We start from the raw sequence: 72,089 nt of genomic DNA on the forward strand, positions 1-72,089 counted from the left end.
GCAACTACGACCATATATATGGCCAGCGACCAAGCCAACGTGCAGAGTTCGTGTTATAGAAGGGCAGTGTGTTTTCCAGAAGCTACATGGACGGAGGACCTTCCTGCAAAGAGGTATCACCTGGCACTAGAATGTTAAAATAAGCTATGCCCTTTCTGCAGGGTGCTTTTCCAGTAAAGGTGGGAAGGGGTGAGAGGAATTCCTGGGAACTGGCTAAGGATAACTGTCCCATTTCCCAAACTTCCACTCCAAGAACTCAAGTCTGGGAGCCAATTTAGAGAGCACCTTTCATTAAGGAGCACTCAGCAAATGCAACAATCCCACTGCCTGTCTCGAAGCTCAGTCCCATCCTCTCCGTATCAATGGGAGCTCAGCTTCTTCCAGCGTGGCAGTGCCAGGGCACCAGATCCGCGGACAGAACTGGGCCGATGAACACTTACACCCTGGTAATGCCCCGACCCCTCAAAACCCCCAATAAAGTTACGGCCGAGTCTCAAACTGCAGCCGTTTCCACTCTGCTCACCCAAAAACACCATGGCATCGAACACTGTTTCCTCCCAACCACTGAGTGGGTGAGGTTAGGCCAAAGGTAAGTCCCAAGGCTCCAAGGCCACAGCTCTTGCTGTGATCCGACTGGAGTCCTAGAGACACGGGAAGCCTGCACCTCCGAAGTCTTTGCAGAATGCGTATGGGCAGGTCGAAAGCTGACTTTTGGTTAGCATTAAACCCAGGCTGAATCTGAGACCAAGGTAGTCTGTAAGCTTCTCAGAATGCCATACATGGATTATGGGTATGCTGAGATATTTCTTTAGAGCTGAGTGGGCCTGGCTGGTCATGTCTGGCTGCAAGCTGTCTCAGGTTACTAGGTCAACCCACTGTGCCTCAACTTCTCCCAGAGTGCCATACAAATGTCTCTTTTTTGTCATGAGGTGAAAAGGTTAGGAAGCATTGCTCTACAGCACTGCTGTTTAAAGATCATCTTTATTCCTGATAACTTTTGTATAGAAATTAAAAGTTTAAGACCCAAATAAATAATATAGCAGTGGCTCTTTAAGATCATCATCCTTTTGAGAATCTGATAAAGCCAAAGTCCTTCTTCCAAGAATGTGCCTCCACTCATTCATGCAATATTTTGCATACAAATTCAGAGGGTTATAGAATTCCAGAAAAGTGTCTGTTCTGGAAGGATTATCAGATTAAGTCCACATTTATTAATTTTATAAGAGGTCATCTGCTTCTTTCCCCCCACCCCTTCCCTAGTACAGGTTCAAAAGAATTGTCAAAGAAAAATCTGAAGAAATTACACTGAACTCCCTTAAAGTTTTCTGGGAAAGATGCAGTAACCACTATCTAAGTGGTATTTCCAAGAAGCACCCAGCTGCTCTGGGAGGATATGCTAATTATGGGCTCCCAGCACCACCTCCCCTTGCTACACCAATTGCCAGGTACTGGGAACCATTCGCAGGCACGAGCAGCTCTCTGCACACCTCCCTTTGAGTGGGATGCAGTTTCGTTTGGTTAGCAGGTACAGTACTAGAAGCCCCAGGCAATCAATCACCTCAGTCTGCCTCCTCCACTGCAAGCACGTGCCCTTGTTCCTGTGTATTCACCACTCCACACTCGCCACTCATCAAGTCAAGACTGTTCGAATGCAGAACAGGGGGAAAGAAGAACATTTACATCAATTAATTTTAGCAGCATCTTTATTGCAACAAAGAACCTGTAATAAAATGCAACAAAACTAATGTTTTGCTTTACATGATTAAAAGCTATGTAGCTGAAAATGAGAAAACCCATAAACTTACTGGTGTGAGACATGCAATTCTTTTTATACAAGTCAATGCTTAAAGCAGCAGGCACTTTATGTTCTAAAATTAAAGACCTGAACTCCAATTGTGCTGAATACAACATAAATTTGTACTTGGGTTATTTAAAAACAAACATACAAACACTACTTTTTCTGTCTGTGAGGGACTTCTGAAATAATTACCCAAAGCTGTCTCTTGACAAAATAAGCAGGAGCCAACACCTTGCACTAACATGTCTCCGTACTTTAGGCTGCACGACGGATAGGTGAGGCTGGGAGAGGTTGGGAAGGTGGACGTCAGGGAAGTTTCCTTACTCCTTTATGTCTGCTGGGAATGGACAGTAACACCTCTTAGTTCAGATAGGGCCACGTCTCTCTTCTTACTTCGAGCAGCTCTAGGGCAGGCTCCCAGGCTTCAGGAAGCACTCTACAGCCCAGTCCCCAAATCCCTCCACGACACCAAGGAGGACACACTCAGTACAACTTTGATGAACTTCAGAATGGCATAAACTAATGAGAAGTACTGCTTCATTAATAAGCATGCTTAGCATTTACTTTAGAATGGAAAAGTTAACCATTTTATGTTATCTTTAAAATGTTTCATAGGAATATATTAATAAATATTTCTTTAAAAATTTGCCTTTTCTACATATTTAACTACTGTGAGTCAGGACATCTGAATGGATTCTAGTACCGACTGAACACCGGCCATGGGTATATATTCTTCTCTCTCTAGATGTAGGTTCCTCTTCTAACAAAGAGTATTAGATTATATCAAAGATACAACAGCTTGGAAAATGTACGAGTCTGTAATAAGGAGAGATCTTATGGCAATCATCCCACCTAAAGAGAGAATGATGTTACAGAGAGGTGGGACACACCTGCCACAAGGAATAAACAGGGAGCCCATCACTGGTATCTCACTCTTTTAGGAAGTAATGCACGCATCGTGGCTGCGTCCTCTTGTGTGAGGCTTTGGAAACGACCCAGGAACGGCACCGAGGGACAGACCTTCATTCCAAAAGGACTCTCCAGACAACAGGGACACACAGTTAACAAGCCCTTCTGCTGCTTTTAGGGTGAGAAGGGGCCAACAGTTATCACAGATGAGCAGCTGCCTTGACTGTTGTTTTAGGTTCTTGTAAGTCAGTCCACTGTAAAAATCGCCTATTATTTTCTTAATCCAACTCCATTGTCTATAGAAAAGTTTCTTAAAGCAGCCCACAAATGCCTTGCTTTAGAACCACCTGGAAAGCTTCTTAGAAATACAGATTTCTGGTCTCCGTCCAAATAAACCAAATCCAAATTTCTAAGAGTGAGGTTAAAGACTGTATCTCTTTTGGTTAAGTGTCCCAGACGAAGCTTAGATTTTGAGTCCCACTGGCTCAACAATGCACAAGCAACCCTACCTGCCAGTGACTGAACGGGTGCGCCCATTTATCAAGCCTCCAAAAACGCCGCTTTGTGTTCAACCTCGTGCCTTTTGGCTCTCGCCCAAGCTGCTGCTGCTTTTACACACTCATGCCTTTTAAACTGTTACCTGTAGACAGGGGACCTACAGGTTTAGTGACATTTCTACTGATTGCTTGAATTGACTATGATGTATTACACATCAGTTTAAAAAAAACAAATTCAGTCAAGCTGTCTTTCTGCACGTGAATTCAGTTATGTATTTCCCCCGTACAGAAAGAAACTCGCATTTAAGTGACTGAGAATTCTAACAGAAGCATTCCTCATGACAGGAGGAGAGGAGAAGGCAACATGCAAAAGGAAAACCTGTGAATTCCAGAGTGCATGAGGTCTTTTAAGGTTTGTTTTGGTAAAATAAGAGATGCTATTTTAAAGAAACAGCCTTAATGGGCGAAAGGCTTCAAATGCGTAGCTAACGGCCACTGTCCAAACCGTTTCTACTTGGCAGATTATGTAAGGATGAGACCCTTGCGGCCAACCAGACCACAAAAAAACCCTCTTTCAATCATCAAACAAATGCTTAAACCATGTGGGAAAATACTTTCTTGGGGAAGAAAAGTTGCCCAAATCAATTTAATTTAACATTGAAAAAATAGAAACAAATCTTGGCATGGGGAAGTACCATAAACAAGAAAATCAACACATACACAGACCAAAGGGGACAGTGTGGCACCTATTGTACAGGACAAACATACAAACGGCAAAACCCAATCCCCTTCCCAAGAACAGAACTCCCAGGTCACCCTGCCATGTCTGGACACCTCCCATCCCCACCTGGCCCTCAGTGAGGAAGCCCACCCTGACGCAGTCTCCATTCTTACTAACCAAGGCTGTGCTCTCTAAGGGAGAAATCTGCTCTGTGTAGTGGAGAGAGAGAGAAAAAAGGCGATTTTCCCTGGAGCATTCTTTAAAAGTACTAGTAATAACTTTCCAAACATTGAGGCTTGTGGTAAAAAGGGTCAAATTCATAGGTGCGTTCTCTGCCCGTGGCTCCAATGTGACCCACCCAGCACCCAAGACTCTAGGGGACAGACCCCAATCAGAACCTGGGAAGCCTATGAGCCCCCTTGACAGTCAGGTGCTAGAGCTAACCCAGGAGGCGCCAGGGCCGTTCGAGAACTCGTTTATGGGCTTTGGACACTGGAAAAGAGAGACATGGCTTGCTGGGATAGGTTCATGCTAGAGAGGTTGTTCTGGAAATCCCTTTAAGCTCGTAATACCTAAATTATGCTCAAATAATTTAAACAGGATGAAGGCAGTTTAAATTTGTAATGTTTCCAAAAGTAAAAGAAAATAACGAAAAATTACAACTTAGAATTATGAAAGTAACTCTTAAGAACTTTTCCTCTCCTGAATAACATTAGTCTGTAACTGTGTTGGCAAGAGAGTAATTTTTAAATTCTGGTTTCCTAACATTCTAGGAATTTAAATTTTACTTTCCAAACTTTTCATGAGTACTTTTGGTCCAATTATACTTCTGCTTAGTTCTTAGGCAGGCCCTCACCTTTCCCCCGCCCGTCACCCTCCACGGCTGCGCCTCCCTGCCCCACCGCGACTCCGCCCGTCTCCCTGGAGCCCTGAAAATTTTATTTAGAATATACCCAATGGAAACTGGCACCGCTCTTTTCTGAAGAATACAAGTGAATGTGTACTTTTTTTCCTTTTCCTAAAGGAAAAGAAATTGCCTATAAATATTCAAGCTCTAATAGTTTGATTAAAATTTTTCTGCCTGTAATTATCAATATTATAAGACTAATTAAATCCATGCTACATATAGTTACTTGCCTTTATGCGAAAGGAAAACTCACTCTGTCATGTCATCGAAGAGAACTATCTGTCCTAGATACAGTTAAAATTGGCTAAAAACAGGTCAGAGCTCGAATGAAACCATGTGTCTTTAGGAGGCCACTACGTTTTCCTTGAAAAATCATTAATGACTGGTTAAGTCATAGGTTTAATAGTGATTAATTCATAACATGCTGGATACACCCCAAGCAATGAAGCATAAGCTATTCACTTACATTTAAGTGCTATCAAATCTGTAACTAGTCCGAGATTCTGGAATTGAACCAAACCAATCACTAATATCATCATATTTTAACAAACTCAGAAGTATACTGTAAAAATACACTAATTAAGTCCATGAGGTTTATAATGCTATTAAAAGTGAAAATAAGGTAACAGGGATACATAGTGCTAATGTCTTACTTCTGTCAGTAACTCTCAAGGTATTGCTGGATCCCTTAGAAATAGGCCATTCGAGTTTCCGTGTGTGTTGTTAAGGTATTAGATCACTACCCACAAGCTGTAGATGTCTGCATGGCACCAAATAAACTTCCAGAAGTAGATGTTATGCGGCAGGAATCGAAACGTGATGATCAACTCTATGCTCTCCATGGATTAAACCTCCTCATTTGGTTAAACAGCCAGTGTACACCAGAGTTCTGCACAGGTCAAAATTATATCACTTTCAGAGCAGCAATGCGCGATCCGAGGTTTTCTTGAAGGTAGTGCAAAAGGTGCAGTTCGTAATGTTCTCCAGACTCAGGGACTCTTATGCTGTGTCTCTCCTGAGGATAGATCTTAACAACAAAAAATTGAAATACAAAAGATAAGAATTTACTAATGCATCTCCTTCCAAAGCTTCCCAGAGATTTTCAACAGGATTAATAACAGAGCACACCCTCTCTGACATTACACACATACATCCTATCCAGGCCCCTCCCTTCTTTTTAAGTGAATTCTTTAATGGCATGTTATTTTGTGTTAGTTTCAGATGGACAGCGCAGTGGTTAGACAATCTTATACTTTACCAAGTGTCCCCTGGATGTTTCAAGAACCCACCTGGCACCTTACGTCACATCCCCGTGACTATTCTGTGACCACCAGTCTATACTTCTCAACACCTCACCTTTCTCACCCAGCCCCACGACGCCCTTCCCTCTGGCGACCGCCAGTCTGATCTCTGAATCTACGAGTGTGCTTCTATTTTGCTCGTTTATTTTGCTCTTTAGATTCCACATATAAGTGAAATCATACGGTATTCTGTCTGTCTGACTTATTTCACTTAGCATGATGTCCTCTAGGTACCCCCATGGTGTTGCAAGTGGTAATATTTCATTCTTTTTTATGGCCAAGTATTTCTCATCATATGTATGTCCCACAGCTGTTTTATCTACTTGTCTACTACTGATGGCACTTGGGTTGCTTCCTTATATTGGTTGTTGTAAATAATGCTGCAAGCGGGGTAAAGACAGTCTATACAATAAATGGTGTTGGAAAAACTAGACAGATACATGCAAAAAAAAAAATTAGACTAGACCACCTTCTTATACCATATAAAGAATTAACTCAAAATGGATTAAAGACTTAAATGTAAACCCTCTCCTCTTTTTATAATTCCCTATCCACCATTAAGCTTACAGAAGGATTTATGTGTAGACCAATGGTTCTTCAAGGGTGGTATGCAGACTTCTGGGGCCCTAAGAAACACTTTCAAGGGGTACACTAGGTCAAACTGCTTTCGGAACAGCACTGAAGCGTTATCTGCCCGTGCTCCCTGGGCTGGCATCTGCACTGATAATGTGAAAGCGGTGGTAACAGTGCTGGTGCCTTAGCAAGGGCATCAGCACTGGCACTGAATGTAGGAGAAGTCACAATATTCCTCACCGCCACCAACTTGCAGTAAAAAGAAAAATGCTAATTTCATTTAAGTCTCAGTAAAAATTAGAATGTAATTGTATTACATTGCAACTCCTGAGCAGATGTCTTTTTAACACTCTGTGGTGATGACGTGGGAGAGAATGCGTGAGCTGCTGCTACAGGAGGTTCTCCAGGAGAACAACGTGCGCGACCGGGCCGCGAGCTGAGCTGGCACTTTCTAACTGGAGCTTCCTTTCTACCTTGAAAGAACGGCCGACGGTTAACAGTGATTCGGACGGGGAATCTGGCAAACACTTTCTCAAAAATGAATGAAGTGGGCCGGTCACTTCGAGGTCAACACTGACAGTATTTGTTTGCAATGATAAAGTCTGAGCTTTTAAGGGAAAATTAGAATTCTGGAAAACTTGTATCTACCACTACTAGCTCATGAGCTTCCCAGTATGAACTTAAAAGAGACTTTTCTGATGAGATCAGTGGAATCTTCATGTAAGTTTTAAAACACTGTATAATGAAATGAGTCAGCATCTAGAAGACTGGCATAACACGGTGAACCAGTATCTTCCAATGACCAATGCATGATAAAAGATCCATTTGAAATACAAGATCTAATAGGTTATAATGTAACAACACAGTATGAAAAACGTACAAATATGGCTTAGATTCCACACAAAAACTAACCTTTGGGACACTAACATTTGTCCAGTTTTGTAGTATCAAAGAATACCCACAATTATCTGAAAAGGCTAAACCCTCCCAACTCTTCAGCACACATTCTGTGAGGCTGAAAACACCAATTCACAACAGACAGCATCTGGAAGTAGCGGTGAGAATCCAGGTGTCTTCCTTATTCAGCCAGACATTAAGGGGATTTACAAAAATGTAAAGCAGTACTATTTTTCTGAGTAAATTCTGTTTTGTTTTGGAAAATAGTCTCCCCTCTCCATAAAAATGTGATTTTTGTTAACATATAATAGTTTGTTATTGCTATTTTTATATAAATAAATACTTTAATAGTTTTAATGTCTTACATGAGAAATATGACAGCCATAACCCACACAAACAAAAGCTGTTTGGAATGTACAGGGGACCAAAATGCTTGATAATTGTTGCTACGGGCAAATATCTCATAGATTACCCACAAAAATGCCAAATGAAACATAAAAAAGGAAAAAGTAACATTTTCCTTTTCTTATGAGCATATAATCTATGTAAGAAGTAGAAAGGAGATAGAATTTCTCTTAAAATCTTTTTATTTGAGTAATGGAGCAATGTAATCAGGACCTAAAAGTTCTCTTTACAACAATGAAATCAAGTAACATTTCATCACCCTTCCAAGGGAAGAAGAAAAGCAGAAGACAGTACGTGGACCCCTGCAATCTCTTCCATGATTACAAGCCCAAAGCAGATACCAACATGCAAGTCATGGAATCTAACAGGCCAGGCTGCAGCCTAACTCCAACAGAACCCTAACTTTTATCCGACTAGAGGCCCTACTCCCTATGCCCATCACTTTAGTTCTCTTAAGCAAAGAATGGCCACAACTGGAAATATGGCCTTACTCCACAGTTTATTGTATTTCAAAGTTCTCAATCACTAATCACTATTTATTTTAAAAATGTAGAAAACTAGCCGAAGGGTCGCTGGTTCACTTCCCAGTCAGAGCACATGCCTGGGTTGCAGGCCAGGTCCTCAGTTGGGGGCACGGAAGAGGCAACCACACATCAATGTTTCTCTCCCTGTCTTTCTCCCTCCCTTCCCCTCTCTCTAAAAATGAATAAAATCTTAAAAAAAAAAAAAAAAGTAGAAAACCTCACCTGTAAATCATATGGCTTTCCAGCCCTCACTAAAAAACTCAGTAATATACTGGTGTGTGCAAAGTGGACATTCTCATCCAAGAATCCATGTAAGAGCAGTAAGCGATTTGGTCTGGAGAAACAAATATCACAGGATTAGGCAAAATAGAGTATTTGGGAAAACCACTTACCTCCTTTAAACTAATCACAATTAATGATGTTAACTTCCTTATACTGTAATGTTAGAATGAGGACTCAAAATTTTCTGTTATATTTGTAACATATTAACCAGATGCTACATGTATGAAAGTTAAAAAAAAAGATCATGTGTAACATTTCCTACGAAAATATCAGCACACATCAATAATGATAGCATGTCCCCAGAAAAAGAAAAATCATGAGCACCGTTTATAAAATAATGCAGAAATAATTTTTTCCATCTTAAGTAGTAGTACACTTAAACTTCTTTCAGCACAAGTGAACTGCTTCAAACATAACTTGCACAACAAAAGGACACGCACTGTCCTATAACTCAGCTTTGAGAAACACCCATGCCATTCTAGTACCCTACAAATATTAGTCTTGGCTATAGTATTTGCAGTTTCCATCATTATCATTAAAGACAACTTTCAAAACTACAATTTTAAATTTATAATCTTAATTTTAAAGCCTGAACTTACTCAGAGGGGAACTTTTCTGCTTGCATGGCCACAGATCCTAAGTAATAGCCCTGTTCATTCTGGTCAGGGTGGCCCATGTAACGTTCCGTGTAGCCTGTGTCATAGAAGATCCACAGGGTGACTGGGGCCCCGGCGATAGCAACCTGCACAAGGCAACAGTGATAATCAAGCGTGGTCCAGAGAGAATGGCTAGCAGGGAGGATCTGTAACTGCAAATCCACAAGCTAAAATTATCCTCAGGCCTTAGCTCCAGGACTGGAGCGACATGGTCTCATGCCCCTCAAAAAATCAAGGTGGAGTGCCAAGGTCAACAACTTGATACTCTGTGAGTCAGTTAATGTTGTGTTCCACAGGCATGCTGTACACCAAACCCTTAACCTGGGCTAGCTGAAATATAAACGTGTGTGTTAAAAGGGCGGACTGAACTAGAACATATGAATGAATGCCTCAGTGTAAACTCATTCCTGCTACTGGGGGAAAATTGTGCAAGAAGGGTCTGTCAGCTTTATACACACAGAAAAACAGTCATTTTTTAAAAGCTTCTGTTGGCAGTACAGGATTTAAAACAATGAATGAAACATATTTAAACACTAAACAGTTACCTCGTTTTAAGGTTCCCACGCACAGTTTTACATTTAAATGTTATAATTACATTCCCGACAACTATAAGCGTGGACAGATTATGACAGTTTTCAGAGGTCCTTTTGTGGTTATTTTATTAAAGGTTATGTGAATATACATGAAAGAACAAAAATCCTATCATTTTTACTCTTAAAAATAATTTTTCACTGCGTAAAATGAAATCATGTTATTGATTACAGGGTGGGGCAAAAGTAGGTTTATAGTTGCGAGTACCTGAAAGTTTATTCTTGCATTATTATTTAATAAATAATAATTTATTTATTAAATAATCGTTTATATTATAAACAAATAATTATTTAACAAATAATAATTTATAATTTATTTATTAGATAATTATTTATATTATAAATAATTATTCATTTAATAAATTACTGCATTATTTTCCATATGAACAACTGCAAGCCTACTTCCCCCCACCCTATACAAAAAAGAAAACCACTACTCATAATTCCCACTCCCTTAACAACTGTTAGCATTTTTATATATTTTCTTCTAGCACATTTTTCTAAGAAGTTGTTTGTAGAATTGTGTCATTTGTAGATTTAATAATTTGTTCATTTAATACAGATTTAATTCAGACCTATTATGTGTTAAGCACCGTGCTTAGCTGCTGAGGACACAGTGATCCAGCATACCTGAGCGAGAGGTCCCTCGGGGCTTGCAGTCCAACAATTAAACAGGTAACTACAATCCAATGTGTATGTGTGTGTGTTTTCACTAATCACAACTAAATCTCATAATTTTTGGCATATGTCTACAAATAACCAAAAACCAGTCACCAAGTTGACAGTTAAAAAAAAAAAATCTATTTAATACTACCAACTCTTTAAACCTTTAGAAAAGTCAGCATTTTCCAAAAATTCTATCCTTATGACCAAAGTAAGTACACTGGAAGTCACATACCCTGAAGATATCTGATCTCTGGATTAGAGCCATCAGGGACAGGTATCCTCCATAGGACCAGCCATGGATGCCCACACGATCCAAGTCAATGAAGTCATATTGAGAAGCTAGGTACTGGAGTCCTTCTACCTGGTCGTCGATTTCTATTTGTCCCTGTCAAAAAAGGAAGAATCCTTCACTGATTCTGATGAATGGAAGTCTCATTATAAGACTGCTTTTAAAGCTAATATATGTTTTTTACAAAAAATACCTGTGGTTTTTAGAATATAATTCATTATCAACTGAGATTCTGTCACCTGAGAAACTTTTAAACTCTATTTAGAGGTAGGAGTCTATAGCTTCTGTTGCTAGCCTATCCTAGAATTTAGTTATCCATTAGTCATCAAGTTCTTTCCCAAACTGCCCCTTGCCATCTGGGTAGTTCCCACTTCTGTTTGTTCTGTTGTCTGCTAAGAGCCAGCATCTTCCTTGTAACAAGCCTTCCCATACCCAAAGATGAAAAATTAGCCCCCTGAAGTGGGTGACTAATTTCATTTCTCCTTTTAAAAATGTAATGCAGAAGAGCAGAAGAAATCACTCGTGAGGCCGTATCCTCCTATTTCCCCATAGTCTACCTCCAGGAACTAAACGTACTATTTCTTTAAAGTCCTATTAAGTTTGAATCCCTAGCACCACCACCCTGTATTACTAGGCCTGCCAGTGCACACAATCTCACTTCACTGAGCGAAAACAAAAATAAAAACAAAAAAAACTTACATGAGAATACAACATAAGGTCAAAGAACTGGCTGTGGGAGAAAATCCCCATGTCTTACTCAGCATGTCCAATACACTGGCAAACACAGTAACTGCCTTACTGTGCAAAAGGAACATCGGATTCTCATCATTTCCCAAAGCAGCAGAAAGGACATGGGGCATCTCTAAAAGGTAGCATTTAAAGCTTCCTGTAGAGAGAAAGAGGCTTGTCACAAGGAAGGCACTAACTGGTTGGTTTCTCTCTTCACAGAGGACAGAACAAATCGCAATTATTCCTCTCAATAGTGTACAGGATGCTAAAGGCTAAACAGTGCTGCCGTCTGGCTAAGCTGGACATACAAAAAGCAGAGAGAGGCTATTTCTACATAAAAGTGGTTCTGCCTCAGCTCCCCAAAGTTATATACAAGTAAACATGAGCTAGCCTCGTGAATACTAAGTTGCATCTTCCCTCCAACCCCCAAACTCTAACACTAACACATACACACACTCTCTCTCTCGCTCTCATATTTACTCAGAGCCCCTTCCCCTGACTCTCCCTCTGGGATTTCACCCCAAACAATGCACCAGAAAATGTGTCTTTAAAAGAATGTTTGTATGTTCACACACCATTTTATATTTAAAGGCGCCTTCAAATTTAAGCCCTCGGTGACAGGATCCCCTGTTGTCTATCACTACGACCACATAACCCAGAGAGGCTAGAGTGTTCAAACGGAAATACTTGACTCCTTTAAACCGATTATTCACCAGCTGCACCTGAGGAAGAAATACAACTTCAGTGAAATTCATTTTATGGCAGCATACAAAAGCATACGAGAGGCAGGACACTGCAAAAAGTAGAAAGCTTACATTTTTAATATCATTTTTGCCTTTGAAAAGACACTTCTTTTTTCTTGTGGGCAAAAACACTTAACATGAGATCTACCCTCTTAACAAAAATGTAAGTATATAGTATGTTATTATTAATCATAGCACAAGGTTGTACAGCAGATTTCTAGAAGTTATTCATCTTGTGTATTTGGGACTTCATGGCCATTGATTAGTAACCACTACCCCCAATTTATTTTTCAATTAACTTAAATTTTTTCATGTTTATGGTGCTGCTGCTGCTTCTTTATTCTATGGAGGATGGCTGGTTTCGAGCCTGCAGGGAGCAAGCCGACTCCAGACTTCTCGAGGTCCGCATTTCTTTGCCGCCAGTTCTTATGTGTCCGAACGCAGGGAACCACTGATGCCCTTTTGTAGGAGGGTGCTTCTTTTCGTTCTTAAATTTTATTTTTTTTGTATTTTTTCCATCACCATTTATTTCCCTTTTCTTTCTTAACTTCACACTTAATTCAGGGCAATTACTGAACGACTAATGACTTTAAAACCATAACCTACACATTAATTACATACAAGAGATTTAATCTACCCCACAGAAAAAGTTACTAGAATGATTACTTCTGCCCTGAAGAATTGCGTCATTCGAATGGTACAGACAAGAATAAACAGATTGTTTTTCTTCCCTCCCATCTCTTCTGGGATTGTCTCTGACCAGTAGCAGGAAAACTTGGCATTTTAATAAAACACCGTAACCAGTCCAGCTTCTTTTTTTCCTGTTACACAAATCAGTGCAAACGGTAGAATAATTCTTAAATACTTTTATCTCCCTAGAAACTATACTTCAAAGTGACTGGGAAATTAAATGTAGTTTAGAGTTTCACCAGAAATAAACTATCTAGTGAGAAGAGGACTTTAACTGGTGGGCAGAAAGTTACAGAAGTCCAAGGTTTGGTGAACACTAAGGTAAATATTAAATAACAACAAAATAAACATTCTGTCAAGTGAGAAAGAAGTTTCCTCTGACTGGAACCAATGGAAAAACCAAGTCAGCCAGGAATCAACACTGGCCCCGGCCAGGTAGCGCAGACGGTTAGAGCATCGCCAAGGTTGCGGGTCTGATCTCTGGTCAGGGCACGTTCAAGGATCAACCAATGACTGCATAAGTAAGTGGGACAACAAACTGATGTTTCTCTATCTCTCTCCCTTCCTCTCTCTCCATAAAAAAAATCAATAAATAAAAAAAGTAAATAAATAAGAATCAATACTATCTTTACTCAATAGCTACTGAGCATTTATTGGGCTAGATTTGGGGAAAAGGGTAGAGAATGTTCTCTTTTTGACATTTGGATGTTAGTATTGCTGGTCTTCCTGTTTCTATTCTTGTCCTCCTATGCTACAGGACCTATAGTCTGTTCCCATGGTAGCAGAGCAATGTTTTAAAAATGTAAGTCAGTTATGATTTTGTAACTTAGCTCCCACCACTGGTAAGGTGTTTAGATTTATACTCCTTACCACTGTCTTCTGAGACCCTGTATTATCCAGCCCTTGGCAATTTTTCTAACCTCATCTCACACTATTTCCTTCCTTACGCACTGTCCTCTAACTGTATTATCAACTATTAATTCTAACCCCAGGACCTTGACCTTGAAACTTACTATTCCCTCTGTCTGGAATGCCCTCCCCTCAGATCTTCAATGTGGCTCATTCCTTCTCATCCTCCGCAGAGACCTTTTCCTGTATCAGAGCTTCCATTTTAGTCACTTCGCCATCCTCCTTGTGAACAATTACTCATAGCACTTCCATTTGTGAATTTATTTTTTTGTCTACTTATTATTTTCCTAATTAAGCTATGTAAGGGTGGAACATTAGTCCGACTTGTGAGAACAGTACTTTGTACATAATGGGAACTTAATAACTCTTCAGAGATAGAGATAGAAGAATGATGTTTTCCCTTCCTACCAGGAGAGGAGAGGTTTGGTGGATAGAGGTTTTTCTTTTCTGTCTCTTCTCTCTCTCCCTCTCTCAGGGAGTGGAAATAAGAAGTACTATGTATAGAACACAAATATGAGGATTTAAAGAAAACTATGTCATTTCTTTGCCTATAGTCATACAAAGATGGCTTCAAATGCCTGGTAAAAAAAACTCCTCCCAGAGCCAGCGTTTCTGCCTTTGCAGCCTGAGGCCTCTGCTACTTCTGGAAGGAGGTGCTTAAACATTATGCCCTTTGACACTGAGAATTCACGAGTGCCTTCAGAATCAACTCTTCAAAACCTGTGTCCTGCTATCACCTAGTCTGCTCTTTCGTGCATTTACATTTGCAGAAAGTGCCTGGCACATAGGAATCATCGTAAGTGTTTGTTAAGTAGACATTTTTAAACATAGTGCGATTACCAAGGAAGAGCGTGAAGAACCAAGTCTTGATGACCTTAATGGGAAATATGTGTTGCTTTACTTTAGATTTTACCTTTGTTCAACTGCAGACATGGTTGTATTTAGTGACAAAGTAATTCAACTCATGTTACGAATTGTGGCATTTCGACCTGAATATACACCAAGAAAGAACATGGAACACTCATATCACGTCATCAAACTTCACAAGGCCATCAGGAAGACTTGTCTCATGTTGAGGAGCCTCTTCACAATTATCTCACATGGAGCCATCCAACAAGAGGATGAGCGCTCTGCTCCCCGAGGGTGAAGTGCCAGAGGCATTCTATCCCGCAAAGTCTCCTAGGGCCGTCCCCCTGTAAACCGAATCCCAGATTCGCCTAAGGCCTCACCAAATCTGAATGTTTCCAGAACACACTTTGAAAAAGGAATTGTTTCTACAAGTACAAGAAAGTAGTTATGGTCATAAAGTTATTCCAAACAATGAAACAATTTTATTTTCATTGCAGTGACTAAGATTTTTCATTATGGTAAAATATACATGACATAAAATTGATCACCTGGACCCTTGTAAGCGCACAGTTCAGGGGCATTAAGTACACGCACACTGTTGTGCAATCATCACCGCCATCCGTTTCCAGAACTTTTTTATCATCCCAAACAGACACACCATACCTATCAAATAGTAATCTCCTGTTTCTCCCTCAGCCCCTGGCAACTTCTGTTCTACTTTCCGTGTCTATGAATTTGCCTATTCTAAGTACCTCATACAAGTGGAATAATATTATATTTGTCCTTTTCTGTCTGGCTTATTTCACTTAGCACAATGTCCTCGAGGTCATCATGTTATACTTCCTCCTTTTTAAGGCTACGTAATAATTCATTACATACATTTTGTTTACCCATTCATCTGTCAGCGGGCACTCGATGTGCTTCTACCTTTTGGCTGCTGGGACGAATATTCAGTGACCACTGCAGTACAAGTGTCTGCTCAAGCCTCTGCTTTGGGCAATGGAACTGCTGGATCAGGTTGTGATTCTGTTTAACTGTTAAAAAAAACTGCTGTATTGTTTTCCACAGAGGAGTTCTAATTTCTCCATACCCTTGACAACTTTTATTCTCTCCTCCTGTTTTTCTGAAAACAGCTCTCCAAATGGGCATGACGTGGCATCTCACTGTGGTCTTGATTGGCATTTCCCTACTGACTAGAGACACTGCACACCTTTTCATTTGCCTTAGACTTTTAACCTTGATTACTAACATACGGTGTCTTTCAGTCTTAACATCTAGATAACCAGATAGTTTTAATAGTATGTTTTTCATGTATTTCACATGTCATTTCTTCCCTGGAAAGGAAAAACACCCTTCTTACTTAGCCTTATATCAAAATAATATAACAAAACACATAAAGCTTCTGAGAGTGTCCTGTAATTTTCTTTTGAATTCTTTGTGTTAAACTTTTTTTAAAGTTTACAAAGGTTTGGCCTCAAGTTTTTCACAGAAGTCTAATTTAACTTTTTCATGATTTTTATGTGTAGATAACTATAATACAAATGCAAATCATGTTCATCTGTAAAACATATTTAGTGATAGCAAAGTGATTTACCTTGCTATACTGAATAGCTCACCACTGAGATTTTATGGCTTACGTAGTTATTTTACTTTCATTTTTTTGGATGGCTTAGAATCTAGATATATTTTCAGATACTAAATAACAGGGTATAATTATAAAGGATATTTACAGAGCCCAAGAGTTAACAGTGTAAAAACAGTGCAATTATATTCTAATTTTTCCAATGGTTCGATGTAAGATATATAATCAATAATAAACATTTAAAAAAAATTCCAATTAACAAACTCACCTACCCCAAATACTTTACTCTGATAGACAATGGATTTTACTTAATACTTGCATGCTATTATTTTAATAAAGGAAAAAGAAAATCAAGGTTAAATTTCTTACAGTGCAAAATAGTAGTATAACAGTTGCCTTAACTAGGTAATAAAAGTATTCTCGTTTATTAAAGAGATATAGCCTTAGAATGAAAAGGAGAGAATACTTCAGGCTACCACGGCTTTCTAAAAATAGGTTACTAAGATTCTTTTTATTTACCAAGAAATTTAATTACTTCATTTCATTTCCCAAACAATTTTCTTTAGATAGAAAACAACATGTTTACCTACAGACACGAATATTCCCTTCCCCAGGACAGTTACAGTCCTTGTTGTGAACTAAGAAGTTGACAATGATTTACAAATTAGGTATCTAACAACCCAGCTTCCTGAACTGGATAATTAGGACATAAGCCAGAGCAGTAACAGCATAGGCTCGACAATGCTCAAATCTTAAAACAACTGACTAGACATTCAAAAATCAATAAGCTAAAAAATTATCTATACATATATGAATGTGTGTGTATGTACGTAAGTAATAAAACGCACCCACCTGGGGACCGCCATATACGAACAGCACAGTGGGGTATTTCTTTCCAGGTTGTAGATCATGAGGTTTGTAAAGCATCCCATATAATGTAAACCCAGTAGTACTTTCAAAAGAGAAAATCTCTGGAGGCGTGTAGTCAGGAAGAGGACCTGCAGGGAAATAGCGTTCAGAGGGTGCCAGAAGAGCTGCTGCTGGGGCTCTACAATCCGAGCGAGGACAGGACAAATCTGCAACCTCGGTCTCGCACCCAAGTAACTGACCACCTTCCCCTCAGGTGACAGGCAAGAAACTAAGCAACAACATTTACATTTTAAAAAGAAAACCTGATGAACATATGAAGTTATCTATTTCAGAAATAAACACAGTATTCTGAATAATCCTTGGCGCCTACATGAAGTACTACACGAATACTTTGTGCCTGGTTCAGTGTAACTTATTGATGGTTAATACATATATCTGACTAGAACTGGAAGCACAAATTTAACTTAGTTAATTTAAGTTGCTCAAGGCAGGTGCTCAATAAAATTTGTTTCTGATTATTAAAAAACAAGCTTAACCGGGAGCCAGAAAAAAAAGAAAGTCATCGCCCCAGCCAGGTGACTCAGTTGGATGGAGTGCTGATGTTTCTCTCCCTCTTACCCCTCTCTCCCCTTCCCCCGCCCCTAAAATTAATAAGATTAAAATACATACGTGTGTGTGTATAAAAATAAATAAAGTCATGATCAGTCGTTGGTTTACCAAAGCTATACAGACCTGTCCTGAGTCTGTGTATATTGGATGAGGTTACAGTTTAAGCAGAAACCATCACCACATTACAAATTCTACTTGCTCCCATTAGAACGATTTATACTAATTCTTAATCCCTTGCAAATATTAATGCATGAAAATACCTAACAGGAAAAAAATTGGGGATACAGTGGATTAAAAGATACATAAAATCAGTCAATTTTTTATGTTTTAAGAAATTAAGCATTTTGCCGACTGATGTGGCACAGTAGATTGAGTGCTGGCTTGTGAACCAAAGGGTTGCTAGTTCGATTCCCAGTCTAGGGCACATGCCTGAGATGTGGGCCAGGTCCCAGTAGGGGTGTGCGAGAGGCAACCACACATTGATGTTTCTCTCCCTCTCTTTCTCCCTCCCTTCCCCTCTCTCTAAAATAAATAAATAAATAAAATTAAAAAAAAAAAAAAAAACCCAAAACAAATTAAGCATTTAAAAGATAAATAACTCACAGTGCTCTTCACTCCCATACAGAGCAAGTGTTCTATCTTTAATAAAGATGTCCACTGCAAGTGTTTTAAAAATGTAAGAAAGCTACCAGCTAGTTATTCCCTAAAGATGCAGCTTCACTGCTCAACGATATGACAAGTTCAGGGTACACTATCCTCAAGGTCACTTGTTTATCCGGGAAATCATCCCAAAGTGTGAATAAATGGTTTCCTGACTGATATACTATTTTAATCCTACTTTCAAAAAGGCCTTCCAGCCCTAGCTGGTGTGGCTCAACTGGTTGGGCGGCATCCCTCAAAGCCAACGGTTGCTGGTTCAATTCCTGGTCAGGGCACAGGCCTAGGTTTTGGGTTTGGTCCTCAGTTGGGGAACATAAAGAGGCAACCGATCAGTGTTTCTTTCTCTCTGTCTCTTTCTCCCTCCCCATGCCTCTAAATCAATCAATCAATTGAAAAGGGGTACCCAGCCTGGCTGAGGGTCCTAACATAAAAAATAGAAATAAAAATAAAAACAACATCCATATTACTTGGTAGTTGATAGCCTAGGAGGGGTGGGATCAATCAGAAACCCAGCAGCTCAGGAACAGGCAGTGGTGAAGACAGAGATGGGACAGAGAAAGGAAGACTCTGTCCAGCAATGTGAATACACACACAGGCTTTACAGCACGAATGCACTAATCTTACTTGAGATCAGGTTTAGAGAAATGAGTACCTGCTGAGTCCAAAACGGTGGCCCAAAATTCCTTTGTTTTGCAAGTTGGGTCATCTTCAGGACTTGATAGCTTATAAAGGGTCACAGAGTGTGGATTCTTCTGGTTACTGTACTTACTTATAAAGAAGTCGCAGTGCTAAAGAAAGGAGAAACAGTTACTTTTTTCCCAGGAAAATTAACACAGGTTACCTGCTACTACATCTGCACTGATGCTATAGAAGGAGTATAAGAGTCTGGCCATTTATGTACACACACAATGCTGAAGTAAGGCTAAACTTTCCAAAATTTTTCCTAAGAGAAGCAAACTTCTGCAGGCCAATTTTGCCAATTTTCATATTACTCCAAAGGAGTGTTACATGAGTAGAGGTTTTTTCCTATGACAGGAAAGCCCTTTCAAACAGGGACTTCATACCCGGCTGATGCAGCAAGAGTGGGAATAGCCACGGTCGGTCAGCCTTGTCACTTCTCCAGGATTTACATAACTGACCACGTACAGGTGATGTTCTAAAGGAGAATCTTTGGTGCCTTCAAAATATACCAGTTTTCTGACTTCATCAACCTGGATCTGCCAAAATGACAACAACATACAAATCAGTGCTCGCACGACGTTGGCAAGGTCAGTAACCCAACCAGCAATCCCCGGTTTTGTTCAGGATCATTTGGGCCACCCTTTGATTTGTGCCTCTTTAAAAAACAATTTCCAGTGGGCTGCGAACCAAAGGGTCGCAGGTTGGATCCCAGTCAGGGCACAGGCCTGGGTTGCAGGCCAGGTCCAGTAGAGGCCACCTGAGAGGCAACCACACACTGATGTTTCTCTCCCTCTTTTTCTCCCCTCCTTTCCCCCCTCTAAAAATAAATATATAAAAAACCTTAAAAAAATTTCCACAAATGTTAATAAACTTGTCAGTTTTGCTTATGACTTATAGCTAAGGATAGAATTTACCCAGAAGAAAAAAGGACACGAGTTGCACACTATTGGTAGCGTTTCCTATACGGTCAGAATGTGCTTTTCTTAACACACAAGAATTATTCCATTACAACGACAACCCGCTACAGAAAAAAAGCAGCCGTATTTCAGCTTAGGTCAACCATTCAGTCACACTGAACAGAGTCTAATTTTAGCATCCTATGTATTTCTCAGTTAGTGCAGTATTATTTTAGATAGTAGTACTTTTTGGCCTTCTGTACAAATTTGCAAAAATGTTTTATCTGTTGGGTTGGGGAATAGTTGAAGTCAATCACAGTTTCAATACTGGTATAGTTCATAAACAAGTATTGATAACATCTTTTAAGTCTTCATTCAGAACTCAAAAAAACTGCAACTCACAGATGAATTCACTTAATATTTTCCCCAAATCACAAAATTCTAAATAAATGTCTTCTACTGTTTCTTTGGAAAATCTTTAAAATTTTTAAAAACTTTTTATTTATTTATTTTTTAAGAGGAGAAGGGAGGGAGAAAGAGAGGGAGAGAAACATCAGTGTGTGGTTGCCTCACACATCCCCTATTGGGGACCCGGCCCACATCCCAAGCATGGGAATTGACTGGGAATCAAACCAGTGACCTTTTAATTCACAGGCCGGCACTCAACCACTGAGCCATATCAGCCAGGGCTCTTTTAAAAATCTTTTACCAACCTACTTCAAAAATTTGTTTTTTACAAACCAAAGAAAACACAGATACATTTATAAAAGCAAGTATTTTTAAATGTCGTATTTTCTCCAGGAGCTTCTTCAATAAACACAATTGAGACACACAGAAAGGATAGGGTACAAGTGATAGGAAATGAAGAACAAATATTCATGAAGCTTCACAGGTATGTGTTAATCTGTGCAAAAAGTTGGGATTGGTTCTATTCTTGTCCTAGTAGTTGGGAGTCAGGCCTTTCAAAATTGAAAAAATAACTGGTTAATTCCTCACCCCCTGACTTTATTCAACAGAAGTAAATCACCTGAAGGGTTGTTAAACAGCTTGCTGAGTCCCCCTACCAGAGATTCTGGTATAGGAGGTCTGGGGTGGGCCCCAAAATTTGCACTTCTAAAAAGCTCCCAGGTGTTGCTGATGCACTGCTGCTGGGCCAGGGACCACACTTTGAGAACCACTGCTCTGACAGTTAAGGGGCACACTGGCTCAACAGTCTCAAATTCTTACTCAATTATAGCCATTAAAAATCTTTGGGTGGGAACAAGGACACTGGCAAAAGTAGAGAGAAAAAGGTAACTTAAAAAAAAAATAAAGCAGCCTGGTAGGTGTAGCTCAGTGGATTGAGCACTAGCCTGCGAACCAAAGGGTGGCGGGTTGGATTCCTAGTCAGGGCACATGCCTGGATTGTAGGCCAGGTCCCTGTTAGGGGCCTTGCGAGAGGCAACCACACAGTGATGTTTCTCTCCCTCTCTTTCTCCTTCCTTTCCCTTCTCTCTAAAAATAATAAAATCTTTTAAAAATATAAAGCGAAAATAGAAAAGAAAGGGAGACATAAACACGTCACATAGATAACCATGATGCACATAATGGTAAGTAGTAGAAAGACATTTAAGTGGACCAACGAAGGTTCAGGTCAATGTAAATATGACTTTGGGGGTTCCTTAGGTATTATCCAACCATTATACTGCATGAAGTTCACATTAGTGTAATTTTTTGTTATTAAAACTTAGAATTCCACAAAAAAATTTTTTCTCAGTTGATAACAATATCCAAGGTCCCTAAACAGGGGGGGGGGAAAAAAAAAGAAAAAAGGATATATAACCAGAAGGTCATCTGAGATTTGAGTAAAAATTAATTTTGAAGGTTGCTTATGATATTCTACAGTTTTTACCAACAAAAACAAACCTGGGACCTGGATCTTCATTCTCTCTCCTTAGTCACCTTGGGGACTATGAGTGACTTTTCTTAGTAACCAGTATACACAATTCTTCAATAAATCTCCAAATCTATTTGAGGAAATCACAGGCCCTCACTAAACCCTAGCACCATACATTAACTTAACTGTACGTATCACACAAACAAAGGATGGAGTTCTTAGAGATCTCATGAAACTGACACCTAACTGAAGGTTGAAACAAATATAAAGTACTATGAAAGGCAAAAGAAAAATTTATACTTCATCAAATAACCACAGAAAGCTATACGCTAAGAGTGAAACGGGGTGGACTTCCCTCCTTTTCCCTATCAATCTCTGCTGTCTGTATAACGTCACTCCTTGCAGATGGTGGATGAAATTGAATTTGTGAGATAAGATAAATAGGTGAATGAAAAAGAATTGCGACCTCAAAATTAGTGATGTAATTTCTAATGCAGAAATGACACAAGTAGTTTGTAAGAGATTTAAAAGTAATTTTCAAACTATATCTTAATTTACAATTTTTCCTAGACTTTTCCTTCCCTTATTAAGCAGCATCAGTACATTTGAAAATGGTGATCTGGTAGTAACCAGTACACATCTAATACCAGGGATATAAAATAGGTGAGATTTGTAATTTAAGATTCTTCTTTTCCAACAACTAGAGTTCTTCTAGGCCCGAACTTAATTTGTCAAAACACTGGGGTTATACGCAGTTGTCTGACTGGTTTTCAGTAGCGGACGTTGACCAAACATCAGCAGAATAAAGGAACATACATTAGATCCATGCCGGCCAAGAACTTCCCATTCACCGCTGGTAATTGCTATTTCTTCTTTGATAGGACACTTGAAATCACCTAAAGATAAATATAGTTATAATTCAGCACTTCACACTAGACTATAAGCAAACAAAACAATAAAGAATAGTACTCTAAACTCTCTTTGTCCAAAAAGGCACGTTTAAAACGTCCAGCTGTGTCTGGGGTAGTGAAGGTGTTTAGAAGCGGGCCCCGGACAGGAGGCTCAGTGGGTTAGAGTGTCGCCCTAATACTCCAGGGGTGTGCGTCCGGTCCCCGGTCAGGGCGCACACAGGGTCACCTGCTGAATGCCTGCAGGGGGGGGACAGCTAATCGATGCTGATTTCTCTCTCTCTCTCTCTCTCTGTCCAACCCCTCTGAAGCCAATAAATAAAAATTAAAAAAGAAAATGTTTTGGAACTAGTTAGAGGTGATGGTTGCACAACACTGTGAATACACTAAATGCCACTGTTCATTTTAAAATGCTTAATTTAAAGGTATGAGAATTTCACCTTAATTAAAAAAAAAAAGACAGCTAAAAAAATTCCAAATTATGAGTCTTCACAATACTCTGGAATAACAATGGAATGATCCATATGAATAAAGTGAAAACAGCAGAACACACTCCCATGTCAAAGCCAGAAGAGAACTCGAAAGCACCTGCGTCCACAGACCTTCGGTTAGACAGATCAAGTCTAATGGGTCAACGAGGCGTTTTTTCTAGAAACGCAACAAACTACTTTAAAAGCCACAGGAGGAAAATTTTAACGAAACTGTTCATCACTTGCCAAAAACAAACTGGATATTACCATATTAAGTGCCGACATACCCCACTCGCCTTTATGAAATTCTGTTTCGGCAGACGAGGCTCTCTCAGTGGTTTGAGGAGGTTAGGACATGGAAACTACTTCTCACTGCCTAGCTGCTGCCAACTCTGGCCGTGGAAGTGACCGCTGCGGGATGGCCGAGATGATGAGAAGGTACCAGGTCTTAGCTAGTACCACTCAAGTTGGACACAAAAACTCAATCTAGTACTTTAAATTTGATGGCCAGAAAGTAAATATTATTTTATACACATGTATATAAAATAAGTACTAATTGTTTTCACATTATAGCCACTTAAGGAAGAAAAGAGAGAAGGAGGAAAATAAAGTGCACATTCAAGAAAAGGAGAGAGACTTAGAGCAAAACAGACTAAGGAAAAAGGAGGGAACTGGAAGAAAGAGGTAGACAAACAGAAGGGCCCAGAAATACATGCCGAGAGGGAACAGTGGCTAGGTGTTCTGAGATGAATATTAACTGAGGTAACAGCTCTTCTTTTAAATTATCATCTTATTATTATTGTCCCCTAAATATTTTAGCTAATTACTATTCACAGCTCTCTGACCAGTCTTCATTACTGCATGATCTAGAATTCCATACACAGAGTTCATTTCTGAAAAACGGAAGATTTGTTAGCACAATTTCACACTACGGGCCACGTTAAACTAAGGCTCTCAGGGAAGAAACTCTCCACCTTAGATATGTAAGTTCTTGCCTGTTTTTAAAATAATTAGGCTAAGGAAAGGAACAGTCACAGGTAGTATTTACTATGCTAGTCCTAGAAACAGCTGTTTCCCAAATAAGAATATTTAAAAGGCCATGTTGAGTGCTGGCTGGTGTGGCTCAGTGGATTGAGCACTGACCTATACACCAAAAGGTTGCCAGTTCAGTTCCTCATCAGGGCAAATGCCTGGGTTGCAGGGGCCCCCTGTTGGGTTGGGGGTGTGCATGAGGTGGATAATTGATGTTTCTCTCCCTCCCCTCTCTATAAACAAACAAACAAACAAAACCTTAAAAAATTCCTTCATCCTTAAAAAAAAAAAGGCTACATTGAAAAAACAAACAACCCACACTTTTCCAAAGAAGATATTCAAATGGCCCATAAGCACATAAAATGATGCACAATGTCACTAGTCATTAGGGAAATGCAAGCCAAAACCATAATGACATACCACTTCATACCCATCATGATGGCTATTAAAAAAAAAAAAAAAAAAAAAAAAAAAAAAAAAAAAACCAACCCAGGAAATAACAAGTGCTGGCAAGGATGTGGAGAAATTGAAACACCTGTTCACTGCTAATAGGAATAGAAAATGGTACAGCCACTATGGAAAAGAGTATGATGGTTCCTCAAAAAACTAAAAATACAATTACCAGAAGATCCAGCAGTTTTCCTTCTGGGTATGTACCCAAAAGAATTTAAAGCAGGGTCTCAAACAGATGTTTGTAGAAAACTATAATTCAATTTTTTAAAAACACAGAAGGATTCAATGTACCATTTCATTTTTCCTAGGCTTACATCCACTCTGCATTACATTTTCCAGAACGAAAACCATCACACTTTTTAAAGACGAGTGATGGTTAACTTCAGCTGACACAATATTGAATTTCACTTTGGGCAACATAATTATATCAATCTGAAGAGCTATAACTATAAATAAACTTCAGGGTAGATGAAACAGTATAAAAATATAATATATAAAAATATCTAATAACTATCTATTTTAAAAATATCTTTATAAATCTAAAAATGACATGGGCTCACTTTAAGCAAATTAAAAATTATAGTTAAGGTAAAAGTAGGAAGTAAAAATAAGTAATCCCACTACCCAGAGACTATCTACTATTAATTGTTTAGCATCTATCTATCAAGAACTTTGTCCTACGGGGCACAGTCAAGATGGTAGAGAGGATGCCAACTCAACTCCTGGAATGCAATTTTCTAGTTAGGGTTTGCAAATATTAAAAAGAACACACTCATAAAAACAAAGCAAAATGTCCTTGTCTTCTATGTTTTTACACAGGTACGTATTTATACTTTAGTTTATACTGGGTTTAATGAAGCGGTACTGATGCTTATGAAGTACATAAAAGAGACACTACATTACCCCGCCCCTCCCACCTTCTGCCCCCACATTTTTTCTTTTTTAAAGAAAAATGATTTCTTACTTGGGGCAGGCAGTCCACCACTGGATCGTTTATATTTGCTCTCCTTTAAAATGGATGTAATTTTATATAAATGACGAAAACCTGTTTTGCATTCAGAGGCAAAAATAAACTCAATCTCATCTTCATGGCTTTGGGGAAACACGTGGAAGATGTCATGGATCTGTAAAACGAGCAGCTCGGTTACTACACACACTAGTGAAGTGCTGCACGAACAATTCGATTAAGCTAGAGAAGACCTGATAAACATATGCTGAAGTGTAAAGAACTGCTGGTGCTCGGGGCTATGATACACTTACAATTATGGATTTTGTCGGGGCCTTTCAGATTTGTCTTACTTTACTCAAAGACTTTATCCACTGAGAAGTGAATGTTCCCAAATGGAGAAGAAAATGCCAATAGCTTTTTCTTACTCACCATTTCTGTAATCCTTTGAACGTAGCATGAGGCTTATTTAAGGATATAAATATTACTACAGAAATGATAAGGAAAAAAATTTTTTTTTACATTTTTTTCCAAAGGGAAATAGTCTAACAGTTGACAGGAAAACAGATGTTTGTTTTAGGTGAATCTTTTTTTTTCTTTTTAAATATATTTATTGATTATGCTATTACAGTTGTCCCATTCCCCCCCCCACTCCATCCTGCCCACCCCCTCCCTCCCACATTCCCCCCCTATAGTTCAATGTCCATGGGTCATACTTATAAGTTCTTTGGCTTCTACATTTCCTACACTATTTTTACCCTCCCCCTGTCTATTTTCCACCTATCATCTATGCTACTTATTCTCTGCATGTTTTAGGTGAATCTTAAAGCTTATACTCAGCAAGGGAGTGAGCTGGCTTTATTTATTTTGTATCTTAAGTTTTTCCTACTACATTGGAAAATGCAAAATTCAACCACAAAGTGGTATATTTTAATGTAGTCTGCAAACAAAACGAGAACCTTGTTTCCTACACAGGACTCTCGTGGCCCTCCAAGAGGTACTGATGAGGCTGTGTGTTCAGTATCTGACGTGTCCAGGACAACGGGTAGACCTGCAGCCACAGAGCTGTCATTTCGACGGCATCTATTTTCTGCCCACACCTTTTCATTATTCTAAATAGAACCACCATTCCAATTTGAAATGTTAGAACTTGGCAAATAATAATCACGGTTACTTTGAACTTAAAACTTCATTTTGACCGTTTGCTGTAAAGCTTCATTTGCTTTAGCACCCTGAGAAAACATTTCACCAAGCACAGGAGGACAGGCATACATTTATCCAGATGTCTGTTGTTTCTTCATAGATAATCAGTGGTGTCACAGAGTCAGGCACTGACTCAATGAGTCTCTGTCTTTCCATGGCATCGTCTTCTACTGGGATAAATAATTCGGGTGAGATCAGCACTATCTGCAGGCGAGTTTGGGAGCGATCTAGCAGGATGGACCAAGCACTGTTTAAACAAATAAAAGAAAAGCACCAAAAATAAAGCAAGCTCTCAGAAAATGAATATTCCCTACTCTCTCCCCAGCACCCATCAGTTATCTCTATAACTACAATGAAAAAATTGCTTTAGTGTATGTTAAACCATCCCTTACAAATGGCTCATTAAAAGTATTAACTTATTCTACATTTATTTTTTAAAGTTAAGCTTGAATAGAGGTTTTAAAGTGTTCTTTAAATTTCCAAAATCACAAATGGCCTCTGAAATTTTCTCCCTGTAGTGTCACCAAATGCCAGCTTCATAGAACTGTATATAATCATGCTCACATAAGGCTCTACAAATATTTCTTAGATTACACAACGAGAAAATACACACATGTGAGCCTTACTGTCATACTACGGTATGATTTTTTTCGAACTAGACCATAAGGTGCACCTAGGTTTTAGAGGAGGAAAATAGGAAAAAAAATTTTGAAGCAAAAAATGTGGTAAAATATTTAATAACATCCTTGAAAGCAGAAATCCTTTTCTGCTTTGACATCTTTCCACAATTACGGTAGATTCAGCAGGAGACTATGATAAGCTGTCGTATCTTCTACAACAAAATGCAGTAATGACAGAACTATCAGCACTGTATCCGTCATAGTTATGGGGGCACTGGAGCTGAGAACATCAGTGGATGACGCACTGTTATGGGGGGATCTGGTGCTGACACTGTTAGGGGGGGGATCTGCTGCTGTAGGGCCACAGGCTGTGCAACACTCTTGTATGGGGACAGCAGTTTTGCACAACCTGTGTGGCTCCGCAGCTGTTGCCAAATTACAGCTCCCATCAACCCAACCTGTCCAAGCATGATGGGAGTTGTAGTTTTGCAACAGCTGCAGGGCCACACTGACAGGTGACCCTGCAGTGGAATTTGCCTGTTAATGTTAATGGGGGACACACCAGTCACGTGATGGAGGCATGTAAGGGCGCCGCAGGCCTCCTCCCAGCACTATAGTATACCGCAGCGGGGACTCCATTCCTGCCTCCCTTGCTTCGCACCACCGGGACACCCCCTCCTCCCAGCCCAGGGCCTAGAGCATCACCCCACTCCTCCTGCCGCTGGTTTCCTGCAGCAGTGACCCCACTCCACTGACAGCCAGGTAAGCTACATTCGGATTATAAGATGCACCCCCATTTTCCTCCCAAATTGGGGAGGGAGGAGTGCGTCTTATAATCCAAAAAATATGTTATTTTTAAACACAAATAGTGGAAGCCATGATTGGCAAAGTAAAAGTCAATTAAAATGTAATGCACCTATGCTTATAGGATGACACATCCAAAAGTCCATTTCGTTTAAAAAAATTGTGTGTATAAATAACTACACTGCAGATTTACATTTGGAGACAGCTCCAGATGAAAGGCAAACCTAACAGCACAGACATTTCTAAAGTTCTGGATCCTAAATTACTTGTAAAGAAGTGACAATTTAACATACGTACTATTTTCCCTCTGGAGTCCAGCCAGCTCTGGCAATATATTCAACACCTTCAAAGAGAATCTCAAAAGGCTGAATTAGTTCCTTATCTATGACATCTATAATCTATTAAAAAAGAAAAAGGAAATCTAGTTATAAAAGACTCAGATAAATAGTTAGCTTACTAGTCTACTTAAATCATTATCTTTATTAGTATCATACTTTTTCAGACTTAGGAATTTAAAAAGGCACTCAGGGTATAGCAAAACCAGCAGGTGTGGGTTACCCAGGCAGGTGCTCTTTATGCCTAAGAAAGTTCTAATCACAAGAATTAGCACAGTCTATGATAATTCTTAGAGGGGAGGGGGGACGGCTGGGGAGCTGGGTGAAAAGGGTGAAGGAATTGAGAAGTACAGACTGGCAGTTACAGAGTCGTCACAGGGATGTAAAGTACAGCACAGGGAATATAGTCAATAATACTGTAATAACTATACACAGTGCCAGATGGGTACTTGAAATATCAGGGGAACCACTTTGTAAAAGTATGATTGGCTAACCGCTAAGCTGTACATCTGAAACTAATACAAAATACTATTGAATGTAAGTTGTAACTGAAAAATAAAATTAGCCCTGGCCAGTGTGGCTCAGTTGGTTAGAGCGGTGTCCCATAGACCGAAAGGTCGCAGGTTCAATTCCTGGGCAGGGAACATACCCAGGTTACAGGTTCCATCCCTGGACTGGGTGTGAATGAAAAGGCAACCAGTCGATGTTTCTTTCTCTCTCTCTCTCTCAAAGCAATGAACAACATCTTCTGGTGAGGATAAAAAATTAAATTAAAAAATAATAAATTTTAAAAAATCAGCACAGTCTAAGTGTTTTCCCATGAGTTTATATTAATAGAACCCTTGATAATAACTGGCAAAAAAAGTTCGAACCCACTTAGACTCTAGAATCTGTGAAAAAGTAATAGTTATTAGTTTCCTATATTTTATTTTAATTTTTTACTTTGTAACGCTTTTATTGAGAGTGAACCAAAATCAGTATTTCTAAACTGTAAACAATGGGAACTGAAGTATCAAAGGAAACACATTGGGGATCACATATAATAGACAAAACCCTTTAAATTTTCTTACTGCCTTAGTACATCAATGTGTAATATTTAAACATAACTACATTTCTTATTAAGCAAACATTTTTGTATGTACTGCCTTCTCTTTATCTTTCTGTGCCTTTATCTTCTGTTTGACTTTCAGTAGTTATGCCTGAATGTCTCTATCTTCCTGTGCTTCCTCTTGAGCTTTCTTAATATCAGCCAACGTTTGGTCGTATTCTTTTAGCCCCTGCGTTCCTTGAGCTCTACGGTACAGTGCTTTGGTATTTGATGGGTCGGTTTCAAGAGCCTCCAATAAAAACTGCCAACTGCTCCCTGTGAATTTGACACCTTCAGTTTAGAAGGGCCAATATTTAAGCAGCAAGCAGCTTAAAGCTACAGGTTGCAGCCTCAATCTATCTGGTTTTCTCAATAACAGCCTTTGAACCTTCCACATATCTTAAAACTTCTGTATATTTTTTAATGGCCATCTCCCAGTTCTGGGATTTGAAAAAAAGTATTTTCAATGTTTTTTAAGTCTTTTGTAATTTATAATATTTTATCTACATCTTTTTATTACTTATTTATTTTTAGAGAGAGGGGAAGGGAAAGAGAGAGAGAGGGAGAGAAACATCAATGCGTGGTTGCCTCTCACGCACCCTCTACTGGGGGCCAAATCTGGCCCGCAACCTAGGCATGTGCCCTGACTGGAAATCGAACCAACGACCCTTTGATTCTCTGGCCGGCACTCAATCCACTGAGCCACACCAGCCAGGGCTTGCCTACATCTTTTAAATCTATATCTGCATCCTTGGGTAAATCTGGGTGACTGTCACCAGAACCATCTTTGAGAAAAAGTCCCCAATCATCCCCTTCCTTCAATACTCCACATTCTGCAATAATGCACAATTTGGCAGGTTTTTCACCTTTCACTTCTGCATTTCCAGAATTCTTGCTATACCCATTACTTTAATTCCTTGGTCAAATACCACATTTTTCCCATCCAAACGAGTAGTTGGAACTGCTGTGATAAAGAACTGAGAACCATTTGTACTGCAGTCTGCATTTGCCATGCCCAATAAACCCCCCCGGTCATGGTCATAATAGAAATTTTCATCTTCAAACTTTTCACCATAAATATTTTGTTCACTTGTCCCATTCTGATTTGAGAAGTCTCTATCCTGAATCATAAATTTCTTAATAATTCTATGGAATGGGCATCCTTTGAAATGGAGAGGTTTCCCAGGGGTGGATCCAATGCCTTTTTCTCCTGTACACAATGCACAAAACTCTTCTTCAGTTTTAGGTACAATATCTGCAAACAATTCTAAGACAACTGGACCAACTCGCTCGCCTCTCATATCCATGCCAAAGAAAACTCGGGGTTACTGAAGTTGGAGGACTTAGCTTGGGTGGACCAGTATGACACTTTGACTTGCAGATGTGTTTGGAGGTGGGTTTGGAGCACCTTGTGGCCGCCTGGCGGCTGAAACCCAAACTTAGTTTCTTATATTTTAACCTAAAATATTATTTTTATAATATATTAGTGAAATAGTCCTGGGCTAGCAAGCTTTTTTTCTTTAGAAATCTAGCCAATGCAATTTTTAAAAAAAGATTTTATTTATTTATTTTTAGAGAGGGGAAGGAAGGGAGAAAGAGAGAGAGAGAAACATCAATGTGTGGTTACCTCTCATGTGGCCCCAACTGGGTACCTAGCCCGCATCCCAGGCACGTGCCCTGACTGGGAATCAAACTGGTGACCCTTTGGTTCATAGTCCACACTCAATCCACTGAGCTATACCAGCCAGGTAGCCAATGAAATTTTTAAAAGATTTTTTTTTAATGGGCAGAGATCTGATCAGACAGTTCTCCAAAGAAGATATACTAATGGCCAATAAGCAGATGAAAAGATGCACACTATCATTTAGCCACCAGGAAAATGTAAATCAAAACCACAAGCAGCCCTGGCTGGGTGGCTCAAGTGGATTGAGCACCAGCCCGCGAACCTATGGGTTGCTGGTTGATTTACAGTCAGGGCACACGCCTGGGTTGTGGGCCAGGTCCCCCTAGGGGGTGTGCGAGAGGCAACGAGTCAATGTGAGAGAAACACTGGTGTCTCTCTCTCCTTCCCTTTCTTTTCTTCTCCCTCTCAAAAACCACACAAGCAAACAAAAAAAGAACCCACCCAATGAGATACAACTTCAAGCCCACTAGAATGGCTGTAATAAATAAGATAAACAATAACAAGTGTTGATGAGGATATGGAGAAATTGGAAAACTTATCCATTACTGGTAGGAATATAAAATAATGCAGCCACATTGGAAAATAGTTTGGTGGTTCCTCAAAAGGTAAAACAGAGTTATCATATGACCCAACAATTCTACTCCTAGGGATTTAGCCAAGAGAAATGAAACCATATGCTCCCATAAAAATTTATACACACACATTCATGATAGCATTACTCATAATAGCCAAAAGGTAGCAACAACCCAAATGTCCATACTGATGAGTCGATAAATAAAATGTACTATATCCTTTGTATCACCTAATAGAAGATTAGGTGAAACGAAGTAATAAAGTACTAATACATGATGCAACATGGAGGGAGCTTCAAAATGTGATGCTGCCCTGGCAGGATAGCTCAGTTGGTTACAGTATTGTCCTGATATGCCAAGGTTGCGGGTTTTATCCCCAGACAGGGCACAAACAAGAATCACCCAATAAATGTTAAATACGTGGAAAAACAAATTGATGTTTCTCTCTGTCTCTCTCTAAAAATCAATAAATTAAAAATTAAAATGAAAAAACATGATGCTGAGTGAAATAAACTAGACTAGATAATATATGATTCCATTTATAGGAAATGCCCAGAACTGGCAAATCTATAGGCTGAAAGCAGATCAGTGGTTCCCCAGAGCAGAGGCTCGGGAGGCTGGTGGGTAACAATGAAGGGAAGTGAGGTTTCTTTTTTAGGATGATGAATATGTTCTAAAATTGACTGTGGTGATGGTTGCAGAATTCTGTGAATATACTAAAAGCCATTATAACCTTTAAATGAGTAAATTGTATTGTATATGAATCAGATCTCAATAAAACTTTTAATAAGTCTTAATTAAGTCTATAACTAATCCCTTGTGCATTCAGCTTAGAAGCATTTGATTGTCCAACGAGAAAGCAGCACTACAAGAGAAATGTGGAATATTAATATACCACAGACATATATCCAACACAGAAGGTAATTTACCAGTCAATAACCAGTATTTTAAAAATACTGATCTGGAGAATTAACAAAAGCAAAGAAGAGAAACTACTGGAAAGGAGTGGTGTATGTGCATATCCCCATTTTCCTATTTTGGGAACCAGTGGAAAGTTTTCAAAGTAGAAAATAAGGTCAAACCGAAATCATGACCAACAAGCCCCCAAAATGATTGTGTCCCTAAGATCTCTATTAGACTGACTAGTCAAATGACACACACAAAAATCAACTCAACATTTTATACTTACCCTTCCTTCAGGATCAATCATTATTTCTGACATCTTAAAAGTGACTTTTGGATTTGCTGTGCCTTTGGAAAGAGACATAAAGGAATAAAAATGCATACCCCAAATTACCGAAATTTTGCCAGATCAATCCTCTTTACACTTCAAGTTCAGTCAGTCTACTAGAGTCAGAGCTTTATTGCATAAGAATTTCAGAACTCCACTGCAAAACCTTAGCTTTTATATTAAAACAAAACAAAACAAAACAAGACTCTGCCTGGCTGGGTAGTTCAGCTGATTAAAGTGTCACCCTGACACGCCAAGACTGCAGGTGTGATCCCCGGTCAGTGCACATGTAAGAATCAACCAACGAATGCATAAATAAGTAGAACGACAAACTGATACTTTTCTCTCTCACTCTCCCTCCCCCTCTCTCTAAAAATCAATACAAAAAAAATAAGAAAACTAAAATAAATAAATAATTTTAAAAGACGCTGAAAAACATCAACAGTTAGTATGAAATAAAGGGAAATTTTGTATCATTTTGAAATGCTATAAACAGCAAAAGGGGAAAAAAACCCTACCAATTTATTAAGAACTTAATCCCTTAAAAAAATCTTAATTTTCTAGCAAAGACACCTTTCTATTCCCTCCTTGAAATGACCAATTTTGTGCACTTCTCCACCTTGAAAATAATTTAAAAGGATCAGCCTGTAATTAAAAAACCTACTCAGTGCACTTAACAACCCGACCTCACTAAGGGCATAAATAGCCAGTGCTGACCATAACTTGGGATGGCTGCAGAGAGATTCCTGTTTGGAAAGTAGAAATGAGTGAATATAAAACTGCCAGCGGAATACAGACCTGTTTTAGGGTAACGAAATGAATCTGCCCTTCTTGTTTCCAACATAGGGGATGTAACATGAATAACTTCCACCTCAGACTCATCATTTTCTTCATACAAAATTCTAAGAATTTTGTTGCCACTGGGAGCTTAAAAGGAATTTAAATATTGAAAATTTAGAATTATTTTCAGAAAACATTCATAACTGACCATTCCCTCTAGTATTCTATTTCCCAAGGGAAAAATAATTTATATATAAAATACACTACCTTTTATGTATAAAATATCACTAGTCTTGCAGTGGCAAGGTAAATTTCTGCTAAGCCATTTTTACTAGTTAATAAATGTTAACTCCTTTTGGAGGGGAAAAACTGAAGATAATTACATATAGATACATAATTAAAACAGGGACACACAAGTGAAAAGCTCTCGTTCTTACATACACTAACATGCACTGCTTATTAAAAAATGAATTAATTACATTTGTAATACTTCCTATAACAAAATGAATGCTATTTTTAAAGAGTCCAGTTTTTTGAATAGTTTCTGTAATTCATGCCAAAATCTTGCTCTAAAAAGTACAATTGTAGCAAAACATTTTACCTCTTAAAATAAAATGTCCAAATCTAAGGCATGCTTAAAAATAATTTTATTTTCACGGTCCCTCAGAGAAGCGCTCAGGCGCTAGCTGTAATTCATGAGTGAGTCATGAAATCTATTAATGGGGCACAACCAGTTAAAAAATACAAGAGGAGTAAGTTCTGGTCAAGACGGTGGTGCAGGCAGACACGGCTCACCTCTTCGCACAACCACATCAAAACTACAACTAAAATATAGAACAACCATCACTCAGAACAGGTAAAAAATACAACAGAAAAAAATACACGAGTATGTTACACATAAGTATAAGCATTGCTTCAAAACATATATTTTCTAGTTCCACACTGACAGTATATTGTACAATGTATTAGATGTAAAGCAAATTCCTCACTGGGTCATGGTCAGCCAATTTTCTGATCCATTCCAACACTAACTGGGCCACCTGTACATAAAGATGCCCTAGACATTCCTAGAACTAAGTAAGGTACGGTATTTTTGTATTTTGCCACCAATGTTACTAAGACCAGTTTCTAGATGAAAAATTGGCATGGGGAGTTGAAGGGCCTAAATCAATGAACCACAGCGCCATTGTTTTTATTAGAATTCATTATGGTGGAATACAGCCTATACATTCTAAATAAGCACAAGTAGAATCTAATCTTTATCACTTCAGAATTTACAAACCGGGGTTTAGAATCTGTGAACTTAAGTAACTGGTAGTTGAATCTCCCAAAGCATTAAGTGAACTATAATATATAATCTTGAACCCCCTTACTTGTTTCAGCTTCGGGACACCACCAATAGCCAGAGTATCTATCAAACTCTTCTTGAAGAACAAAGGTAGCAACTCCAGCTGATCTGGGATCCTCTTCCATGTTGGCTAGCTCTAGATAAACATAAAAGGCAAAATTATCACAGGAAGTTCTCTGTCTTTTCATGGGTACAAAGCAGAAAGATTCGGTTAATTTTCAAAGGCAGCTGTGGTATAGCGCTCAACTCTGGAGCCAAATGGACTGAATTCAAATTTTAGCTCTATCGCTGACTGACTGACCTTGGGCAAATCACCTAATCTCATTCCACTGAGGTGTCCCATTTGTAATGGAAATCAGAACCTACCTGTTAAGGTTGTTAAGAGGATTAAATTAATTAATTCATACAAAGCACTTAGAACAAAGTCTGAACCATACTATATGCTCCATAAATGTTATTATTTTCCAATTTAGCTAAATCGTGGGAAAAACATGTAAAGGGTCATGTCACTTGTAACTCTCCTATACAGAGAAGTATATCTTTAGACCTAGAATGGGTCTAACAAATCATATAACTCATGATTCCTTCTCCTTCTCCTTCAACCAGAGCAGCTCAGTTTTGGTCTGTTTTATACTTAAAATTTCCAGCAAATAGTTTGCAAGGGACTTGTACTTTAAAAACAAAAACAATAGGAGACTTCCAGCCAAGATGGAGGAGTAGATGGATACACTTTGCCTCCTTGCTCAACCAAAAAGACAACAAATTTAAAAATGAAAAATAACCAGAACTGTCAGAAAATCGAACTGTATTAAAGTCTGACAACCAAGGAGTTAAATAAGAAACATTCATCCAGACCGGTAGGAGAGGCGGAGACAAGCAGCTGGGGTGGAGAGAGCGCAAGGCAAGGCAGCGGCTGGAGGACTGGGAGGGCGAGGTGGTGGCTGGCAGACTGGGTAGTCCCATATTTGTGTGCAGACAACCTGGAAGGAACAACTGGGGAGTGAAGCAGACCTTGCAACCCTGGTTGAAATAAAGCCTCAAAACCTCTAGCTGTAAACACTTTTGGGTTTGTGGTGGCGGGAGAAACTCCCAGCCTCATAGGAGAGTTCGTTGGCAAGACCCACAGGGTCCTAGAACGTACACAAGCCCACCCACCTGGGAATCAGCACCAGAAGGGCCCAATTTGCTTGGGGATAGCCGGGGAAGTGATTGAGAGCCAGCTGAGAGCCAAGCAAGCTGAATTGTTGACTCTCATACCCCTCTCCCACACACAGAGCCACAGGCAGAGACCTGGGTTGCCCCACCCTGGTGAATACCTAAGGCTCCACCCCTTACTACACAACAGGTGCACAGGGACAAAAATATATGGCCCAAGTGAAAGAACAGATCAAAGCTCCAAAAATAGAACTAAGCCACGAAGAGATAGCCAACCTTCTCTTATGCAGAGTTCAAAACGCTGGTAATAAGGATGCTCTCAGAAAGGGTTGAATATGGCCGCAAAATAGAGGAAAAAGTGAAGGCTATGCAAAATGAAATAAAGGAAAATATACATGGAACCAAGAGTGAAGGGAAGGAAACTGGGACTCAAATCAACTATTTGGAGCAGAAGGAAGAAATAAACATTCAACCAGAATAGAAGGAAGAAGTAAGAATTCAAAAAAATGAGGATAGGCTTAGGAACCTCTGGGACAACTCTGAAAGCTTATTTGAACAAATAATGAAGGAAAATTTCTCCAGTGGCGAAGGAACCAGGCATGCAAGACCAGGAAACTCAAGAGTCCCAAAGAAGTTGGATCCAAGGAGAAACACACCGAGACACATCATAATCACATTACCCAAGATTAAAGAGAAGGGAGAGAATCTTAAAGGCAGCAAGAGAAAAGGAGACAGTTCCCTACAAAGGAGTTCCCATAAGACCATCAACTGATTTCTCAAAAGAAAACTTGCAGGCAAGAAGGGGCTGGGAAGAAGTATTTAAAGTCATGAAAGGCAAGGACCTGCATCCAAGATTACTCTATCCAGCAAAGCTATCATTTAGAATGGAAGGGCAGAGAAAGTGGTTCCCAGATAAGGTCAAGTTCAAGGAGTTCCTCACCACTAAGCCCTTATTATATGAAATGTTAAAGGGACTTACCTAAGAAAAAGAAGATCAAAACTATGAACAGTAAATGACAACAAACTCACAACTATCAATAACTGAATCTAAAAACAAAAACAAAAACAATGTTTTTAGCAAAACAACTAGAATAGGAACAGAATCACAGAAATGGAGATCACATAGAGGGTTACAGTGGGGAGGGGGAGGGAGGAGAATGGGGGCAAAGGTACAGGGAATAAGAAGCATAAATGGTAGGTACAAAATAGACAGGGGGAGGTTAAGAATAGTATGGGAAATGGAGAAGCCAAAGATATGTACGACCCATGAACATGAACTAAGGGGGGGGAATGCTGGTGGGAGGAGGGGTGCAGGGCAGAGGAGAATAAAGGGGAGAAAAAAATGGGACAACTGTAATAGCATGATTAATAAAAGATATTAAAAAAACCCAAAAGCAATAAAACCACAAACCATAATTACGTAAGATGTCATGACATGAGGAAATGTTTACAATATTCTTGAATTTTAAAAAAACCATATTACAAAATGGCATGTACACTGTAATTCCATTTATAAAAATGTTACACAAATAGGTATTTTTAAATGTATTGAGATTTAAACCAAAATGTGGTTTTCTCTAAATAGTGAGACTATGGACAGGCTTTAAAAAATACTGGTTTATAATTTATAAAATCCTTAGTGTACTTTTTATTTCTGAGAAATGCATATACTTATATAACAAACCCTAACAAGGTACAGAACACTTCCAACACTCCAGAGCGTTTTCTATGCCCCTTACCAGTCTATGGACATTTTTACCTAGAAGCAACTGTTGATCTGATTTCCATCACCGTAAGTTAAGGTTTGCATATTCCAGAAGAGGACACAAATGAAATTATACAGCATCTATTTTGTGTCTGCCTGCTCTTTGAGATCAATCAATGTTGCATCAACATCACGTTACATCGATGTACCAGGAACTCCTTCCTGTTTATTGCTGAGTGGTATTCCACTGTATACCACAGTTCTTTTCTCCATTTATCTGTTAATGGACATCTGGGCTGCTTCCAATTTTTGGCTATTATGAAAAAAGATGCTATGATCATTCTTGTATAAGAATCACTGTGGCTCTTTGAGGAAGATGTTGTAGCAGCTGTAGCAGAGCTCTGCTGTGCCCGCTCCTGCTTCTGACGCACCGCTGACTGCTCTCCCTGAGAACAGGTCGGCCAGGCAGCAACACTACAGCTATGGTTTTTAAAGATACTAGAGAAACACCAGTGGAACCAGAGGTGGCAATTCACTGACTTACAATTACTCTAACCAGCTGCAATGTAAAATCTTTGGAGCACACGTGTGCTGACTTGCTCAGAGGTGCAAAGGATAAGAACTGGGAAGTGAAAAGACCAGTTCGGATGCCGACCAAGACTCGGAGAATCACTATGAGAAAAGCTCCCTGTGGGGAAGGTGTTAGACTCGGATCGTTTTCAGATGAGGATCCACTTGCACAGTCCTTCGAGCTTCTTAAGCAGATTGCTTCCATTAGTATTGAGCCAGGAGTCAAGGTAGAAGTAACCACTGCAGATGCTTAAATCAACCTTTTAAATAACTGACCATTAGTTGCTAAGAAAAAAAAATCTTTGAGGATGTATGTTTTTATTTCTCTTAAATAATGACTTAGGAGTGGAATGGCTGCATAGTATGGTGAGTATATGTTTAACTTTTAAGAAACTGCCACAGGTTTCCAAACTATTTGTATTATGTCATATGCTTGGTAGAAATGTATGATGAAAGAGCCTCTCCAACCTTTGATATTCTTTATCTTTTCCACTTCAGCCAGTCTAATGGGTATGTGGAGTAATATATCATAGTGATTTTAATTTTACCTATTATTTTTGTCTGTATTTTCTATATATTGTCTGAAATGAATGTGTAGTATAAACCAATAATCCCTTATCCAAAATGTTTGAGTTCAGAAGTGTTTGGAGCACTGGCTGGTGTTGCTCAGTGGGTTGGGCATCGTCCTACAAACTGAAAAGTTGCCAGTTTGATTTCTGGTAGGGGCACATGCCCAGGTTCCAGGCCAGGTCCCCAGATGGGGGCATGCAAGGGGAAAATGATTGATGTTTCTTTCCCTTTCTCTCTCCCTCCCTTCCCCTCTCTCTAGAAATAAATAAAATCTTAAAAAAAAAAAAAAAAAAAAGAAAGAAAGAACTGGCTGGAACTCAGAATTTGGGGGATTTTTCATGTATTATGTATCTACCATGTAATTATATATATAATTATTATGTAACATCACCATATAATTACGTAACATCTCCAGCAGGGTAATCAAATACCCTGTAATCTAATACACCAATATTCCTGCAGCAAATATGTAAATAGGTGCATTAAGTAGGATTAAGATTATAAATATCCTCAGGTCAGGTTAGGTCAGGTTTTGCTACTAAGTAAGTTTTAGCACCAAACTAATGAAAACTAATCTGAGTTTTTAAGGCTTTTTAAATCTTGGAATTAATGATATAGCCAAAACCAGTGCTCAGTTTTCTTGGATCTTTCTACTACCCCAAAGTCATACCCCCAAAACTGTTTTGTATTTTGTTCTCCTTTATATATGAAAGTACCACTCATTTGTATTTTCCTATTACTTATTTCAGATCTTAATTACTAAGAGTTATTTATTAAATGAATAAATGGTATCATCCTGTTCTCTCAGTGAGATGCATCATTGACAGCAGAGGGTGGTGGGAATGTGACTTTGAAGTTGCTCTAACACACTACACAGAGCGCAGACACACACACGCACCATGCTGGCCGACCAAACCCATCTGAGGGCAGACTTTCTTGATAAGCTGTTGTGAATAAGAGGAGTAAGAATGATGATGCTCCCTCTCTACTTACCTTTCTACCTAAACAAACACATAGCACTTCCTATGCTTCAGACAATGTCCTGAACACTTCAAAAATATTACCTCATTAAAACCTCATGAAAACCCTATGGTGACATGTTATTAATTAACCTTTCTTTACAGACACAGAAACAGAGATAGGTTATATAACTTAAAGCCACAGAGCTAAAAAATGGTAGATCTGGGACTTAAATCTGGATAGTGTGGTTGCAGATTGTACTTTTAACTACTATACTAGTCCTGAAAATAATAAATACAGCACATACCTACATGTACACAAGAAAAAATAAACCACTATTAAAGAATTTTGCAGTGTTTCAACGCTGTCTACTCTGAATTCTGCCAATCTTCACAATAATGTTGTGTGGAAAACAATTCCACAGAAGGAAAAAAATAGACTGAAGCATGCCTTAATTCTGTAGTTTCCTGAGGGCCTGAACTGCATTTTATTCAATTCTGCATCCTGTTTCTGCCACATTGCCTGGCACACAGGTACTTAATGTTGTTTTTGTTTGATCGACTGAATAGTTAGAACAGATTTCTTGACTTTTAATTAATCTGTTCTCATCAGGACTTTGCAGCCCCAGGCTCAAGTACAATAACTAGGACATAGTAAGTGCTGAAAGTTTGTTGAAAGCATAAAAAAATTGCAAGGATTTCCAATCTAGATTTACTAACTACCAATATAATCTTTCTATTGCTGTTGGTAGCTGTTCTAATTCCCTGACTCCAAGTGGAGAACCATTAAAACACCAAAAATGTACTTTTTACTTAAAATTTTCTCTACTCCACCCCCTTTTCTCTATCCTATGCTCTAGTTTCAGGTCATAAAACCTAAATAATTACAACAGTCAGACTTGGGTGTCCCTGTCTCTAGTCATGTGCTTCTCAAATATAACTTTCACAAAGTACTCTAAACGATTAATCTACAATATGACTCTGACCACACCACTCCACTGCCAGAACTTTTCAACAGTCCCCCGTAACATAACAAAGACCACGCCCATTTGCCCGAGCTGGAGTCTACCCGTGTCCTGGCTTTTCTCACCTGCCAGTTTTAGCTATCCCCACATTTTGACTCAGACCCTATACTTTAGAATCGTCACACTGCTTCTAACTCCTCACTCACACCGTGGTACCTTCTACATCAAGACCGTTCTCACCCAGTCTCTTCCCTGTGGCTCCTACACAGTCGTTTGAGGTCAGTTTGGGTGTCCGCTCCTCTGGGAGTCCTTTCCCGATCACCACCCCCCACAGTGCTCTCCTAACACCCTGTATTTGCTTATCATCGTTCTGTTTTGCTGCCATTTGTTCATATGGCTTCCTTGAGGGCCAGATCTATGTCTTACTCAATTCTGCATCATTAGTTCCTGCTGCGATGTCTGGCACACAGGAGCTTAATGTATTTTGGTTGAGTGACTAATAGGACAGGGTTTTGGACTCCTAATTCAGTGGTCTTTCTATCAATTGTTCAGGAAAAGGCTTCTTCTACAATAGTGATTATTCTAACGAAGAAAATGTTTACTGTCAATACATTATTATATTCTTAAATAACTTATTAAGGAAGATGCCTAATAAATCAACTTTGTGAACGTTAAGCAAAAGTTGGACAAATAAATTTTCAGAGTGACCATTCTTCCTTATGGAGTTCATCTTTAAGCTGTTTCACATGTTCAAAGAAAAAGCAAAACATTATTTCCCATCTTTCATTTGTATAGAAGCTTGAGAGGAAAACGTCTACATCTTTTCTGTGCTTTGAGCAGTGCTTAGGACTATTATAGTTACCTCCGTAAACATTAAGTATTCCCACAGTACACAGAGTTCTACAAAAGTTCTGTTTTTCCTATTATGACAAAATAACTAAGTAGGCGCTCCAAAAAGGGCAGATAAATTTTCAGGTAGTTCTTACAGCATTAGTTTCTTCCTGTTTAAAATTCTACTTTAATGAGAACAGACTGGGGAACTTCTGCAGTCTCACTCGGCTAAGAGAATCATCACGCCAGGGTCGCTGTCTGGGAGCGAACGTTAAAGCAGGGCTGCACCACGTGGGTAATGCGTACCACTTACCATCTGCGCTGTCTCCTGTTTTAATTTTAGAGATTCGAATGTAAAGACTATCCACTTTGCCTCATTTTCAAAATGTAAGCAAAAGCAAGTTACATTTTAAAACTACTTTTCAGAGACGTGGGCTTCAAGAGCTGTCATTACCGTTGTGCACGTAGGTGAGCCTTCTTTCTTCCCTGGTTACGATGTTGGAGATCCAAATGTCGTTGCTATGTACAAAAGCAATCCAGTCCGGGTCCGCCGGGCATAATTTTGGATCCATCCTAATGTTGGGACAACTAGTCTCCACTAAATTGGGCCGTAAGGGCTGTTGCTAGAAAAGTAAGCATGTTAAGGCAAGAATCAGCTCAATACATACATACTCATTTGCCAGTACTCTCCCCAGAAAACAGTAATTCCAAGTAAAATGTCAACTATGATAACTGCACCCCAGAAGAAATATTTTCATAGACCTTAACTTATAAGGAAGGACTTTTTTAAAAAAAATATGAATTAGAAAGCTACGCATAACAGGAGAGGAAATAAAGATGATATAACATCACTTCATAAATTCTGTTGCCCAAACCTATTTAATAGAATAGTTATTATTTATGAAATACTTTTATTAAACACTTATTTTATTTATTAAACATTTCAAATTAATTTTACCACTATAAAATAGTTGGCTCATAAAAATCTCATGAAACCCAGAATCATCACAGTTCTATAAAAAGAATAGTTCTAGTAGCACATAAAAAATTGCCTGGAACAAAACCAAACATTTAAACCATTTATTAGGATGAATTAAGTTTTTAAGGATATCAAAAATGGACTGCCTTGTGACAATATCCTCCAAGACCTCCCTCAGCACTCGGAAAGTGGGCATCGACGCCCTTCACTGTAACTTCTTACACAGCAAGTGTTTTTAACATTTAAAAACTGTACATTAGTGTCACTGGAAAAATGAACTTTTAAAATCGGAAATTAACACCCAAATTTCTTGTTTTCTTTACTACTAAATTTCTTAGTTGATTGGTAAACAGAGTATTTTGGTTTGTTTAATTAACTTTCTGATTTGGGTGCAAATAACCTTTAGGACCCCAAAAATATATTTAATGAGTAATTGCCAACTTACAGTAAACCCCTGTGGCCCTCCATCTTTGACGTGATATATTCCACTACCAGCTTGAAAGAGGAATGTTCCACTTCCTTGGTGATAATCATAAGAAGCAATTCCAACTGTTCCAATGCGTTTTCTTTCTCTTAATAGCTCTTCTTCTCGAGAATACATTCCATAATCCAGTGTTGCCTAAGGCAAAAGAGAAATCACCTGTTTCAGTCTTCTGAAAACTTGATTTTGCTTTTAGCACTGAAATTCTAGCATCTCCAATTTTATTAAGTCTACATTTTCAGGGACCCCAAAATTCACTAGCAACTTTAAGTAGATTAATTTGAGGAAGTCTGCTGAAAGATATCTTGGTAAAGGGTCTCTAGATGATTGTTATATACATTTGAGAACAAGAACTGCATCTCATCACCTTGGCTTGGCATTCAAGATCTTCCACATTACTGAAATGTTACTTAGCAGTTTTACATGTGGTTAAGAGCTTTGAATCTAGGCTCTGACCCTCACTAGAAGTCTGACTTGGAGAGCAAGTAGCTTAATTTCTTCAAAAAGGGCACATACAAGAAATCAACCAATGAATGGATAAATAAGTACAACAACAAATCAATGTTTCTCTCTCTCAAAAAAAAAAAAGAAAAAAAAAAAGAAAAAAAAAAGAGGTCTAGATAAGCTTCTTGGCAGGAATGTACCACTCTGAAATTAAGTAACACGCTGAAAGTAAACAGTGTTTTCAAAGGTGGCAAATACAGATGTGCACCTGAAATAATGTTAGGTGAGATTAGAAAAGGGACTACCTTGGAATCCTGGTAAAAGCTCCCCTAGTTTCTTGTATTGATTGTACCACTTTTTTAATGTATTTTTTAAAATTTTACAGTTATTTACTTTTAGACAGAGGGGAAGGGGGGGAAAGAGAGGGAGAGAAACATCAATGTGTGGTTACACTCATGTGTCCCCCAGTGGGGACCTGGCCCACAACCCAAGGCATGTGCCCTGACTGGGAATCGAACCGGAGACTTTTTGGTTCTCAGGCCAGAACTCAATCCACTGAGCGACACCAGCCAGGGCCATTGTACCACTTTTTAAGAAGATATCTTTTTTTGAATCCTCACTTGAGGATATGTTTATTGATTTTAGAGGGAAGGAAAAGGGAGGAGGGGGGAGAGAAAGAATAAATGTGAGAGAGAAGCATCAATTAGTTGCCTCCTGTATGCACCCTGACCAGATATCAATCCTGCAACCTAACTATGTGCCCTGACCAGGAATCAACCTTGGGACCTTTTGGTTTATAGGTCAACGCTCCAACCAACTGAGCCACACCGGCCAGGTCTCTTGTTGTAACTAATTTATAAATTAAACTTTATCAGAGGTATACATAAACTGTATTACATGTATAGGAAAACATATAGTATATATAGGGCTCAGTACTATCTGTGGTTTTAGGCATCCACTGGGGGTCTTAGAACGTATCCCCAACAAATAAGTTGGGGGTGGGGACTACTGTACAGCCATACAATGGAATATTAGTCAGCCATAAAAATAAATGAAGTATTGCTATTTGCGGCAGAGTGGATGAACCCAGGAAATAGTGTTACGTGAAACCACTCATGAAGGCCCACAATAGTATAGGCAAATCTATAATGACTCAAAGATTAGTGTTGCTCAGGCCTGGGGTAGGTAGTGGGGGGAGATGGGGAGTGCCTGCTAATGGGATTGCCCTATCATCTGGGGATGACGACATGTTCTAAAATTAGATTTGATGAGGGCTGCATAACTCTGTGAATACACTAAAAACCATTGAACTGTGTATACTTTAAGTGAATTGCGTAGTATGTGAATTGTATCTCAATAAAGCCGGTTAAAAAAATAGAAGGATGCAAAAGCATACTCCCTGTTAACATTAATCAAAAGAAAACTGGAATGGCTGTTTAAATATTAAAGTAAATTTCACAGTGAAGAATACTGCTAGAAACAAAGAAGGTCATTTCCTAACGATAAAGGATTCAATCTATCAGGAGGACACAATAATCCTATCCACTTACGCACCTAATAAGTTTCAAAAGAATAAAGCATAAACTAATGGAACCACAAGGAAAAATGGTCAAATCTACAATTATGGTTGGAGATTTCAACATTCTCTTTCAATAACTAATAGAACAAACAGGAAATCAATAAGGACATAGAAGACTCAAACAATATAATAAACCAATTTGATCTAATGATCATTTATAGACCCAACAATAGCAGAATATGCATTCTTTTCAAGTAAACACAGACCATTTACCAAGATGAACCATATTCTGGGCCATAAAACAAGACTCAATACTTTGCAAAAGATTCATGTAATCAAAATATGTTCTCTGATTCACATCTACTTCAAATATAAAAGCCCATTTGAATTTTTGCCTCTAAATAAATGCTAAAAACATATACCAAATCACAGGAATAACAATGTCTAATCCTACCTGAAAAAGATCCAATAGAGGCTTCCAAGAAAGCATCAAGACTGCTGCTTTGTTGATGGTTTTGGGAATTTCAGAATAAAACAGTGTATTTTCTCTGTTCTCACCAGACATAGCTATAAGAGAAAATAAACTTTTTTAAAATCATTTTTAAAAATAGTGATCTACTGCAATCATAGTAGTAAGTACCAAATGTCTTCTATATCTGCAAATTTTTGTTCTCTGTGGGATCTATAATAAACATTAACAAGTAAGAGATGCACATGCCATATGCCATGGGAATTTGCTGCAATAAAAGTCGGACTTCACAGAAAAACACTCATGTTTCATTCTGATATTCAGATCTTAGTCCCTCTCAAAACAAATATAAAAGTATATAAGGTGATGTATGGACAAGTATCATTTTATTTTTTTGAAAATTGTTAGTCTCCTACAAGTTGGCAAAAGATTCATGAGATTCCAAATAAGCATGCTTTGTAACAACTTCAGGTGACTAAATTTCTTCTTTTTCTGGGCAATTAAAGTACTTATTTAGAAATATATATAGGTCTAACTAAATTCTAGTTTTTCTTCATTACAAATGTAATCACTAGTAAGTTTCAAATGAAAGTGTACTATTAAAACAACACAACTGCTCTCTGACTTGCTAAAATCTCTCCGTCTTCAGTTGGGGAAGGGTGAAGGAATGAGGTCTGTATCAAGTAGAAGCCAAGTCTGTCGTTCCCAATGACTGAATGGGAAGATCACAGCAGTGGACAACGACCTATCTACAAAAGAGAAGAAACACTGACGCACTTTGGTTTTGAAGATGTGAACCAAAGACAACTCAAAGTAAAAAGAAGCCCTTGAACCCTAAATGGCATTAGAAAGGTATCACCTCCAAAAAGCTAGGAGAGTGTGAAGGAAGGAGGAAATAAATCTCATAGTCAGAGCAAGAAACTTGGGTGGAACAGAGTCTGAGCCTAGTGTTTTCAGTAAAGGCAGAGAAGATGGTCTGTGGAAGGAAGGGCATGGGAACTTCCACATGTCCCTTGCAAAGGTTGGAGATGAACCCTGAAATATCCCTATCTTCCTTTTCCCTTATTTTCCTAAACTTTTCTTAAACTCTCCTTAGTTTGTGTTGCCTTTTGGAGTAAAAAGTTAAATGCCAGCTGACTTTACTGCAGCACATGCGTTTGCTGTACATCTATGTTGTATAGTCCAGAGTTACTTCGTTACAGAATTCTTAAGGTTGCAGTCACCTATCTACACCATTTATAATTTTACTACAACAAATGTGATCATATCCTCCTGAAGCCCTCTCCTTCTAAGAGTCTTCAGCCCTCAAATAAGAAAAAAATTTGTCCTCAGCTATCCTCAAATGAGAGACACTTCCCATGACCATTTCAGCTGCCCCTCTTGAAACTTCTCTTTATTCTATCATGTCTTGGCTTCATCCACGACCAATGCAGATTCCCAAGTCATGGGTGTCATGGGTGGGGAATCACTTCTGAAGTTACACAAATGTCTAACCACTATGCTGTATACCTCAAACTAATATAATATTGAATGTCAACTATAACTTCAAAATTCTTTAAAATTTCCAAGGCATTCTATGTACATACACGCCATCTGTGTAAGTGCAAAATGGGCTTTCCCCACTGTTTATTTTATGATAATACATGAATTATTAATTGTTTGAAGCATATTAAAAAAATTAAAAACAATGGATTTATGTTGAGAAAAAAATTTAATTCAAATGGATAGAAAAGGCATACAACTTTTTGAAAAGCTCAACATTCTAAAGACTGTCATTTCCCCCTAATTTTATCTATAAATATAATGTAATCTTAAACGGTATAAACAGAATTTGGGAGAAGGTGCTCCATAAGCTAATTTTAAGTTCTCACAGAAAAACAAGCAAACAAAAAGAGTAAAAAGAAGTATGAAAAAGAGTGAAGAAAAGTGACTAGAGCTACCGAACAGTAAAACACACAGAGCGATGATAATCACAGCTGCAGCACGGTATTGGCACGACAGACGAATGGAACAAAATACAATGTCCAAACTATATCAAGATTTCTTGCCCTGGCTGGCGTGGCTCAGTGGACAGGGTGACGGCCTGCGAAGTGAAAGGTCAACGGTCCGATTCCCAACTGGCGCGCGTACCTGGGTTTTGGGCCAGGCCCCCAGATGGGGAGTGCAAGAGCAACCGATCAATGAAGCTCTTGAACATAAGATGTTTCTCTCCCTCTTTCTCCCCCTTTCCCCTCTCTCTAAAATAAAATCTTAGAAAATAAATACATAAAGATTTCTTTAAAAAATATATAATGTTGGAGTTTGGAAAACCTCTCTAGATGATGCAAAACTACATAAAAATAAAAATTTAACTCCAAAAAAAATCAAGAGTCTCTACATGGCAAAAGACAAATTAAACCTCAAAGGAAAATACCAGAACGGATTAATTACCTCATCATACCAAAAAATCCTCTAAGTCAATAAGAAAAATACCACAACACAGTAAGAAACAGAGAGTGATTATAAATGGGTCACAGAAGAAAGAAATACAAATATCTTAAATATGTGAAAAGATGCTTGACCTCACTCATAAGAGAATACAATTTCATACTGCAAGGGGACACGGGGATGGTGGCTGTAGTTCATAATACTGTAGTGCACATTTGCCAGTTGCTAAGAGTAGATCTTAAAAGTTCTCATCACAAGCAAAGTTTTTTTGTTAACTATGTAAGAGACTGATGTTAACTACACTTACTGTGGTGATCATTTTGCAAGACGCACAAATACTGAACCATTATGTTGTACACCGGAAACCTGTATGTTATGTTACTTATACCTCAATTTAAAAAATAATAATTTAAAAAACCTATACTGAGACTGTTGTTCACTAAACAGATTGAAAAAGGGAAAAAATTTTGATTACTCACTGTTGATACAGGTGTGGAGAAATAGATACCTGGATACAACACTGATAGGATTATAAACTCTATAACCTCACTGGAGGGGCAATTCGGCAATATCAATACAAATTCAGAATATATGCACTTTTGTCCCAGCAGTTCCACTCTTTGGAATTAGTTCTATAAGTAAATTCACACATATACAAAATGATCTAATACTGTGAGGTTCACTACCTCATTTTTTTTTTAAGAGAGGGGATGGGAGGGAGAGAGAGGGAGAGAAACCCTGATGTGAGAGACACATACCCATCGGCCATCCCTCGCATGCGCCAATCGGGGACTGAACCCACAACCGAGGCCATGTGTCCCAACCAGAAATTGAGCCCACGACCTTTGGTTCACAAGATGATGCTCCAACCGTGCCTGGCCTGCACTCTACTTCATCTTTTGTAAGAGCAAAACAGAAAAACCTAAATGCCCATTGTTAGAGGTCTGGTTAAGTAAAATATGGCATCATTATATAATGGAACACTCTGGAGTTGTTTAAAAGAAAAAAAAGAATGAAACTATAATTACCAATATGGATTCCTCCAGAGAATATCTGTTAAAATACACACACACACACACACACACACACACGAGAAAGAGAAGGAAACCTATTTAAAAATTTAACAAAAAATTTAATCAGTGGTATGACATATTTACTTTAGATATACTTTAAATCTGGACTGAATGGACTCTGGAAGAAGAGACCAAAATCAGTCATGGTTTAAAAAAATGAAAGCAGTAGCTGTTAAAAGTGGGAATAAACTAATGGTATCAGAGTTTGTGTTCTTAATCTGACCACTGCTAAGGAGAAGCATTTTGAACTAGATTTAGGAAGGTAATTTCTGGCATCTTTAACTTTGACACTGAAAATAAGATCATGATCAACCCATGATTTGTTACCTGAAAGTAAAATAAAGTTAATGGGACAAACCACAATTAAAACAGCACCAAAACTGAAGTTCTTCAAAGCAGCCTTTTTCCTTTAATGGTGCCATCACTGATGCATTTTTTATTCACCAATTGTATGTAGCTTCTAAGTTTGAATTAATAAAGCATTTCCGCTCAGAAACTGACTTCATACTCACCAAGGTAATAGATCCTGTCTGAATGAGGCCCATCTGGATCATTCCTCTTCACAAACATAAAATCATGTGGTGCCTTAGCCATCATGTAGCCATGGTATTTTCTGGTATCAGCAAGCAGCTTTTTAAGTTGACTCCAGGAATATCGCTCAACATAAAACGGCTCCAATTTAGGCCGATCCCCTGATTCGATATTCTCCTCACACTCTGCAGTTTCAAAGATCTCAACACCCAGTTGTTCTGTTTCCATAGCTGCTGCCATGTTGCATTTTCCTAGAAAAACAAAACACATGGAGCTGTTCTCAGGCCTGCCTTCCCTTAGATTAAGCAGAAGGACAGCGTGACAGGGACCCCCGCCCCGTCAGAATGAATGCAATGGGAAGAGTCTTTGGGGTTGCAGTTTGGAAACTTTCAAATGTCATCCTGAACAGCCACAGGTCCGCTGAGATGCGTTTTACCGGCTGACACCAAGCCTGCTGACCCCTAGCTGACTTGGTACGGACTGAGTGAGATTCACTTGTAAGGGCTATCAGCATACTCACAAGCGTTGAGGCTTTCAGAAGCTCTACCAGTTTTTTGTACCTGTTCCCTCAAAAAGAGGCAAGGAAAAAATGCTTTTCAGCACAGTTGCAATGAAACCTAGGAAGAAAAGCAACAGCTCCCCTTTCAGTTTAAAAATGAGATTAAAAAAAAAAATTGAGGTCATGTCTATTTCACAGTGACTATAAATCCCTTTGGGAACCTTTCTAAAAGGCTCTCTTTAGGTGTCTCTTGCCAAAATTCCTTTTTTCTTTCCCACACTGGAAGGAAACAGGCCATATGCCAGTTGGCTGTTAAGCTCTATCCAAGAGCATGTCAACAGTGAGGCTAAATGTGCCAAGGGAGTTAAGTGCTTCTGCACTTTGAGAAGTGACACATGTAATAAATGTGGACTTCTTCAGCTAAGAAAAATAATCATGACCAATCAGAAAAGTGATAAAATTGTCACAACCAACATGCTTTTAGTAATTTTCCTAGGGCATTACCCAAGATAACATAAGTACTGTTTCCTTTTAGTTGGAACTCCAAGCAACAAAAGAACAAAAGATTTAACTGGCTGGTAAGTTTTTCTTTGTCTTCTGCTCTTTCCTAGACATCACTATCTTATGATCACTTGTGGGACTCTAAGAAATTTATGTATATTACAGATTATACAAGTGTTACTCTCCCGATTAAATGAGAGGAAAAAACTGTTCCTATCTTTAAGTGGCTTTAATAGTTGAAGTAGTTGATGTTCAGAGACTTCTGGCCAAGATGGAGACATAGGTAGATATGCTTTGCTTCCTTACACAACCAAAAGAAGGATAACAACCCAGGGTTCCAGCACGGGAAACTAAAGCCTCAAAACCACTGGCTGTAAAAATCAGTGGGGGTTGCAGCAGCAGGAGAAATTCCCAGTCTCACAGGAGAGTCCATTGGAGAGGCCCATAGGATGCTAGAACATACACAAGTCCACCCACCCAGGAATCAGCACCTGAATGGGCACAATCCACTTGTGGGAAGCAAGGGAAGTGACTGAGAGCGGGGCGAGAGCCAAGCAAGTGGCATTGTTCCCTCTCTGACCCCTGCCCAAGTTACAGCACCACGATACAGCGAAGTGTCTCACACTGTCCTGACAAATACCTAAGGCTTTGCCCCTTACAACAGGTGCACCAAGACAAAGAAATATGGCCCAAATGAAAGAACAGATCAAAGCTCCAGAAAAAGAATTAAGTGGCGAGGAGACAGCCAACCTATCAAATGCAGAGTTCGAAACACTGGTAATCAGGATGCTCACAGAGATGGCTGAGTACGGTCGCAAAAGAGAGGAAAAAGTGAAAGCTATGCAAAGTGAAATAAAGAAAAATATACAGGGAACCAAGAGTGAAGGGAAGGAAATCAGGAGTCAAATCAACTATTTGGAGCAGAATGAAGAAATAAACGTTCGACCAAAACAGAATAATGAAATAAGAATTCAAAAAAATGAGGAGAGGCTTAGGAACCTCTGGGACAACTTAAAACATTCCAACATCTGAATCATAGGGGTACCAGAAGGAGAAGAGGAAGAACAAGAAATTGAAAGCTTATTTGAACAAATAATGAAGGAAAATTTCCCCAGTGGTGAAGGAACCAGGCATGCAAGTCCAGGAAGCTCAGAGTCCCAAAGAAGTTGGATCCAAGGAGAAACACACCGAGACACATCATAATCACATTACCCAAGATTAAAGAGAAGGGAGAGAATCTTAAAAGCAGCAAGAGAAAAGGAGACAGTTCCCTACAAAGGAGTTCCCATAAGACCATCAGCTGATTTCTCAAAAGAAAACTTGCAGGCAAGAAGGGGCTGGGAAGTATTCCAAATCATGAAAGGCAAGGACCTGCATCCAAGATTACTCTACCCAGCAAAGCTATCATTTAGAATGGAAGGGCAGGGAAAGTGGTTCCCAGATAAGGTCAAGTTCAAGGAGTTCCTCATCACCAAGCCCTATTATATGAAATGTTAAAGGGAGTTCCCTAAGAAAAAGAAGATCAAAACTATGAACAGTAAATGACAACAAACTCAACAACTATCAATAACTGAATCTAAAAACAAAAACAAAACCAGAAACAATGTTTTTAGCAAAACAACTAGAGCAGGAACAGAAACACAAAAATGGAGATCACATGGATCACAGCAGGGAGCAAGAAGGGGAGTATGGGGGCAAAGGTACAGGGAATAAGAAGCATAAATGGTAGGTACAAAATAGACAGGGGGAGGTTAAGAAGAGTATGGGAAATAGAGAAGCCAAAGACATGTACGACCCATGGACATGAACTAAGGTGGGGGAATGCTGGTGAGAGGGGGGGTGGAGGGGAATAATGGGGAGAAACAATGGGGTAACTCTAATAGCATGATCAATAAAATATATTAAAAAAAAAAAAGAATGCATTATGGTAGGGGTCCCTAACCTCCCTCCTCCCTGCCGGTGACACCACTCTAATTACCACCTAAGCTCCACCTCCTGTCTTCCCTCCACCCCACCACAGATGGTGGAAAAATTGTCTTCCATGAAAGTGGTTTCTGGTGCCAAAAAGTCTGGCAATGCAAATGAACTAAATGGTGTAGCCATTTATTTCATTTAACACTGTGTTTTTTTTATGTTGCAGCAAACTGTACTACCACTTGCAATGTAATAATAGCAAAAGTATCCAGAAACGCCATCGTAGAGTTATATAAGGTATAAAACGTGTAACATTATTACAACTTTACATATATTACAACTGGGCACTTACCACCGATGACTAAAATCCACACAGCTCAGCAGAGAAAACGTCAGTTAGTTAAACTGGTATTCAGCACGTCGATATTAAGTGGCAGTACCTGACAAAGGTGGTTGTTTGCCCACCTAAAAGCTAGTGTAGGCCTACGTTCTATCAAATGGCAGTGCTTTGCAACCAGTGCGCCACAAGAATATTTAAAACATGCTGACCTCTTTTTGCTTAGGTCATCAAAAAATGGCAACAGCCAACACAACAATAGCTGTCCAGTGTGAATAAATAAAAATTATACCTTTTTTTGGTCAGATCGGCAAAAAATAGAATATATTTTTTGGTGTGCTACAGAATTTTAGTAATTAGTTTAGGTGTGCCATGAGATGAAAAAGGCTGAAAATCATTGAAATACGTCAATGTATCTAGCTTTGTGTTTAATGGAATGAGAGAAGCAGCTACAAAAACTGGGCTCATTTTCCTCAATTCCCCCTGTGTTAAATTTGGAACTTCACCTGCAAGCACAGGGCTAGGGAACAGAACAGGCAGCAAAGCGCGCAGACTACTGAAGTCTTCCTGCCCAGCTTCCTGAGTTACCATTCACTTGATTGACACCTCTTCTATATACAATATTGCATTAGCTGGCACTTAAGCAAAATTATTGGTTTTCCTAAATTGTGTAAGGTGCCTGGATTACTTCTCTGTCTTTCTATACACACACACACACACACACTTTATAGTCCAAATGACACTACCACTTCATGCTTTGGTGAATGTATACCCTGCATTTTCTAGGTAATACCAGATATATATTTTTAGTAATTTACACAACTGTGTAACAGTGATTTAATTTCAAGATTTCCATGACATCTACATACAGATACATTCTCAAAAAGGAGACTCAAGTTTTCTTGTCTCAAAATTTAGAACACAGGGTTAGCACATTGGGGTTAGAATACATTGTCAGCACAGCGCCAGCATTTCACTGCTCCATCTACTTCCTCCCTCAAGGACCTTCCCTGGCGCTTACCTGATTGTATTTTCATCTGCTCTGATCTCCTCCACATTCAAAGAGATCTTTTTCAAGTGACTCAACTTCAAGCATAGATCCCTCCACTCATCCTGCTCTCTTCTCACAGGAGTCTTCCTTTTGTTACCATCCAAACCTGTTCACCAAAATGACGACATAAGCTATAAGGCTGCTGATCATTATCAAAATGAATCTGATGTGGCCCAAAAGATTAAATCTTAAAAGTCTCATATAGTATTTAAAGCTGATACAGAAATATTCTATTTAATTATAATGCCTGAATTATTTTGCATATGCATTTTAGATTAAAATTAGAAAATCATTTCAGAAATGTATTGCCCAATTTACTCAAAACAGTATCTTAATACCCAGACATACATTAAAAGTTACAGAAAAGCTTTAAAAACTGTAATAGGCATACTGATAGATGTGAGGTTACTCTCAGCTATTGCAAATCCTCAAAAATGACAGATGATTATCAAAATTAATTCCTATGGTACTGTCCCTGCCTTACATAATACAACTGTCTAATTTTACATAATACACATTGAGCTGGTTGGAGACAGAAATATACAGTCCATAGAACAACCATAGAGAATTGTTGAACAGGCCCTGGCTGAGTAGCTCAGTTGGTTAGAGCACAGTCGTAATAACCAAGGTTGCAGGTTCCATCCGCAGTCAGGGCTGTCAGGGCCCATACAAGAATCAACCAGTGAATGCCTAAATAAGTGGATCAACAAATCAATGTTTCTCTCTCTAAAATCAATAAATATGTTTTAAAGAATTATAGAACAGGCCTACATTCATGTGGAAAGGGAACTAATTGCATTGAATAATTTAAGATTTTCACAAAATAAAGAATGTACTATCCACTTTAAGTGCACTCCACTTATGCTTCTTTCCTTTCCATGTACACTCTGAAAATAAGTGAATTAGGTAGCTTTTTTGGAAAAGCAAACATTCAGATTGTTGAAATTATGGCTTAGCAAAAGAAAAATAAAGGAGGGTCCGTGATTACACCTTTTACTTTATCAGTTTTAATTCTGGGCTCTGCCCAGCCCAAGCTGGTGGTGTCGGAGACGCGTGGGGAGAAGAGCTCGGGGGCCAGTGGAGGGAAAATGGTGAAGTTACGACCGCACCGCAACAACGTCCGATGTCAGGACACCTTCCCACGCACCGTAAGCCCCTCAGAGAAGAGCATACTGGATTGGAAAACAGCTTCAGTCAGGACTCTTGAATTTGGACCCACTGAAACATTGTCTCTTTATTTTTAATCCAAGGGCCAAATCGCCCCTTTAAACACCCCAAGCCTCACTGAAGCTTAGCTTCACTTTTCACTTTTCAGGGTCTCCAGGTAGTGGAGAGGTAATTATCAGAGAGTGGGCAAAGATTTTGAAGGCTATGAATGAGAAATGTCAAGAAGGGGGACTGGGGAAGAAGCCAAACCTTATAAGTCTTATAAGAAAAATGTGTGGCAAGAAAAACTTAGGAAAGTATCCTGCCCCGGGTGGGTGAAATAGAATGCGAGGGGGCTAGTGAGCAGGGAAAGAAGGGAATCGACCCAGAGGGAGGCAGAATAATGAAAAGACGACCGGCTGGGAAACCAGACCGTCTCGGTCCCAATCCGATCTACCAGCCGGGCGTCAGGCAAATCCCTTCGGCCCCGCGGGCTTCCTTTCCGCTTCCTCCGCCGTACAACCGGCCAGTCCCCAGCTCCCAACCCCAGCGAGGCTCAATTAAGATAACGAACGTGGAAGTCCGAAGGCCGGCACCCAGCGCTCAGGGGTGCCCAGTGAACGTTGGCTGACTCGGAATTTCAGAGCCTCAGCTTCCTCTTCCGGCAAGGGGGGCCCCGCCACGGCCTTCGGCCCGCGCAGCGCCGGGCGCCGGGGAACCGCGGGGCGGGCCGCCCAGGGGAACGCGGGGAGCCCCCTCGGTGGAGCGGGGAGGGCCCAGGTGGGCTGGGGCCCAGGCCGCGCGGGCGCAGAGGAAGGAGAGGGGGCGGATACTGCACCTTCTCCCCCCACCCGGCCCCGCCCGGACCGCGCGGCCGCGCGCTAGGGAGCGGGCCTGCGCCGCTCCATGCCGCGCCGCCTCTTCTGCCGACCCGGATGCGGCGGCTTCCTCCGCGCCGACGGCGCCGCGGTAACCCGGACAGAACGCGGTACTTAAAGGCAGCGGCGGGGACGGCTCCCGGGGCTCCCGCGGCTCCGGCACTTCCGGCTCCTGGCGCCCCGCCCTTCGACCAGCGAAGGCGTGGCGGGGCCAAGACGGCCGCCGCTGCCTGCTAGGTGGGGTCGCTTCCGACAGTGCCTTCTCGTGGCCGGAGGAGCGAACGGGGCGTGGGAAGGCGACTGCGCTGGGGTGGGGGACTGCGGTGAAATCCAGAAGCCGACGCGGGACGAATAGTGGCGTGTCTCTATACTCATCCTCTTTTTCCATTCTAATATATATCGAGTGCCTGCTCTGTGCCTGGCAGAGTTGTAGGCGCTCAGATTACAGCAAGGAGCAAACCAGGTAAAAATCCCTGCCCCTTCATGGAGATTACATAGAGATGGAGAAACCAGGGCCTTGGGGATCCTCTGAGTGTCCCATTGTTGTGGTGAAAAGAAACCTGAACTTGGAGTCAGAAAGCCTAGCTCTAGCACTAACTAGTGGCCTCCAGCAGATCTCGCAATGTCTTTAGGCCATTCATCTGTCAAAGAGGTACAATAGCGTGTCACATAGTTGCAATTAAGGAAAACCGTGTGTGACACACTAACACTTAAAAATGGAGAAACTGGGGCCCAGGGCAGAGGAATGAGTGACACTTGCTAGAATCAGAACCAGGGGCAGGTCCCTTGGCCTACGATTTCTTTCCCAGTGTAAAGCATCATTGGTTGAGAGAAAGAGAAAAAGGGAGCCTGGGGGGATGACTGAGGAAGTGATAAGCTAGAATGAAACAGTGGGGAAGCTGGGCCTCCGCTATTTCTATTATGACAAGGAACCGTGTGTCAGAGGTGTGTGTCATTAGGGTTTATTATAATAGCACTCATAAAAGATACATTGGGTGCCATTTCCATTCCTCAGTATGTAATAATTCACTCTGAGGTTAAGTGAGTCTTCCCTGAGATTTTTTTTCAGTTGAGTTCCCCTAAAAGAAAGGTACAGTCATTTTCACTGGAATTCCTCTGAATTTGCTGCTCATGACCCAAAAGTAGGTTTTCAGGCTTTGAATGCACGTACTAACAAAATGCAGTGAGATATCCTGCACTTCATTTCATTCATCCGACCAGTGTTTACTGATTCTCTGCCCCATGCCTGACCGTGTTCTAGGCACTGAGGCTACAATAGTGACCAAAGTAGGCAAAACACCCGTCTTTGTGCAGTTTACATGCTAATAAGAGGGAAAAGACCTCCTGAAAAACAAACAAAAAATATATATAATTTTATGATTTTTAAAATTCAAGCCCTGAGGAGGTAAAGGAGTTGCCTAAATCACATGGCTAATTTTTGACTGAACTAGATTCAAGTTCAGATTTCATGGTTTTCGGTCTTATTCTCTTTCTCCATGGCAGGCATAAAAAGCCTCAAACCCTGAAAAAGCTGTGGGGGAACATCTCCACCAGGCACCTGGCAACCTTGCGTGTGTCCGTATAGGCCTCACAGGCAAAGGCTTCAACCAAAGCATATGAGTCTTAGCAGAACGCCTATGATCTTTCCAGGACAGGAGAAAATGGGAGGCTTGTGAGGACTGCGATCAATCAGCAGCACATACTAATATCTTCCTGGGTTTAGAGCATGACTCAGATCAACGGAAGAGAAAACTCTGGGAACCCTGGTTTCCCAGAAGGGCACACCTGAAACCTTACTGGACAGCACTGCCTGTACCACCTCCACCCAGCAACAAGCATCATTCGTTCAATTTGAATTTAGTGTAGACCCAACATTTTGACATCGTTAAAGAAGTATCCACTAACAATCCCACTATCCTACCATAACTTTTATTTTGTATACATATTTTACATATGTAGCAGGAGCAACATCTTCAAGCCACAGGCAAATGTACACACATTTAATATCCTTACTTTTTCTATCACTCAACCCACCCTGTATTTATATGGCCATTTCACTACATAGTGGAATGTATAATCTTGATTAATTCCAGCCAAACCCAGTCGCACAATTCAGGATCTTCCCTGGTGGAGGGGATAAGGACCAGTTTCTGGTCTATCCCAGGATCAGAGCACATACAAGAATCAACCAATGAATGCATAAATAAGTAGAAAAACAAATTGATGTTTCTCTCTCTAAAACCAATAAAATAAAATGATTTTTTTTAACAGAAGGCCATGTGGACACACAGGGACGGACACACACAATCACAGAGAAGGTCTTCTGACAACGCAGGCAGAGATTGGAATGATGCTGGTACAAGTCGAAGGACACCAGGGATTGCCAGCAACCACCAGCACCTAGGAAGAGGCAGGAAAGGTTCTTCCCTAGAGCCTTCAGAGCATGGCCCTGCTGACACCTTGACTTTGGACTTCTAGCCTCCAGAACTGAGAGAATACATTTCTACTGATTTAAGCCACTTGGTTTGTGGTACTTTGTTTTGGCAGTCCCAGAAAACAAATATGCCAGCTAACCATCAGGTGTGACCTTTCCCCCCACTATGCACCCCATTAAATATCTGTTACCATTAGTTTCCAGTTGTCAGTTCACGCTCTCTGTTCTTTTTCACCCCAACTGCTGGCCCTTCTCAGATGCTCTCCTAAACCTACACCCACACCCAGGAGCCTCAGGCCCTCTCTTGCCAGCCCTCAACCTCCATCTCCACTAGCTGCTGGTGCACTAGGGTGCTGCTTCTGTAGGGCCTTGCACTAAGCTTGTCATGAGGGGTGGAGATCTATCAACATGATTCCCCTCAGCCTTGGAGAAGCCCTTAAGGGCGAGACTCAGGCTCCTTCTCAAGGGTACTCCCTTACTTCCCTCTTGACTTTCTCCACCCGCCTTTACTTGGAAAATTTTTATTTAGTCTACATATTATTCCAAATATTTCCTGCCTTGCATGTGTAGCTGGCTTAAAAGAGAAGAACCTGATTCTTTGTTTTCTGGTCCTACCATTACAACTCCCAGAAGACAATGGTAGCCCCATGTTAGCTCCCTAAATTAGGAAGGCTCGAGTGTTATAAAGGAGGAAAACAAAAACAGAAGTTACTTCCCAGTGTTCACCACTACATAAAGTCGTCATCGGAATTATAAAATTTCTAAATCATAAACATTTTTAATATTGCTAGTTTCTAATTCATCATGTTTCATAGCTATATGGTTCTTCCATTGACTAGTTATGCTACAATTCAATCGGTCATTCTCATTTAATTTCCATTGCTGCCCCATATAACAGCATAAACATTTTCATATATACATCTTTCTTCCTTGAAATTATTTTACTAGAATAAAATCTCAAAAGGGAAGTTACTAGGCCAATTAGCATTAACATCTCCATTTTTCTTGGCATGTATTGCAAAACTGCCTTCCACAGTGATTCCGTGGATTCATGGGGCCCTTACCTACGTTCAGCACGTGTGCCAATTCCACTAAAAGTTTCTCAGCACTGGGCATTATCATTGACAAACGTGTTGTAAGCATCTAGTTTATGAAACACATTGTGCTAGATGCTCGGACACCAGAAGGAGGCAATCTGTGCTCTCGGGAGGTTTATAATTTAGCGGAGGAAACAGAGCATAAGCATATAACGCACACACTAATAGCCGCTGCCTACAGAAGACGGTGGGCTAGAGTTCGTTTTTCCACTTCCCGCAATTTTCTGGTCCTTATGGGAGGCATAGTACAAACGAGCTATAATAATAAAAAAGGGCATTTTACCTTAATTTTTTCATATTTAAGTGCTTAAATAGGTAATACTATCACATGATTCAAAATTCTGAAGTTTAGCCCTTGCTGGTGTAGCTCAGTGGATTGAGCACTGGCCTTCGAACCAAAGGGTTGCCAGTTTGATTCCTAGTCAGGGCACAGGCCTGGGTTGCAGGCCAGGTCCCCAATAGTGGGCACATGAGATGCAACCACACATTGATGTTTCTCTCCCTCTCTCCTTCCCTTCCCCTGTCTCTTTAAATAAATAAATAAATAAATAAAATCTTAACAAAAAAGTTTTTGAAGTATAAAAGTTTGTATAGTGAAAAATGTTCTCCCATCCTGGTCCTCCCATCACCCAGTTTCCTTGTCCACAAGGAACTGATGTTACTGGTTTCTTGCATATATGCTTTCTTGTAATATTTTATGATATACAAACATGCATGAGTGTGTATGTCTATATATATCTATATAAAGATGTATGTATTATTCCTCTCACTAGTCCTGTATTTTTATACAAACAGTAGTATACTTCCCCACTGTCTGCACCTGGCAACCACGTGGGCAGCCCAGAGAGCCAGGAATTATCAGGTAGGTCAAACTGAATGGGGTTAAAGGGGGTCTTCATCCTCACAGACCACTGAGCCTGGGGAGGTGGGCATCTCTGCACATGCTTCTGAACTGTGGCTTGACAGGCTGTGGATGACTGCCTGCAATCCCCCCCTCCTGGCATAGTTAGGGGATGATGGGGCCTGAGCTGGGTACCCACCATTCTTCAGCAGATGCCTGAGCTGATCCAGTCAGTCTCCTTTTCCACTCTTAGCTTTGTGCTGTCTAGATAGAGAAACCTGGTTTAGGTTAAGGGTATCTGACTGAGTGATTCTGGGTGAGGCACCGAAGAGCCAAATTCTACAGTTCATTTTCTAAAACATCTCCCAGGGATAAAACATTCTGTAAAAAGGTGAACAAGATGTACATGATCATTTGCCAAAGGAAGAAAAGTGGCCTGAAGCACTGAGCTTGTGCTTCTGAGACAGGAGACAGGAAGGAGGTGTCCCAGGGCTAAGATCAAGGCTACCGGTACAGGAGACCCTGTTCTAAGACCAGCTGTTCTCCCTTTCTGGAAAAGCGCTGAACCGTGGTGACTCATGAACGCACCTGCACAGAAGATGCCACAGGACCCCTGCTTCATTATAATAGCATTATAATACATGAACAGTGTTCAAACCCCTTCTCCGATGGCCAATCAAAGAAAATCATGGGAGACCATATGTGCGGTAGCTTTAAAGTAATATAACTACTTGTACATGCGCAATAAAAGTCTGCCAAAACTAGCCAGGAAATATCCACCCTATAAGAATAGAAACCCTCCAGCCCCTAGGGTCACTCTCTGTTCGGAGTTGGCCCGCTCCCATGTTCTGTGGAGTGTACCACCGCTTAATAAATCTGCTCTCCCCCTTTCTGCTATAAACTCTCTGTGTGTTCAGTTCAATTCTTTGTCTGCGACCACCAAGAACGTGGTTACCTGGGCCCACCTGTGACAAAGGTATACTGACATTAGAGGACTTTTGGAATGCTGGAAATGTCCCAGATCTTGATCTGGATGGTAGTTAATTCCACAGGTATAAAAGTATATAAAAATTCAGCTTAAGCTAAACAGTGAAAATTTGCCTATTTCCTATATGCAAGTTCAAAATTTAAAAAGTACCCTATATTTCATCTACATTGTAGTAAAGGCAATGCAATAAAAATGCCTTTATCATTTAAAAATATTTTATTTTTACTAACCCCAGCCAGGTAACTCAGTGGGTTAGAGTATTGTCCTGATACGCCAAGGTTTCGAGGTTGATGCCCAGTCAGGGCACATACGGGAAGCAACCAATGCAGGCATAAATAAGTGGAACAACAAATCGACATTTTCTCTCCCTCTCTCTATAAAAATCAATAAACATTTAAAAAACATTTTATTTTTAAAATTCAAGGCTATCAAGTTTACTGCTTTCATTTTCTCATACCCGGCAGATTATATCACCTTCAACTGGTATGCGTACTACCAATTCTCCTCACTGACAGGTCATCCTGCTGAGCACATATTCGATTTTGCTAATCTGTTTAACAAACTTCCTCGTGTCTGTGGGATACAGAACAAACACCTCGCTGAAGCAAATCCTTTGCTAATCCACTCCCTATCTGCGTTTCCAGATCTGGGGCAGCCGGTCTTCTCCAGGCCCTTAACCCCCCAGTCAGAACCCTCCCACAGCTCTTCACCTTTGCACTCCTGCCCTGTGCTTCCACCGCCTTCCCTCGGCTTCTTCCTCTTACCAAGTTCCTCCCCACACGTCCTTGTCCAGCTCTCAAGGGTTGCTCTCAAAAGGCCGCCCATGGTTCCTACAACCCTCAGTTCCTCCCTTCCTGGCTCTTTGGGAACTCAGTACACTCCCCATATTAAAGCTGTCTGTATGTTATGCAGTTCACCCCCGAGCTAAATGTTTCTTTAGAGCTGGTTTCATTTCTCTTTCATCTTTGTATCCCCGTGCTCAGCATTTTGGTAATAAGTAAGTGAGCACTAACAGAACTGAAGTATAAATTCCATTTTTTGTCCCAGACTTCCAGTTTTCATAGTAATTTTACTTTCTCACTGTGGCAGGCTTGAAGATGAAAGTGGATACATATGAGATAGTTTAAATTAGACTTAAATTAGTGCTTTCTCTAGTTTGTGTTTCTTATTTTAAGAGAGGCAGATCTCCTGTTCAATCCAATAGGATAGTACCAGTATGTGGATGTTTAAACTAATTAGAAGTATATAAAATTAAAAATTCAGTTTCTCATTCTCACTAGCCACATTTCAAGAACGCAAAATCTTCATGTGGCTAGTGGCTACCATCTGGGGCAGCTTAGAATGGAATATTTCCGTCAGTACTCTAAACCCCTGGCCTGTACTCTTAACTGTCCCCTCTAGCGCACTCTTCCATCTCCTCCCACACCGCTTCCCTTATAACCATCATCACCCTTACTGTCTGTAATAGCCTGCGTCTTTTTTAAAACTTCATAAATGCAACAAGTACTTGTTGAGAACCTACTATGAAGTTTGCCAGATATAATATTAGGATGCTCAGATACATTTTAATTTTTTTTATTATTGACACTGTTACGGTCGTCCCCCACCTGCGTCTTTGAATAGACTGAGGGTTCCAGTTGTCAGGAACTGTTTCTTACGGTTTTATTGATAGCTCCAGGGTTTAGCTTTCCAGCCCAGGCAGTAAGTAGGCGGTCAGTAAATGTTTAATTACTAAGCGACAGAATGGGAGAGACCTTCCAGATACATCAGGTCCAAGCTCTTTCCCCATACTGACCGGTTCCTCTTAAGTCTCTGGCGTTTTTGGTTTGTAAGCTTGCTTCTAGGCATCGCCCTGAAGAACCGAGCGAAGCGCGGTGCACCTGCCGGGATTGCTACTCCCTAGGCTGCTGCAGCGGGCTCGGGCGTCCCTGGCTGTTGGGCCCGCCCCTTCCCGCCTTCGCCCCGCCCTCTCGCGGCTCACCTACTGTCCCAGAGCCCGCGCCAGCGCCGCCGGCTTGTCACTGCGCAAGTGCGGCGGGAGAGCGTGGGGCGTCTCGAGGCTGCTGGCTGCGGACCCTTAGGAGCACCGGGCTTTGCGGCCTGCGTCCCGCAGGCTCCAGCGGCGCACTTCCAGAGGCAGCCAGGCGCAGCGAGAGATTCTCCCTGCGCCCTGGGCTGTGTGGCCATGGAGAATCAGGTGCTGACGCCGCACGTCTACTGGGCTCAGCGACACCGCGAGCTGTATCTGCGCGTGGAGCTGAGTGACGTGCAGGTAAAGGCCGGGTCCGGGCGGCGGGACGAGCGCAGGGTCGGGGGCTCCCAGGGCTCACCGGGAGCCACCCAGATCCCGTGGTCCTTTGTCCGGGTGCCTGCAGGAGAGCCTGCTGTGCGGCGACGGGATCTGGGACTGGGTGCACTCACGGCGTCCAGCGTCGGGTAGGAGCTAGCCCTTGTCGAGGAGAACCCGCAGGCCAGGGCCACGACTCCTGCGGACAGCCGATACCTTCGGGTGCTGCGTGAGTCTCGCGGGGGCCTCGGAGTCTGCCCTGGGCCTCTTCTTTGTTCCTAGTCTTCGGCCTGATGGTGCCAGAGCCCGGTCCTGGAGGCCTGGCAGTCAGAGTTTGGGTTTACTGAGGCCGTTGCAGGCGTAGGATGAACTCATTGGGTGAAGGATGCAGTGGGACAGTGGCTTGCCTGGCGGTGGTGTGGTTAGAGGTCTGGAGCTGGCCTGAGAGGTCTAACCGGTCCCTTCCGAGGCCTGCCGCTGCCTCAGAGGGGCCACACCCACCCCACACCCACACCGCCCCCCCCATTAGTTCAATAAGGGAAGTCATTCTTGTTCATTTTCAAATCCAGAAGACCTCGAAGAAATGGTCTTTACCCCTTGTTCCAAAGCTTGTGAGCTCAGGTTTGCTGAGTTGCATAGAGAACTTAAAAATTATCTTAAGTTACATCGAGCATTTATGTTTGGTCTCATTGGCTCCCTCTGTGAGCAAGCGGAGGCCTCCGCAGTGGTGGAGAGCTCGGGACCTGAGTACTCCCCTATTTCTGTCCAAACGGTCCAGGATTCCAGCCTTTGAGGAACTGGAGTTTTCCATCTGGAATGTTCTTTCTGCAGTCATCCTTACTCCCTACTCTCCTTGACATCCACGGTACTTTGCAGCCTCCTCCATTCCACTTACACTCTCTGAATTTACGTTTGGATCTGGCAGCCTGTCTGGCATACTGACTTGCAAAGTGTAGGTGCACTTTGAGTGTAGACTTGAATTTATTGCATTTGATCTTTACATCTGGATTATAACCTGCTTTCCCATGGAACGGTAAAAGACACTACTGGCCAGAATGCCCGTAAGCAGCCTGTCTCATTGTACGGTGTGTCATTTAATATGTTAAACCAGGCTGAATTATACTTCCTTTGCCTCACAGGTTGAATAAATAAATGTTTTGTGTTGCCTGTCTCTTCTCTGCCTGAGGGTGTGTTAATAGAAAATGGAGAAAACAAAGATTTTGTGGATGGGACCAAAGCCTCCCTCTAGAGAGGGCTTTTTCCAGCAATCGATGAGAAAGTCCGGTTGCGACAATCGCTCTCTTCAAGTGTCTAGCGCTGTGTGGACCAGCGCTTTTCCACCCGTGTGCCGCAAGCATTTTTAAAACATGTAATATCTGACTATTTAGTTAAGCACTGATCTCTTTTACCTTAGATTGTCCAAAAAAAAAAAAAAAAAAAGACAGTAGCCAACACAACAAACAATAGCTGTCCAGTGTGAATGAATCAAAATTATACCTATTTTTTTGTCAGATCGGCAAAAAATAGAATACCTATTTTGGTGTGTCCCAGGATTTTAGTAGCTAGTTTATGTGTGCCATGAGATGAAAAAGGTTGGAAATCACTGGTGTATACCAGTTAAACAAACGCAGACTCCGCCCTCTCTAGATGACTGTCATGGGATAAGGGTGCAGTGTGCTGGGGTACTTTTGAAGCTACACACAGAAAAGTTGTTTTTAGGTGGGAAAGAAGTGGTGGCGGTGGGAAGAAGTGGAAGTTAGTTGGACAGATGAAAGAATGCATGATACTTACATTTTTTTTCTAAAAGATTTAACCTGTACTTAGGAAACATGACCACATGTCAGTCCTATTTGGAATATTTAAAAATATAAAGTTACATGTTTTAAAATATAGTTAAAGAAATGTAAAGGTGGAGAAAAATTGAATTTTCTTTTGGAAAGAGAAATCCATTTTTTAACTTTTGGGAAAAAATAAATCTTGTTTTTTTCTCCAGTTGAGTTTTTTTTCCCCCGTAATATTTCCTATGTGTAACTCTGAGGGCATCCATTTCAGCTATCATTAGTTTAAAAGCATCAAGTTCATACCATTCATAAAAGAAATCTACCACATGTGAGATACTATAGTTACAAAGGCGAATTAGACAGATTCAGCTTTCTAAAGGCTTACTATCCAGAAGAAAGCATAGTATATACAAACGAAACGTTTTGTTCATGAGTATGTTTATTGATAAAACTGGACTTGAATGTTGAACCAGGTCCCTGGTGTTAAAAGGAATTTGTTACTTCTCTTTTGTTTAGTTAGAGATGACTTCCAGAAATGAGGTGAAGAATTCTTGTCAAACTGAGACTGGGAGAAGTTCCCACAGAGAGAAAGGCGTAGGCTTGGATTATCTGATTTGTACCATGTGAATGCCCTACAGCCCAAGACTGCCAGGAAGACAGGACTTAAACAAATCTGGTTTATTATCTTCTCAGCAAGGAAAGGCATGGAGAACTATGGGGTGTTTTAAAAGGGTATTAGAAAGAACTGTTGAAGGGTGTGGACTTTGGTGGTTCAGGGATGGTCTAAGGGAGTGGGATGCGCTTTATATGCTGTTATAAATTGGAGGCAATTCTATGGTTGGTCATCTGAATAAATCTTATCAATGGGGAAGAGAGTAACACAGAATGAAACTGTTCATAATTGGTAGGGAAGTAGGGAGGGAGGAAGGGTGTCTGGTATCTTATGGGTGACACACTGGCCATATTTCTGTCTGTGCTTACACAAAATTATGAAACGGCCTGTGTCTCATTTTGTCAAGGTTTCAGAATAACCTTGTCTCAGGTTGGTATTCTCTGAGATCGCTTATGTCCAATAGGAGAATAACACGCTTTAGCAGTGAGGGCCAGGCCACCTTTTGAATGTCAGGGCTGCTTTTTATTATTAAAAAAATTTTTTTTTAATTTACTGGTGTGTGCAGGACCTGTACAACCGGTGATCCTGGCTCAGGATGAAGCAATCCTGTATTGGTTGCTTCAGTGGACACGTTTGCGGAGTACCTGCTCTTGTCTCGCGTCCTACTAGGTGCCGGGTTGTGGGACAGCTTTCTGCTGCCCCCTGCTCTATAGCTAATGTGTGAGTTTTAGTATTGAACTCCAGTTTGGGGGCATCAGCTCTGCTTCCCTCCCTTTCTGAGACGGAGAACCATCCTTATTTTTTTTGAGAGACGGATAAATTTGTTTAAAAATGCAACTTACAAAAACTCACATCTCTATTCTATTCTGTCTTTGGAGGGTTAGTGGCTGATGGGAAACCATGGCTGATGTGAGGAGAAATGGCTCACAACAAAGATTTCAACAGCTGCGTTGTCTGTGTTTGAGGCCAGCGGTAGCGAAGAGGCTAGCTGGGGCCCAGGGGGCTAGGGCAAGGTTACTTTCAGAATAGAGTTTATTTTCAAGATAAGCATAGTGGGCAGATTTGTGTCAGCAAACACAGTTGGTAAAGCATTTGCTCACTTATCAGAGCTTTTGTTTGTTTGTTTTGGTTGTGTGTGGACAAAGTGCATAGCTCTGGGATGGGTCTTGTCCTCACCCGGCAGAGCCTGGTGGGAAGAGTGGTAACTGAAGGCATGAGATCAGGTCCTTGCTCTTCTTCTTACTAGTCGGTGGCCTTGGATAATTCACTTAACCTTTATGGACCTTGGTCTCTTCATCCAAATAAGTGTGAATAATAATACCTAATTAACAGGATTGTTTGGAGGTTTGAATTGGATATTGGATTTGGAAGTGCTTTGTGAATTCTGGTGTGCTGTTCAAGTGTAAGGGATTATTCCTGTGACATTAAACCTTCAATGAGAGAAATCCAAAGAGCAATAGAACAGAATAGAGTCTATTAGAAGATTTATCCATAGATGGATAAATCTGTTAAAGCCACGCTGTTACTGTTACAGCATGGTTTTCCAAGTTAATATGGGAAAGGATGAGCCTTTCAGGAAATTGTATTGGGGCACCTGGTAATCCAAATGGCAAAAAGATAAAATGAGATTGCCTACGTACAAAGCAGTCAATTCCAGGTAGGTTAATAACTTAAATGCATAAAGCAAAACCACTGAAAGAAAATATAGGAGACTGTATGGTATTGGAACAGGGGAGAATGCATTCATCAAGAAAACAAAAACCTTAAAAAAGATTGACGAATTTCAGACATGCTTGAAGCAGGTATTGTGGCCAGTATCACTAACAAGTAACCAGTACTTGAATATATAGAGACCTACCTACAGATCAAGGAGAAAAAGACATATTAGCCAATAGAAAAAAAGGTAGATAACAAAAGCAGTTTAGAGTAAAAGGAAACAAGAATGGCTAATAAACCTGAAAAGATGCTTTACCTCACTTATAATCAGGGATGTTTAAATGAAAATGATAGGACATTATTTCTCACATTAGATTGTGAAAAATGAAAAGTCTAACATTACCAACTGTTGGCGAGGTTGTTCAACACGGGCCATTTTTGTACAGTTGGTGGTGGGAGTGCTAATTGGTACCGCTGGTTTGGAGAACTGTTCGGCACTGTGCGGTCCAGCTCAGGATGTGCGTATCCTTATCACTCAGAAAGTTTGCTCCTTAGAGAAGCTCTTCCATTCATGTACGAGGAGACAGCAGTTCATTGCAACAAAAAAAAATTTTTGAGAGAGGGGAAGGAAGGGAGAAAGAGGAAGAGAAACATCCATGTGGGAGAGAAACATCAATCTGTTGCCTCTCAACACGCCCCCAACAGGGGACCTGACTGGATATAGAACCACTGACCTTTCGGTTCTCAGGCTGGTGCTCAACCTACTGAGCCACACCAGCCAGGGTTGCGGCAAAAAGTTTTAAAACAATCTTAACTCTTACCAACAGGAGAGTGGATAGGTTGTGGTGTAGTTACCCAGTGGCACACTGTGCAATAGCTGAGATAAACGGAACAGAACTGCCCATATCTATGACGACGAAGCTCAGAAATAGAACATAGACTAGAAAGCAAGTTGAAGAATTCTATTATAGACACTGTGAACCCATGTATGTCACGTGTAAGATAAAACTTTGTGTAATAAAGAATACCCAGCATGTTGTAAGTGAGTGAAGAACTCCAGCCGGAGTGATAAGCTCCAGTTTTGGAATACTGGGTACCTGTGAGGATGGGATGAGTCTGAGAGAAAGAGAGGGCAGTGGGATCGGGGGATTGTGAAACTGTGCCCGTGTCTGTTTTATTTCTTTGGGGGGAAACCCGATGAAGCAAGTAGAGCCAAATGCTGATAGAGGATAGGTGCGGCGGTGCTTGCTCAGTCTTCCTGTGCGACCGATTGCCTGAAATATTTTATACCAAAGATTAGATAAGCCTCAGCCGTTCAGAACCGCAGTGCAGAAACACTCATAAAGCGGTTAAGTCATTAAATGCTTTGATAACTGTTGAGCGCCCACGATGGTACAGGCACAGTGCTAGGGACTAGGGAGTTCAGTGAGCCTCAAACTTACTTCATAAGTCTTTTCTGCGTATATGTTAATCACACATGCCCACAAAGAGAAATACTAGCAATTCGAACTAGAAAGGAAACCACTGTCTAAAGAGTTAGGTAGCAGACAGTTCATTGGATACCAGTTCTGTCAGGAATTGTGAAAATGGAGTGAATTGACTTAATTTCATTTTATTAAATAGTAATTGAGGCATTAGGGATTCAGAGATTAATAAGACACAGTTCCTACCATCAGAGAACTCAATTCTAGAGGGGCAGATAAAGCAATAAACAGTAATTACAGAACAGTGTGATAAGTATTATAGTAAAGGTGAAGACAAGGTAGGAAGTACACCATTAATTTTGATGTCGGAAGTGAGTAGGTGGGAAGAGGACTTAACGTTTTGTTAGTGTGGGTAGCTAGATAATGATGAAGGAAGGAAGCCAAGGGAATCAGACATTATTATGCATAATAAGCTGGGGAGCTGCAGCTTCACACAATCCCCAGGTATTGCAGCATTGCCCCCCACCTTCCCACCAAGGGGATTATCAACCCTTCATCCCTTGTGTAGGGAGGAAGGACTGGCTTGCCAGTCTCCCCAGGGTACAACTGGTCCACTGGCCCACGCTATGGGTTGGGGGGAGGAATAAAACAGTAGAAGGGAAATTCCTCTGCTGGGTGCATGCCTGGTAGAAGCCAAGATGATGCAGGGGGAGGTCCTTCTACTTTGAGGCGTGAACAGTAGGAGCCAAAATGGTGACCATAGAGGCCTGTCTGTCTAGCCTTTAAAAAGGATTGGTAAGGGACTCAGAACACCCCTCTACCCCAAGATCTAGGACATGGATTGGTTAGGGGGAGGACCCAGCAGCAGCCCCCAAAGGATCGGGGAGTTGATTGGTCAGTTTGAAAGAGTGCCTGGTCCTTCCCAAGCCCAAGATAATATAATCAGCTTAATAAAGGCAAGATCTCTCTCTCTCTCTCCGCCCCCTACCTCCCTCCCCATAATATGTGTTTGTTCGTAGGCTCATGCATTCTCTCTCCACGGCAGCCATGTGGGCCTAGCAGCCTCCTGCGGCCCGGCAGCTGGGCAGACTCCAAGTGCAGGCGTCAAGCACCAGCCGGAGTGCAGCCAGGAACAGAGACTCGCATCAGCCAGGCAGGAACAAAGGCTGCACTGGACTCAGCTTTGGCATGGAACAAAGTGTGTGGACACTGGCCCTGTTTCTGGGTCTGATGAAGACAAGGCGGGACTTTTTCCACAGTGGGATGGACAGAGATGAGACACTGGGGACCTGGGGGCAGCCCTCCATTTCTATTCAAATAAACCTCACCACTACACCTCATTCTCTCGTGTGTGGGTCGCCCAAAATGCTTTTCTCGCAACTGCAAAAGGCCCCACCCCCACTGGCAACAATTTGACCTGGACTTTGAAAGGTGAATAGAGACGGGAGCTTAGAGGAGCATTCTATTCAGAGGAAAAAAAGCAACCATAACATGAGTGCTTACTAGGTGCCAGACTCTCTGTATGTTATTATAGTTGTCACAATAGCCTTGTGAAATAAGGGGGCTTATTGTTTCTCTAACAAATGAGGACAGTTGCTGTGGGTTGGAAAGGGAACGATGGAAGTAAGTATGACAGGACCAGGATTTGTACCAGGTCCACTGCAGACACCTTTTACTCTTTTCCTTATTCACTTCTCTTTTCATAAGCAAAAGCACAGTTCAATTTCTAGCAAAAGGAGGGCTAAGTTGAGCAAATCAACCTTTCTGTTAAAAATGACTAAAAGTGTTCAATATAAATCTTAAAATCATCGTGGAGTCAACAAGTTAGAAAGTCAAGCGGGAACTCAGAGAGGCAGGCTAAGTCCTGAAATTGTTTTTGCCATGAGAACATTTGCTCAGCTGCATGAACTTGAACTTTGCTTTTGACAGCCTGACAGAGTTCAGGGGACAGAAGTGAGATCCAATCCCACCAGAGATGCAGTGTGTAATAGGAAACCCTTCTTTTCCCCACTAACTGTGCTTCAGAGGGCTCCACACCTGTAGAAGAAGGATGAATTAGAGGCAAAACCACGCCACCGTCCTACCCCCATATGCACTGGCATTGAACAAAGTAGAGGGAAAGGTCCTTGAGGACTTAAAACTGTTAGTTGGCTCTCAAAAGATTATGTAGCCCAAATCTACACAACTTTGGAGATCCAAAATCCCTCAAGCCATGAATTTAGTTTAAAGTGGTCTAAACTGATAGGGCCGCTAGGTGCCTGGCAGACGCAAATGCAGATTCTTGTGCTATAGCTGTGTCAATTGACCAGATAAGAGTCTTAAGCAAAAATGTATGTTTAGAGCTGAGAAGGTATGGGAAGTTTATAATGATACAAGTTTCAA

General features: G+C 40.5%; 2 protein-coding genes, 1 non-coding gene and 2 pseudogenes across 7 annotated transcripts in view; 2 read left to right on the forward strand and 3 right to left on the reverse strand.

Moving 5' to 3' along the window:
* Nucleotides 1–1,685: 1,685 nt before the first annotated feature.
* On the reverse strand, nt 1,686–56,741 carry DPP8 (dipeptidyl peptidase 8). Of its 4 annotated transcripts, none has more exons than XM_053928902.2 (21): nt 56,547–56,741; nt 54,533–54,668; nt 50,242–50,511; nt 46,215–46,327; nt 43,762–43,935; nt 42,792–42,960; nt 35,608–35,718; nt 34,253–34,381; nt 33,413–33,474; nt 28,843–28,943; nt 27,191–27,368; nt 25,937–26,096; nt 22,926–23,005; nt 19,721–19,873; nt 19,309–19,444; nt 17,370–17,515; nt 12,320–12,466; nt 10,959–11,111; nt 9,414–9,556; nt 8,755–8,866; nt 1,686–5,859 (listed from the first exon to the last, which is right to left on the reverse strand). In XM_053928902.2, the coding sequence occupies exons 2-21, from the start codon at nt 54,567–54,569 to the stop codon at nt 5,737–5,739; spliced, it is 2,697 nt and encodes an 898-aa protein (XP_053784877.1). In that variant the 5' UTR covers nt 54,570–54,668; nt 56,547–56,741; the 3' UTR covers nt 1,686–5,736. The 4 variants fall into 4 exon arrangements, with proteins under 4 accessions (XP_053784877.1, XP_045057241.2, XP_045057242.2 ...); XM_045201306.2 differs by lacking the exon at nt 56,547–56,741 and adding an exon at nt 56,283–56,518; XM_045201307.3 differs by lacking the exon at nt 56,547–56,741 and adding an exon at nt 56,166–56,186.
* LOC112312106 (small nucleolar RNA SNORA38) lies at nt 12,830–12,960 on the reverse strand. Its single transcript, XR_002975551.2, has one exon. It is a non-coding gene; the product is annotated as a small nucleolar RNA SNORA38 (small nucleolar RNA).
* LOC112311581 (peptidyl-prolyl cis-trans isomerase D pseudogene) lies at nt 29,462–32,374 on the reverse strand (annotated as a pseudogene).
* On the forward strand, nt 38,671–51,323 carry LOC128781410 (small ribosomal subunit protein uS10-like; annotated as a pseudogene).
* Nucleotides 56,742–63,948: 7,207 nt separating the features above from the next.
* Nucleotides 63,949–72,089, forward strand: part of HACD3 (3-hydroxyacyl-CoA dehydratase 3) — a 31,165-nt gene continuing 23,024 nt past the window's right edge. Inside the window, exon 1 of one of the 2 annotated variants that reach the window (XM_024567806.4) lies at nt 63,949–64,218. In XM_024567806.4, the coding sequence (XP_024423574.2) occupies nt 64,132–64,218 (87 nt within the window). In that variant the 5' untranslated portion in view covers nt 63,949–64,131. The remainder of the gene's footprint in view (nt 64,219–72,089) is intronic. The other variant, XM_053928904.2, reaches the window with a different exon arrangement.

This window comes from Desmodus rotundus, chromosome 7 (genome assembly GCF_022682495.2).
Source record: "Desmodus rotundus isolate HL8 chromosome 7, HLdesRot8A.1, whole genome shotgun sequence".
Lineage (NCBI taxonomy): Eukaryota > Metazoa > Chordata > Mammalia > Chiroptera > Phyllostomidae > Desmodus > Desmodus rotundus.

What these genes read in the sequence shown, in the direction of transcription:
- DPP8 (XM_053928902.2), bottom strand. Translation starts at nt 54,569, where the DNA reads ATGTGGAGGAGATCAGAGCAGATGAAAATACAATCAG. An exon ending in TGATTGATCCTGAAGGAAGG is followed by an intron (nt 28,944 to 33,412) that starts GTAAGTATAAAA and finishes CTTTTTTAATAG; the next exon opens with ATTATAGATGTCATAGATAA. An exon ending in TGGTGGACTGCCTGCCCCAA is followed by an intron (nt 23,006 to 25,936) that starts GTAAGAAATCAT and finishes ATTTATCTTTAG; the next exon opens with GTGATTTCAAGTGTCCTATC.